The sequence below is a fragment of the Coregonus lavaretus genome, assembly GCF_964263955.1.
Source record: "Coregonus lavaretus genome assembly, chromosome: 15".
Taxonomy (NCBI): Eukaryota; Metazoa; Chordata; class Actinopteri; order Salmoniformes; family Salmonidae; genus Coregonus; species Coregonus lavaretus.
This window is the reverse complement of record NC_140002.1, coordinates 2,522,291-2,594,379: the sequence shown is the minus strand read 5'-3', so window position 1 is coordinate 2,594,379 and position 72,089 is coordinate 2,522,291. Positions and strand designations below refer to the sequence as shown.

Genomic DNA, 72,089 nt, shown 5'->3' with positions numbered 1-72,089 from the left:
GGTTACACAGTTTTGCAGATGGTATCACAGGTGCAGCGAAACGCTTATGTTTCTAGCTCCAACAGTGCAGTAATATCTAGCAATACAATGTATTGACATGTCCGGAATATAAATATATATATACAGTACCAGTCAAAAGTTTGGACACACCTACTCATTCAAGGGTTTTTCTTTATTTTTACTATTTTCTACATTGTAGCGCTTTGTGGTTTTTGCGACTGCACTTGAAGTTCCATATTGACTGACCTTCATGTCTTAAAGTAATGATGGACTGTCGTTTCTCTTTGCTTATTTGAGCTGTTCTTGACATAATATGGACTTGGTCTTATACCAAGTAGGGCTATCTTCAGTATACCCCCCATACCTTTTCGCAACACAACTGATTGGCTCAAACGCATTAAGAAGGAAATAAATTCCACAAATTAACTTTTAAGAAGGCACACCTGTTAATTGAAATGCATTCCAGGTGACTACCTCATGAAGCTGGTTGAGAGAATGCCAAGAGTGTGCAAAGCTGTCATCAAGGCAAAGGGTGACTATTTGAAGAATCTCAAATATATTTTGATTTGTTTAACACTTTTTTGGTTACTACATGATTCCATATCTGTTATTTCATAGTTTTAATATCTTCACTATTATTATACAATTTAAAAAATAAGAAAAATAAAGAAAAACCCTTGAATGAGTAGTTGTTTCTATGCTTCCCATTCTTAACTTTTGGTTTTGTACACCAGCTTCAAACAGCGGAAAATACCATATTTTTGGTTTTGGAAAATATATTCCACAGCGGTTTAGATGGTACAATGATTCTCTACACTATACTTGCTTGTTTTGTCACATAAACTGAAATTAGGCAAACTATTAGAATTTTAGCAACCAGGAAATGGCAGAGCGATTTCTGCATAGTGCATTTTTGTTGTTGTAGTGGGGACAGTAACATTAGAACTTTCAAAAAATTATACTTTAAGGAAAATGTTTTTTGTTATATATTTAAAAAATATATACACTGTATATATATGTTTAGCTCACATAATATAATAAGAAAGTATGCATTAGGGTGTCTGTAATAAAATAAACGTGGCAAAAACAAATGTAGACTTCAATAAATGCATTTCTATAGCTTCCAAAATCTTTTTTTACAACGGTGGGGGAGTGCCAAGATGGAGGCGCAGTGGCTTCAAAACAGCGCCCCCGTCAATCATCTAGTGCAGTGTTTCCCAACCCTGGTCCTCGAGTACCCTCAACAGTACACAGTTTTGTTGTAGCCCTTGACAAACACACCTCATTCAACTCATTGAGGGCTTGATGATTAGTTGAAAAGTTGAATCAGGTGTGCTTGTCCCGGGTTACAATAAAAATGTGTACTGTTGGAGATACACGAGGACCAGGGTTGGGAAACACTGATATGGACAGCATGGACAGTACCTGAATAGAAAAGGTGTGTACAGGAGTAGTTATATAGGATGAGCCATGAATAGAATACAGTACATATATATAAAGCGGGTAAAACAGTATGTAAACATTATTAAAGTGACCAGTGTGCAATGACTCAATGTACTGTACATAGGGAAGCAGTCTCTAAGGTGCAGGGTAGAGTACCGGGTGGTAGCCGTGACAATGTCTAAGGTTCAGGACAGGGTACTGGGGGTACAGTGTACAGGGTACCAGGCCTGGAGATAGAAGCTGTTTAAATGAACAGACTCTCGGTCCCAGCTTTGATGCACCTGTGCTGTCGTCACCTTCTAGATGGTGAACAGGCCTTGGCTCAGGTGGCTGAGGTCCTTGATGATCTTCTTGGCCTTTCTGTGACACAGAGTGCTGTAGATGTCCTGGACTGGAGGGCACTTAATAGATGATTACTGTTCAGAAGACTATCAGAAACCTATTCCATTGCCAAAAATACAGTACATTTACTCACATACAGTGCATCTGAAAGTGATCAGACCCCTTGATTTTTTCTACATTTTGTTACGTTACAGCCTTATTCTAAAATTGATTACATTTTTAAAAATCCTCATCAATCTACACACAATACCCCATAATGACAAAGTGAAAACAGGTTTGTAGAATTTTTTGCAAATGAAAAAACAGAAATACCTTATTTACATAAGTATTCAGACCCTTTGCTATGAAACTTGAAATTGGGCTCAGGTGCATCCTTTTTCTGGAAGACTAGTCAGGATCGAGGGGAAAGATGAATGGAGCAAAGTACAGAGAGATCCTTGATGAAAACCTGCTCCAGAGCGCTCAGGACCTCAGACTGGGATGAAGGTTCATTTTCCATCAGGACCTTAAGCACACAGCCAAGACAACACAGGAGTGGCTTTGGGACAAGTCTCTGAATGTCCTTGAGTGGCCCAGCCAGAGCCCGGACTTGAGTCCGATCGAACATCTCTGGAGAGACCTGAAAATAGCTGTGCAGCGACGCTCCCCATCCAACCTGACAGAGCTTGAGAGGATCTGCAAAAAAGAATGGGAGAAACTCCTCAAATACAGGTGTGCCAAGTTGTAGTGTCATACCCAAGAAGTCTTGAGGCTGTAATCGCTGCCAAAGGTGCTTCAACAAAGTACTGAGTAAAGGGTCTGAATACTTATGCAAAAAATATATATATTATACATAAAAAAACCTGTTTGTGCTTTGTCATTATGGGTTATTGTGTGTAGATTGATGAGAGGGAAAACAATTTAATCCATATTAGAATAAGGCTGTAATGTAACAAAATATGGAAGAAGTCAAGGGGTCTGAATACTTTCCGAATGCACTGTATGTATTTGCTGTCTCCACAACAGAGAAAATTCTATCACTGAGAAAACACAAGTTATGAGGTGGTAATAGTACCTGTGATAACTGTTGTAAGAACATTAGTTGTTGGTGCTGTAAGCAACAGTAGGCTATCACATCATATGTTTCCCAAGCCACTACAATATAATTTCACAAATGATTGTCATCATTATCACATTGCTAGTCGCATATAAGATTGTTGTAATTATTTAAACGACTGTTCAATTGACTTGACAGTTGAGTTTTGTTATTGAAAATAGAAAAGAGAAAGCAGGCCATAATGGCTGGCAGGCTGGATAGACTAATGGCAGGCTGGCTGGATAGACTAATGGCTGGCAGGCTGGATAGACTAATGGCTGGCAGGCTGGATAGACTAATGGCTGGCAGGCTGGATAGACTAATGGCTGGCAGGCTGGATAGACTAATGGCAGGCAGGCTGGATAGACTAATGGCAGGCAGGCTGGATAGACTAATGGCAGGCAGGCTGGATAGACTAATGGCAGGCAGGCTGGATAGACTAATGGCAGGCAGGCTGGATAGACTAACGGCAGGCAGGCTGGATAGACTAATGGCAGGCAGGCTGGATAGACTAATGGCTGGCAGGCTGGATAGACTAATGGCTGGCAGGCTGGATAGACTAACGGCAGGCAGGCTGGATAGACTAATGGCAGGCAGGCTGGATAGAGTTTTGTTATTGAAAATAGAAAAGAGAAAGCAGGCCATAATAGACTAATGGATAGGCTGGATAGACTAATGGCAGGCAGGCTGGATAGACTAATGGCAGGCAGGCTGGATAGACTAATGGCAGGCAGGCTGGATAGACTAATGCTTGAGAGTGAATCCCTGGACTGGACCTGAGTCAGAAAGTAGGACAGATGACATAACAACCTTTGGGTTAGGGTTATTGTGCACAGCGCATTTGGGTGGAAGTGTCTAGGAACGAGATTAGTCACATAGCAGCCTACTGTAGGCCCCCTCATACTGCAGAAACACTGACCAATTAGTCCAGCAGATATACCCAAACATACCCAAGATGGTGCACTTTATGATAAAAGTATCAAACTTGGTACACTATTCCTAGATACTTTAAGGAACATTTTAAAGATTAGAGGCAGTCTGGGAAGCCTGTCAGTCAACCAGGGTGGCCATTTTAATAAAATGGCTACCATTCGGATTTTCTTAGAAGAAACTAGGGTAAAATAATTCCAAACAATATCAAAATGACTGGGGGTACATATTGAGGTCATTTTGACGATAGTCCAGCTACTAAAATAAAAATTGGCATGTCTAAATAAAGTATTTTTGGTTGTAGTGCCATCACAGATTTTGTCCATTACCCCCCTGGCGGCCATTTCCAATTTGGCCGCCAACCAGCTGCATGGGGCCATATTGGACACCATTCACATGGCCATATCTATATAAATAATTGGTACATACTGCCCAATGATGGCTTAAAATGCTTGAGGGGGTATGGAAAAAACTATAAAATGGCCAAAATATGCCATATATACATATCCTATAAAATGTTAGTAGAAAAGTTGTGAAAACAAAATTAATTTGTAAATGTTTTCATATCTAGTTCCAATAGTTTACATATAAACACTCTAAAATGTTATATGGGGGTTCCCTGAAGTCTACTGATTGCAATGATATTTAATTCATTACATGACCAAAAGTATGTGGACCCCTGCTCGTCAAACATCTCATTCCAAAATCATGGGCATTAATATGGAGTTGGTCCCCCCTTTGCTGCTATAACAGCCTCCACTCTTCTGGGAAGGCTTTCCACTAGATGTTGGAACATTGCTGCAGGGACATTCAGCCACAAGAGCATTAGTGAGGTCGGGCACTGATGTTGGGCGATTAGGCCTGGTTTGCAGTCGGCGTTCCAATTCATCCCAAAGGTGTTCGATGGGTTTGAGGTCAGGGCTCTGTGCAGGTCAGTCAAGTTCTTCCACACCGATCTCGACAAACCATTTCTGTATAGACATCGCTTTGTGCACGGGGGCATTGTCATGCTGAAACAGAAAAGGGCCTTCCACAAACTGTTGCCACAAAGTTGGAAGCACAGAATCGTCTAGAATGTCATTGTATGCTGTAGGGTTAAGATTTCCCTTCACTGGAACTAAGGGGCCTAGCCCGAACCATGAAAAACAGCCCCAGACCATTATTCCTCATCCACCAAACTTTACAGTTGGCACTATGCCTTTGGGCAGGTAGCGTTCTCCTGGCATCCGCCAAACCCTGATTCGTCTGTCGGACTACCAGATGCTGAAGCGTGATTCATCACTCCAGAGAATGCGTTTCCACTGCTCCAGAGTCCAATGGTGGTGAGCTTTACACCACTCCAGCTGATGCTTGGCATTGTGCATGATGACCTCAGGCTTGTGTGCGGCTGCTCAGCCATGGAGACCCATTTCATGAAGCTCCCGACTAACAGTTATTGTGCTTACGTTGCTTCCAGAGCCAGTTTGGAACTCGGTAGCTAGTGATGCAACCGAGGACAGACGATTTTTATGCGCTAAACGCTTCAGCACTCGGTGGTCCCATTTTGTGAGCTTGTGTGGCCTACCACTTCGCGGCTGAACCATGTTGCTCCTAGAAGTTTCCACTTCACAATAACAGCACTTACAGTTGACCGGGACAGCTTTAGCAGGGCATACATTTGACGAACGGATTTGTTGGAAATGTGGCATCCTATGACGGTGCCACATTGAATAAAGATGTCTAGCTATAGTGTCATTGCAGATTTAACCTGTTACACTCAGTGGTGTAGTGCAATTTTTTTGGGTTCTAGAGCGCAAAATAAATAAACAAATGACATCATAATTTCTCAATCAATGTTTGCACCGTAGCCTACTGAATAATATTATTTTATATGCAGAAAATGCATCATCCAAATGCAATTCCTGCCTATGCCTACCCACATTGACAAATACATTTTTGTATTTTTAATACCCTCAAACACCAAATTAGGCCATATCTACATAAATAATTTGGTACATACAGCCCAATTATGGTTTTAAATGTTTGAGGGGGTCTGGAGAACACAATAAGTATGCCATATATATGTATATTTTAAATATCTTGTAGAAAAGTGGTGAAAAAGTGCCCCGAAATTTTTTTAACATACTTTCATCCTCATTTTCAGTATTTTACATTTAAATACTTCAAACTGTCAAATGAGTGTTCCCTAAAGTCTCCTGACTGCAATGACAGATAATATGATATTCTGTAATGTGTCAATAAATAAATAAAAATTACAAGAAAACATCACTCTACTTACTTCCCTGTACTTAGAATGTTGAAAATGGAACCATGGACATATGGCCATTCCAATAGAACTGTGTTTTTGAATGGGATGTATGGTTGATACTAAGGCTTTGATTACTTATTATGCAAGCACTGTTTTGTCACATGTTATATATCATTATAATCCACAGATATTTTGAAAACATTAGCAGCATGCTGAAATGTGATCCTCTCAATCGAGGGATCAAACTATTTTAAAAAATCTGTGATTTGGACAGCATTTTTTGACATTTTTTGTAATGTTTTCAAAAATGTATTTTTTTTTTTTTTTTTTTTACATTATCCATTTGATGGTATTTTCCACACTATCTTGAACATTTTAAGCCATCATTAGGCTTGAAGACATTGTTACAGGTTTTGGTTTTTCTATTTATGTTTTGAGGTTAGACTTTTAGCACGCTAGCACGTAGGGTGCACCGATTGGTGTCACCTCGTTAGGCAGTATGTGTTACACCTGTGCTGGTTTACCATCTCATTAGTGGGAAGGTGTTTCACCTGTGCTGGCCCAGGTGCTATTTAAGAGTGGCTGGCCCAGTGCTCCAGTTGTCGTGAGAGACGTGGAGGATCAACACCTTTAGATTTGATTTCTAGAAAAAACATTCCTTAGTCTGATTTCGTTTTAATCCACCTTTTTGGTTTGCTTCCTGTCTTTAAGTTTTGTGTGGGTTTTTCTTTTGTTTCCCTCTTCTTGGGCAAATTTAGTCATGGTGGGTGTCTTTTAGGTTCCAGTAGTTGTTGCGAGTCAACTTTCAGTGGACATAATCAGAATTATTGTCTATATCATCTGTGGGTACATAACATTAAAGTCATTTTGATATTGTTTGAAATTATTTTACCCTATTTACTTCTAACAGGAAGTCCGAATGGCAGCCATTTTATTAAAATGGCAGCCCTGGTTGACTGACAGGCTTCCAAGACTGCCTCCAATCTTTAAAATGTTCCTTAAGGTATCTAATATTAGTGTACCAAGTTTGATACTTTTATCATAAAGTGCACGATTATTTCACCTATCAACTGGACTATAAGGGAAGCATTCTGCCAGCCTCTAACTTCTTTCTCATTTCATGCAGTCAAAGAACATCTGATGGCATTAGATGAGATGTGACCGCTTTGTTTTGGCCTATTTTGCAAATGCAAAATCAAGGAAGTCTGCCAGGAACCTCTGACCCAGATAAGCAGATTGAAATAGGGAGCATGCTCAGTTGAGATATCGCTGCTCGAGGGCTTTATTGCGCCCTCGGTTTGAGTTCAAAGTACCCGCCACAGAGAACAAAACAGAGGCAGAACCGAAAACATCTCTATCGGATCGATCTCTGTTACTTGTGTGTTCAAAAAATAACATTGTACTCACATATTATCCTGAAGATTGCAATAAAGTTCTCTTTGTGCTCTCTAGAATTCCTCCACTGTTTGAGCCCCAAACGCGGGGCAACCACAGCACCACTTTCTCACCTAACCAGCATATTGCAATCTTTAAAAAAAATTAGCTCCGGTGCAACAGTAGACAGTGGATAAGTGCATAGTGCCGAGTAAGGGACTCTCCTGTATTGAACCAGAAACACCCCATCTGCAACAGAGTAGGCTTTGGCACCCAATTGCGTACATAAAGCAAGCTTATATGATCACAGGTCTAGTGATATACTGTATAGTGAAATATGTTATGCAACCCACAAATCTGCCATAAACAACTTCATGCAATAGCATAGCCTACGGTTTGATTTGGGGACAAAGTGCCCAGAATAGGCTACCTAGTTTGCGCAAAACATCTTGCACCATCATCTTGCATTGAGTGAGTCTTCCTAAAAATATATTGAAATTTTGTGGAAGGAAATGTTTTTGCGGCCATTGAAATAAATTGACACATTTTACTGATTAACATTTAGAATAAATATCATTGATCTGTCACCTAGCTGCCCCAAGAGTAACATATGACCGCTAAACCATTAGGCCATTGGAAACAATAGTGATTTGTAATTTTGTTGTGAACTATTGCATATAATATAATAATATGCCATTTAGCAGACGCTTTTATCCATAATTTTTTTTGTGTGTGTGTATGGGTGGTCCCGGGAATCGAACCCACTACCCTGGCGTTACAAGCGCCGTGCTCTACCATAACAACAATTATTAATTTTTACAAGTAGCCTATTTACACTAATTCTCACTAGCCTAGTTTTAATAGCCCCTTGGAATGTATGTGCATCAAATTCCACTGTTTTGGGTACAGACATTAGTTATTGCCTCAAATCGTGCTGGATCTGAACAGGTCTCGCACATTTATTGCAGAGCTCTGATCAGCATTACCCCCCTTATTAGGAAACTCCTAATAAGGGCAAGGAAGTGGAAACTCACCGGAACTGGTCCGTGTGAAGGCACGACCTTATATGGCATGTCGTAGCTGGGGTTTCCGGCAATGGCGGTGCGCTGCAAAGATAGGAAGTGTGCATTTACTCCGAAAACCACGGCAAAACAGCAGCGACCGTCGTGTATTTCTATATGAAAACTATTTTTGTTATAATATACACCGTGTGAAATCTCTGAATATTGCAGAATATGTTGATAAACAGTCTCCCGCCCTCCCCATTTACTCCGACAAGCCTTCCGTGTCCTCAACTGCTTGCCTAAATATGGTCTTCCTCCTGTCCTAATTTGGACATCTACGTCACGGCAAGAGGCTTTATAAAGCAGTGGGAATCCTCAGCCTGGCGAAACAGCACTCGGAGCAAAACAGAGCTCATTTCAGTACAGAGCAGGAAGCCCCATAGTACGCTAGCGAAATTATTCTAACCAAACACGTGAACTAAAATAGAAAAAGTTAATCAAAAGGGAAAACACAACAACTACACATTTATTGATTACAAATCGGGATTACCAGAAGAAAAAATAATGTTTTCATTCCTATACTTATGGGAATGAATTAACCACAACATCGTTTTTTAAAGACTGGGATCTTTTGCGAAGTTGAATGCAGCAAAGTCTTGCAGATCTTTCAGCATTGGATTCCTCAGACCATCCTACTCAACAAGAGCAGCAGCAGGATCATCAGCTGGCTGGTAACCTCTCACCTGAGACAAAAAGCTGCAGTGTCAGCAGCGTCTCCACCTCCTCTGTTTCTCCAGACAGCCAGAGCACCGGCAGCACAGCACCATGGCTGCAGCCAAGACAGAGATGCTCCCCTCAGCCCTGCAGATCTCAGACCAACTGGGCTTCCCCTACTCTCCCATGGACAGCTACCCCAAGCTGGAGGAGATGATGTTGCTCCACTCAGCAGGGACCCCCTTCCTGGCTGCCTCTGCGCCAGAGGGTGTAGGCTTTGGGACCGGGGAGCCAGGAGACTCGTACAACCAACTGACTGGAGGTAAGCGCTGCTCCAACTCCTAACTCTTTATGCTTTTATACATCATACACATTCAGAAATATGCATGGGAATGTGCATAATCAATGGGGTTGCATTTCAGTTCTGACATAGGCTGCAGTCTATGCAAAAAATAGGAATACGCTAAGAGGTTTTGATAAATAGCTTTACAAAATAATAATAATAATAATAATTACTATTATAGTGCATAGAGCTATACCAGTATTTGTCTTTTTTGATGATTTAAATTATCTTGTACTGCGTCAGCACTTGCTCCTAGTAACTTGATGTATTTTGTATGAGCCAGTTGGATTGTCCTGTGCTTATATACGGCAGCTGTTTAACGCTCACTGTGTGTTGTTCTTTCAGATGCATTGCATGACATCTCTATCGGCTGTGACAAGTCTCTAATGGACCAGACCTACTCAACCCCTCGCCTTCCCTCCATCTCTTACACAGGGAGGTTCACCCTGGAGCCTGCAAACAGCTGCAGCAACAGCCTGTGGGCAGAGCCATTATACAGCCTGGTCAGTGGGCTGATGGGCATGTCCCAACCGCCCACCTCAGCTGCCCCATGCTCCTCTGCTGCTCCGGTCAGCTCCTCCTCCAACACCATGAGCTGGCCCGGCCAAATCGGCGACACCAGCCCCACCTACTGCAGCGTCAGCCCTGACCTCTTCCCTGACTCTAACCAGTCCTTCCCCAGTCCCTCAAACAGCTCAGTCCAATACCCACCACCCTCCTACCCCAGCAGCAAGACATGCTCCTCCAACATGACTCTGCCCATGATCCCAGACTACCTGTTCCCTCAGCAGCAGGGTGAGATCAGCTTGCTGCCCCCTGACCAGAAGCCTTTCCAGTGTCAGAGCATCCAGCAGCAGCTCTCCCTCACGCCCCTGTCCACCATCAAGGCTTTCGCCACACAGACTGGTTCTCAGGACCTGAAGGGCTCCTACCAGTCTCAGCTGGTCAAGCCTGGTTCTCAGGACCTGAAGGGCTCCTACCAGTCTCAGCAGGTCAAGCCTGGTTCTCAGGACCTGAAGGGCTCCTACCAGTCTCAGCAGGTGAAGCCCAGCCGCATGCGCAAGTACCCCAACCGCCAGTGCAAGACTCCGCCTCACAAGCGACTCTACCCCTGCCCCTTGGAGACGTGCGACAGCCGTTTCTCCCGTTCAGACGAGCTGACACGCCACATTCGCATCCACACGGGCCAGAAGCCCTACCAGTGCCGCATCTGCATGCGCAACTTCAGCCGCAGCGACCACCTGACCACGCACATCCGCACGCACACCGGCGAGAAGCCCTTCGCCTGCGAAATCTGCGGCCGCAAGTTTGCCCGCAGCGATGAGCGCAAACGGCACACCAGGATCCACCTGAGGGAGAAGGGCAGGAAGGTGGAGGAGGCGGGGTCCGCCCCCATGGCCATCCCTTCCCCAGTCTCAGGGTACTCCTCCCCCTCCACATCATACCCCTCTCCCAGCTCTTCATACTCCTCCCCAGTGCCCTCCTGCTACTCCTCCCCAGTGCACAGCTCCTATGGCTCCCCATCGGTCAACACCATGTTCTCCTCAGTCTCCAGTACATTTCAGACGCAGGTGTCCACCTCGTACGGCTCCTCCACAAACATTTACAGCTCCCCAGTGGGCACTCCTCAGTCAGACCTGCAGTCCACCCTCTCTCCATAGAACATTGACATCTGCTAAGACTTTCATATCTTTACCTATCATTTATTTCTGTTTGAAAAGAACAAGCGAACAACATTGTTACCTTTTCGAATGCACTTTTACTCCCTCTGTGTCCATACAGCACTTAAAGATCATGAAACGTGACAGATAGCGACAGAGGATAGAAAGGGAACAGTTTCTCTCTTCAACTCAACCCCAGTACTTCAACCAGTCTTCAGATATGTAGAGAGCGAAAAAATATTAGGCTTTTGGTGGGACTGTTGATACTGACAACCTGAAATTCCAAAAGACTGATGATATGCAAACAGCCCCATGTCTTAGTGTACCTGTGCCAGGTTTTTGTTTTTCATCTTTTTTAGACTTTGTAGATGATCATTCTTTACATGGTATCATTATTGGAGACTTGATGGCACCATGTTTCTCTGAATACGTTTTCTCGTACGTAGCAACAATGGTGCGGCCATTTTATTGGAGAAGAACAATTAAAGTACTCAAGCATGTTTACTGTAAGACACATTTGTTTCTATTGCTTTGTATATTACCTACTGGTACTCTCTTCCCTGTTCCTTTCTTTTTCAACATGGAATAATGAACATTCTTCATTATCAAACATTTTGGTGCCTTTTTGTGAAGCTTTAGCAAACAAAACTCTGTTTGTGATTGGATGTTTTGCATCTGAAGAAGCCTTAGGGTGTAAAGTGTATTTTTCACGGAATGTAAGAGATTTTAAGGGATGATTTGGAGGGATTCCGAGGTCATAGCTTACACAAGAATGTAAGTGGAAAAATGTATATTTTTAATAACTTGAAAGTAAATATGTACGTATTCAGGAGCCAGTGTTGTTACCTACTGTGTAGGCATGGGATTTTTATGTTATTTACATGCAGTTCATTATTTTGTGGTTATTTTCATTTGTAATTGTTAAACCAAGTGACTGTTTTTGGTTTCTAAAGACATTGAATGCGCTTAATTGCCAAGGATATTTGGTGTACATGATATCCTTCAAGAAAAGGGATATTAATAAAATATCAATATATTATGAAAAAATTGAGTTTGCATTCTAATTTTCTAGATCAATATTTGCCCCACTCTAGCAGAGACATACACTCAAATGAAACATCAAAGCACACATTGATGGTATTTGTTCCAAATAAAATCAATCAATTTAAAATGAACAAAAGCGCATTAGGGCAGAAAATTGCATTTTCTGTCCAATACCACTATACTGTTCATAGAGAAGTACCAAAAATTGCAACGATGTCACATGCCCTCTTCTTCTCCTCCCTCTCTATCTGAGAGGAGTCAGACTGAGTGTCGTAATGAGTGAGATGTGTGCCTCCCTCACCTTCCCTGACACTGAGGGTATCCCAAATGGCACCATATTCCCCAGGGCCCTGATCAAAAGTAAGTAGTGCGATATACACTGTGTACAAAACATTATGAACACCTGCTCTTTCCATGGAAGACTGACCAGGTTAATCCAGGTGAAAGCTATGATCCCTTATTGATGTCACTTGTTAAATCCACTTCAATCAGTGTAGATGAAGCGGGGGAGACAGGTTAAAGAAGGATTTATAAACCTTGAGAAATCTGAGACATGGATTGTGTATGTGTGCCATTCAGAGGCTGAATGGGAAAGACAAAATATTTAAGTGCCTTTGAACGGGGTATGGTAGTAGGTGCCAGGTGTACTGGTTTGTGTGAAGAACTGCAACACTTCTGGGTTTTTCACGCTCAACAGTTTCCTGTGTTATTCAAGAATGGTCCACCACCCAAAGGACATCCAGCCAACTTGACACAACTGTGAGAAGCATTGGAGTCAACATGGACCAGCATCCCTGTGGAACGCTTTCGACACCTTTGAGGCTGTTCTGAGGGCTAAAGGTGGGGCGTGCAACTCAATATTAGGAAGGTGTTCCTAATGTTCTGTACACTCGGTGTATAAGGAAAAGGGTGCAATTAGGGACACATCCGGTGTTAATAATAATAATATGCCATTTAGCAGACGCTTTTATCCAAAGCGACTTACAGTCATGCGTGCATAATTTTTTTTGTGTACGTGTGGTCCCGGGGATCGAACCCACTACCTTAGCGTTACAAGCGCCGTGCTCTACCAGCTGAGCTACAGAGAACCAACAGTTTTAGGCCTCTCCCTGCTATCAACTCTCACACACTATTGTCAGCTCATGGCTCCCATGTGTGATGTTGTTAGCCATGTACAGTGCCTTCAGAAATATTCACACCCCTTGACTTTTTCCACATTCAGCCTGAATTTAGATTTTGTGTCACTGGCCTACACACAATACCCCATAATGTCAAAGTGGAATTATGTTTTTAGAAATGTTTACAAATCAATAAAAAATGAAAAGCTGCAATGTCTTGAGTCGTTAAGTATTCAACCCCTATATTATGGCAAGTCTAAATAAGTTCAACAAGTCACATAATAAGTTGCATGGACTCGCTCTGTGTGCAATAATAGTGTGTAACATGATTTTTGAATGGCAACCTCATCTCTGTACACCACACATACAATTATCTGTAAGATCCCTCAGTCGAGCAGTGATTTTCAAACACAGATTCAACCACAAAGACCAGGGTGGTTCTCCAATCCCTCGCAAAGAAGGGCACCTATTGGTAGATGGGTAAAAAAATAAATAAAAAATCAGACATTGAATATCTCTTTGAGCATGGCGAAGTTATTAATTACACTTTGGTTGGTGTATCAATACACCTAGTCACTACAAAGGTGCAGGCGTCCTTTCTAACTCAGTTGCCGGAGAGGAAGGAAACCGCTCAGGGATTACATCATGAGGCCAATGGTGACTTTAAAACAGTTACAGAGTTTAGTGGCTGTGATAGGAGAAAACTGAGTATGGATCAACAACATTGTAGTTACTCCACAATACTAACCTAAATGACAGAGTGAAAAGAAGGAAGCCTGTACATAATAAAAATATTACAAAACATGCATCCTGTTTGCAATAAGGCACTAAAGTAAAACTGCAAAAAAGGTGGCAAATGAACTTTATGTCCTGAATACAAAGCATTATGTTTGGGGCAAATCCAACACATTACTGAGTACCACTCTTCATATTTTCAAGCATGGTGGTGGCTGTATTATGTTATGAGAATGCTTGTCATCGGCAAAGACTAGGGAGTTTTTTAGGATAAAAGAAACGGAATGGACCTAAGCACTGGCAAAATTCTAAAGGAAAACCTGGTTCAGTCTGCTTTCCAACAGACACCAGGAGACAAATTCACATTTCAGCAGGACAATAACCTAAAACACAAGGCTAAATATACACTGGAGTTGATTACAAAGACAACAGTGAATGTTCTAGTTTCAATTTTGACTTAAATCGGCTTGAAAATCTATATCAAGATTTGAAAATGGTTGTCTAGCAATGATCAACAACCAACTTGACAGAGCTTGAAGAATTTTAAAAAGAATAACATGCAAATATTGTACAATCCAGGTGTGCAAAGCTCTTAGAGACTTACCCAGAAAGACTCACAGCCAAAGGTGATTCTAACATGTATTGACTCAGGGGTGTGAATGTCAAATCAAATCAAATTGTATTTGTCACATGCAGTGAATACAATAGGTGTAGACCTTTCAGTGAAATGCTTACTTACAAGCCCGTAACCAACAATGCAGGGGGGGCGGCAATGCAAATAGTATGGGTAGCAATTTGATTTGATGTTTAGGAGTCTTATGGCTTGGTGATAGAAGCTGTTTAGATGCCTCTTGGACCTAGACTTGGCGCTCCGGTACCGCTTGCCATGCGGTAGCAGAGAGAACAGTCTAGGACTAGGGTGGCTGGAGTCTTTGACAATTTTTAGGGCCTTCCTCTGACACTGCCTGGTATAGAGGTCCTGGATGGTAGGACACTTGGCCCCAGTGATGTACTGGGCCGTACGCATTACATTTACATTACATTTACATTTGAGTCATTTAGCAGACGCTCTTATCCAGATCGACTTACAGGAGCAATTAGGGTTAAGTGCCTTGCTCAAGGGCACATCAGCAGATTTTTCACCTAGTCGGCTCGGGGATTAGAACCAGCGCCCTTTCGGTTACTGGCACAACGCTCTTAACCATTAAGCTACCTGCCGCCCAGAGGAATTACCCTCTGTAGTGTCTTGCGGTCGGAGGCCGAGCAGTTGCCATACCAAGCAGTGATGCAACCAGTCAGGACGCTCTCGATGGTGCAGCTGTAGAACCTTTTGAGGATCTGAGGACCCATGCCAAATCTTTTCAGTCTCCTAAGGGGGAATAGGTTTGTCGTGCCCTCTTCACAACTGTCTTGGTGTGCTTGCACCATGTTAGTTTGTTGGTGATGTGGACATCAAGGAACTTGAAGCTCTCAACCTGCTCCACTACAGCCCCGTTGATGAGAACGGGAGTGTGCTCGGTCCTCTTCTTTTTCCTGTAGTCCACAATTTTCTCCTTTGTCTTGATCACGTTGAGGGAAAGGTTGTTGTTCTGGCACCACATGGCCAGGTCTCAGACCTCCTCCCTATAGGCTGTCTCATCGTTGTCTGTGATCAGGCCTACCACTGTTGTGTCATCGGCAAACTTATTGATGGTGTTGGAGTCGTGCCTGGCCATGCAGTCATGAGTGAACAGGAAGTATAGGAGGGGACTGAGCACGCACCCCTGAGGGGCCCCTGTGTTGAGGATCAGCGTGGCGGATGTGTTGTTACCTACCCTTTCCACCTGGGGGCGGCCCGTCAGGAAGTCCAGGATCCAGTTGCAGAGGGAGGTGTTTATTCCCAGGGTCCTTAGCTTAGTGATGAGCTTTGAGGGCACTATGGTGTTGAACGCTGAGCTGTAGTCAATTAATAGCATTCTCACATAGGTGTTCCTTTTGTCCAGGTGTGAAAGGGCAGTGTGGAGCGCAAAAGAGATTGCATCATCTGTGGATCTGTTGGGGCGGGTCTAGGGTTTCTGGGATAGTGGTGTTGATGTGAGCCATGACCAGCCTTTCAAAGCACTTCATTGCTACAGATGTGAGCGCTATGGGTCGGTAGTCATTTAGGCAGGTTACCTTAGTGTTCTTGGGCACAGGGCCTATGGTGGTCTGCTTGAAACATGTTGGTATTACAGACTCAGACAGGGAGAGGTTGAAAATGTCAATGAAGACACTTGACAGTTGGTCAGCGCATGCTCGGAGTACATGTCCTGGTAATCCGTCTGGCCCTGCGGCCTTGACCTATTTAAAGGTCTTACTCACATCGGCTACGGAGAGCGTGATCACACAGTCGTTCGGAACAGCTGATGCTCTCATGCATGTTTCAGTGTTACTTGCCTCGAAGGGAGCAAATGAGATATTTCTGTATTTCCTTTTCAATCAATTTGCTAAACTGTCTAAAAACATGTTTTCACATTGTCAATATGGGGTATTGTGTGTAAATGGGTGAGAAAAAAAATAATGTAATCAATTTTGAATGCAGGCTGTAACACAGAAAAATGTGGAATAAGTCAAGGGGTATGAATACTTTCTGAAGACACTGTATAAGTGTCATTAGTGTTATTTTAAGGATGCCTTTAAAAACGCTTTGTTTCTGTCTAACCCCTTCACCAACGTTGCATTAAGGATTGTAGACTCAGTTGGTAGAGCATGGCGTTTGTATGCACTCACTAACTGTAAGTCGCTCTGGATAAAAGCGTCTGCTAAATGACTAAAATGTAAAATGTAGACAAACCTTTAGTCACCAGGGTCTTAAAGGAGGAATGGTGTAATCAAGAAAACCACGTTACACAATAATGTAGCAGAACTGCTCATTCAAACAAACCCCAAAGCTTATAGGAGATGACAGCAGAAATAACTTGCAATATTCATTTCAGGCTTGATACAGTTTCAGTTATCACAGAGTAGAAAAAAATAGACATGATTGAATAAGTTCTTACCCAAAGATATGTGGACCAAATAAACCTGGATATTTTTGATACATTCCAAATGATCTAATATTACCCCATAGTGCAGTGAAATATCTCTCTCAAAAGGAAATTTCAAATAAAACAGTTGATAACAGTAGGCTACCAAGGCAACAAAATGTAAATAAGGTGCGCTGCTTCCAGATTCATAAATGAACAGTAACATGAAGTTATAACGACCAAGTGCTTTTGAAATAGATCAAAATACATTTCTGGTCTTTCCTGGCTTCTTTCCTCACTATGGTAACATTACAGTAGACACTCCTAGGGACCCCTCTCTCTACTGGGCTCCACACTAATCTCTCTCCATCATGCCACTGTAGTGATGGGAACATGTAGCCGTGGAGACTTGAATATTTTACATTAGATTCAACCTTTTTTAATGTAGTCTATGCCTTATTCAGAAACCATCCTATGATGTGACAAAACTAGGCAATGGATTTCACAATGGTCTCAATAAATCTCCAAATCCATTAAATAGTCTGCTTGGAATTTACAACTGGAAAAGACAGGGGCTTGTAATTGATGATTTCATACTTATCATTTGCTTATTGAATCAATGGTTGTAGTAGATTTAGATCCCAGGATCTAGATCACAGTGGGTCTTTGTGGACATGGGACCCATAGCCCTCTGTTCTAACAGGACGTGACATCACAGGGTGGGAAATATCCATAATGATAAAACCACAAGGCTTGTCAAATCTTCCGATAGCCGTGGAGACTTGATCGAATGACTAACATCCATGACAAATTGGTTTGGACAAGATCTTGATTATGACATAGTTTGTGTAAATAGGCCTGCTATAAAGATGGATATCTGTCTGGCAGATGTGTGAATTTCGTCACCACCACACACCCACTTGCAGATTCACAATTGTATATTTCATTATTACATTTTACATTTATTATATTATAAATGTAAAATGTATTTATTATATTTACATTATTATATTAGCTTGTCCTTATTTTTCAAGAATCAGTATTGGTTCATGTCGGGAAAAAAAACGTTTTTCTATTATAGAGAAGGGGTGATACTCAGAGCCAATCCCAAACTGTTCCACACCTCAATCCTCGCTGGGCTCTTGACATATTTCCCGTCTGCAGTATTTGTGTGGATTCTAGAGCCATTACATAAATGCCTAAGAGGGTGAGGAGCCATGGAGGTCCCTCCACCCTCCTTTTGACTGAGGAACAAGTGGGCCTCAAGGGCCTCTCAATCACAAGCCCTCTGGTCCAACACTGACCTGCAGCCTCATTCAACTCACAACCAGATACAAGAGGAGTATACCGTTTGTGCCCTAACTCATGGCAAGGCAAAGGCTTTGTCATGCTGGGAATTGCACAACCGATTAGAAACAAGATTGTATTTTGTGTCATTCAAGAAACAAGCATTGTGTGTTGAAAGTACTGTGTAGATAATTGCATATGCTGGAGTCATATTGACTCATATTAGAGTCATATTGACTCATGTCGAAGTCATATTGACTCATGTCGGAGTCACATTGACTCATGTCGGAGTCATATTGACTCATATCGGAGTCATTTTGACGTGCGTGTTAACACTTAGTGTTTTGCTCCTAAATAGGTTCAAGCTGAACATCGGCAAGACGGAGCTGCTCTTCCTCCTGGAAAAGGACTGCCCGCTCCATGATCTCGCCATCACGGTTGACAACTCCATTGTGTCCTCCTCCCAGAGTGCAAAGAACCTTGGCGTGACCCTGGACAACACCCTGTCGTTCTCCGCTAACATCAAAGCGGTGACCCGATCCTGCAGGTTCATGCTCTACAACATTCGTAGAGTACGACCCTACCTCACACAGAAAGCGGCACAGGTCCTAATCCAGGCACTTGTCATCTCCCGTCTGGATTGCTGCAACTCACTGTTGGCTGGGCTCCCTGCCTGTGCCATTAAACCCCTACAACTTATCCAGAACGCTGCAGCCTGTCTGGTGTTCAAACTTCCCAAGTTCTCTCATGTCACCCCGCTCCTCCGCACACTCCACTGGCTTCCAGTTGAGGCTCGCATCTACTACAAGACCATGGTGCTTGCCTACGGAGCTGTGAGGGGAACGGCACCTCCGTACCTTCAGGCTCTTATCAGACCCTACACCCAAATGAGGGCACTACGTTCATCCACCTCTGGCCTGCTAGCTCCCCTACCTCTACGGAAGCACAGTTCCCACTCAGCCCAGTCAAAGCTATTCGCTGCTCTGGCACCCCAATGGTGGAACAAGCTCCCCCACGACGCCAGGACAGCGGAGTCACTGACCACCTTCCCGGAGACACTTGAAACCCTACCTCTTTAAGGAATACCAGGAATAGTATAAAGTAATCCTTCTTCCCCCACCCCCCATTTAAAAAAAAAGTGGTTGTCCCACTGGCTATAAGGTGAATGCACCAATTTGTAAGTCGCTCTGGATAAGAGCGTCTGATAAATGATGTAAATATAAATGTAAATGTAAACCTATAACCCCACTGTTCGTAACATTGGCTGTAATTATCCAGGTGCCGAATACTCCCTTTGCATGAGCCTACGTATGTGACGACACCGAAACCTAAGTCTTAGAAACGGGGTAGTCGCTCACGTACACCACCTCTCTCCCTATGAACAACAGGCCTCTTATCCCTAACAATCTCTTTCCATGTCTCTGGTGCAGACAGCAACAGGCCCATACGCAGGTCTACGGGGAGGATATCAATGTTGGGGTCAGACACAGAAAAGCAATTCTTGGTAATGATTTTTTTGGACTGGACTCAATGGTTCTCCTTGATGTTGTAGAACAGAATATGGGGTATCCCTTAGGGTAGGTAGAGCACCCATCTGACTGGCACCCAACTATCAAAGAGATTGCTAAGAAGCTTTTCACACTCTATTAAATATTTTAGTGTACAGTTTTTTAGCAATGTTGCAGGCGGTGGTGAACTTTCAAAGACGATCACTGTGAGGCTTACAGTATGTTACATTTTTTTCCCCTCATCTTTAAAAGATGAGAGGGTATTCTCTTGGGTCGGAAATATGGAAGACGTGGAGAATACTGTAAACTACCTTTCATGTGTTTTCTGCTGTGTTACACTGTAGTATGGCGTGTAACCTTTGACAGTCACAGCAATCAATTGACCTTTTATCCCTTCTGCTTATCTTCCCTGGGAATTTCCACCCTGGGAGTTGAATATCATTCATTATTTGGGGTAATGAGTTCAGGATAGTTTAATAAAGCAACATATAGGTAATGTCTGATAAACAGTAACATAGAACTTGCGCTCCAGGATACTTTATCAGGCACCACACTCAGCTGCCTGACATCTCTTTTTGATCATCCCTAATTATCCCTGATACATAAAGGAACCTCAGTAGCTACGGTAATATGATGGTCTGAATCACAGTGATGCTTTAGTCATAGAACTGTGCCTAACTGTGCAGTAGAATTACTTGAGAATAATTGCACATTACACCATGAGCCAATGTCCTGAACAGTGTGGAGCCGCCTGCTGCTTTGAAATCAAGTTCATATTTTAGTATAAGACTCTGCCAATTATGACATCGTGCATCACCAATTTACAAGCTAAAATTCAATGTGAGTGAGGGTGGCTCTCTTTATGAATCTTTCACAATACGTCACACAGGAGAAAAGCACAGATTTCCACACCGAATATTGGCAGTTGGCAAATGTTATAGAAATGCATTGACAGCAGTCAAGCTATGTGGTGGGAACGAGGAGTGGGTGGACTACAATGTACTGAACAAGTGCAAATGTCTGGCCTTCTCCCATTATGCATTTCACCTACAGCTGTCCCCATCTTGGTGAAATTCGGCAGGCAAAGTTTAGACCCCAAAAATGACAGTGTGCAAAGTTGGTTTCGCCCATAGTGATGTCACAAAGAAACGGTTACAGAGGCATTGGACTGATGGGAACATCCTCTTTCAAGAATAGAAAAGATTACCCATCTCAGCTGTCCCTACAACAGACATTGAGATATGGGTAAGGGAGTGGGTATACAGTATGCTGCCTGGCGTCTCAGATGATTCCCATAACTCTTCATGGTTCATGGTGTTTTCTGCACAGTGGCAGTTGTTTTATCCCCATAGCCTGATCCCTGATGAAGAACCCAGATGTTCAATAGATGTAAATCCCTGATGTTTCCATAATGAGGTTGTATAATAGGAGTGTAGAATGTTGACACCTTCTGTGGCGGAGATGAGGGTAAAGCATTGTCCTCTCTTCAAAGCTTTTATAGCGCTGTTCCCCCTGACTACCGTATTTCTCTCTGAAAGCTGCGTTTCCATGTCAACCAACCTAAGCTCCTATGGAATGGAAGTGTGGGGGTGTGCAGGTTCTCTCTGGTCCCTGCAAAGCTTTGTATAATTTTGATATTCATGATGTCCATGAACAACTCTTCAAGTCTCTCCATTAAATCTTTTGATGAGACTCTGGAGTGTGGCGCCTAACCACTCTGTGTCAAGCATGTTACTCCCCCTGGCCACTTTCCTTCCTGAAATATTGCTGAAGCCTCTAAAACTTACACTGAAGAACAGAAGAGTGTCATACCCATAATCTACACTCTTAGTAAAAAAGGTGCTATCTAGAACCTAAAGGGTTCTTCAGCTGTCCCCATAGGAGTTCCAGGTAGAACCCTATTGGATCAGAGAGGTGCGGGGGGTTGCCTTAATCAACATCCATGTCGTCGGCACCCGGGGAGCAGTTGTTGGGAGTTAACTGCCTTGCTCAAGGGCAGAACAGCAAATTTTTCCACCTCACCAGCTTGTGGATTCGAACTAGCAACCTTTCAGTTACTGGCCCAACGCTCTCAACCGCTGGGCTACCTGCAGTGTACAGTATGTGTACTCTGTGGTCACCAGGTCCACATTGTTAAATGTAATTTACCCAGTCGATTTCATCCCACCTTAGAACCTTATAATTCTCCATTATACGTTATCACCCAATCATCACCATTGCTGTTCTAAGGGGGGATGAACAACCTTAGCATGAAACAGATTTAGCGTTCAGACGATATCACTGTTAGCTGCTCTGGTTGAGCACTGTTTCACCCCCCCCTGCCCAGTTCCCTTATTACAGTATAGTCCCTTCTTATATCAAACATTATTCTAATGAAAATGCTCATTTAATTTCATGTTATGTACATTTTATGTGCATGATAATGTATGTAGAGGCCCTCAAACAAAGGCATTGCAAATTGTATATCCCCTGTCCCTGAGTTGCTAGTCTCTTCTCTGTACGTTAGTGAGATAGTGTTTGTAATTGTATTTTCATGGCCCAGTCTGTCTCACCCCTGTCTATATTGCTCTGTTAAACAGCAGCTGGGTGATATTTAATCCCTGCCATCACTCACTGCCCTCCTGGCCATGTTCAACACTACCACTCCAGCTCTATCTCCACTCCACACACCAATATGCCATAAATCCAACAGGGAGTTCCCCAGTTTCTCATGGATCAGTGAGTGGAGTACCACATCTGCCCTGGTTTAGGTATGCCCTAAAGGTCTTCTCCAAGACGCACAATATTAGTATGCCAGATAGTTCTTAAAATTGCCCCTCCACTCAAGCTATCATCCAGATCCAACTACCAGAGAGCTTTTTCAATCTCCATTTCCATCAAAAACGTTTCAATCGCCTCATTTGTTTAGGGATCACAATGGAAATACGTCTGTGACTTTTTTTAAATGATATCCCTGTGACGTTTTTTTAAATGTATGTACTGTGTTTTTTTTAAACTGGCAAACAAAATCAAGCTATCAATCAGAAACCACTGGGACTGGCTCATGCCAATAATGACTAATTCCACACAGAAATGACACACTCTTATTGGTGTTGCTGGGAATCCGAATCCTAAACGTTTCAATTTTTTACTGGAAGTCTCATTTGACAATATAGAAAGTGATAGCAACCCCTGTTTGATTCATCTTGGCAAATCATTTTAGCTTTTTCTTTATATGTGGTAATACGGAATGACTGTAAATGGAATGAGTTATTAACAAGTTATTTGAAAAAAAAAATGCATTCAAATATGGTGTAAGCGTGGTGTTTAAATCCACAAAGTCAAAGCCTAATAAAACACACTGGAACACAGGGCTTTTACACTGTCTTCCCTCGCTAGACTTTAACCTGCTTGTCCCTCTAGACCTTTCCATTATCAGGGCTACACACGAGGCGTGAACTTGCTAAACCTCTTCTCTTTCCAAGTGTGTGCTCCCCCTGCCCTTCGCCCCACCCCCCCTGGCTCTCTGTCTCCCCAGCTCTGTCCGTGGCCTGGCTGTGCCCTCCCTGTCTCCAGGCCTGTGGAATGGGGAGTGGTTCTGGATCAGCTCGGTCCCTGCCTGCCTGCCTGCCACTGCAGCCCGTCTCCCAGCAGTCCTCCTGGGTCACATGACCCAGCCTCAGGAGCCAATAGGCATAGGTAATGGCACAGGCTGATCCTGCTAGACAGGAAACCTTTCTGCCCATACAAGGCTCTTCCTGTCCCAGTGTCGGACATCCTGATGGCTATGTATGGTGCTTCCTGAGCTTCTTTGGCTGCCTGCCCTGGCAAATGGGTGCAGGCCTTTTTTCCCTCTGTTTTTTTTTCTCCCCCTTCTCTGTCTGTGACTGGAGAGAAAACAAGATTGTAGATTGATGATAGCTGCTGTGCAATGGAATGGCAGGTTTTTTATCTGACTAAACAAATAGGGGAATGGGAGTTGGCTATGTTGTAGGAACTGGGATGACTGGGTTTTCAGGTTGTAGCCTATGGGGGAGGAGATTGTGTGTAAAGAGTGAGAGGGGATCTTCTTACACGATGTGTGACTGCCAGATGTAGTACTAGGACAGTTGACAGTCACACACAGAGGAGACCCGGGAAGACTAGGGTTTGTCACACAGGCTGTCCCAGGATATGGAGAGCGATAGATAGTTATTGTATGCATGTGTGGAAACCAGTCCCATGTTGCTTCAGATCAATACAACACAGGATTTATGTAACGTCATTATACAGAAGGGCACATGTGATCGCTGTAATTAATGTCAGCAGAACTCTATGTTGTGAGATTAGCATGCACTATCTTCTCGAGGCTTAGTCCTGTCGTTACAGTGTGACAGTCTCAAAAGTGTCAGAGTTCGGATGTGGATGCAGTGGTGGAGTCAAGCGCAGGACAAGGAGGTTCAATCCAAAATGTCTTTACTCAATAAAGCACAGGGAAAACAAAGGCCTCAAAAACAAAGGAGGCGAACGATTACGCACACACGCGTAAACACTAAACATACACGAGACACCGAACGGACAAGCGGACAATTACACACAACTGCAAACAAACCAAAAGGGAAACTTTTATAGGTGACATAATCAATACTCAATACGAAACAGGTGCACACACAAGACTAGACCAAACAACTATCGAAAACATCCAACGGTGGCAGCTAGTACTCCGGGGACGACGAACGCCGAAGCCTGCCCGAGCCAGGAGGAGGAGCAGCCTCGGCAGAATCCGTGACAAAAAGACTCTGCTAATGTAATGCTCTTCTTAAAATGTTGCACGTCCTGTGACTACCTGTCCTTACCGGTATCTGTGTGTCAATTACAGTATCATTAGACTATGAGGAGGTGCCAGAAAGCGCTAACATCCGGTTTTCAGGGATACAGTATTTTCAACCTTCCGTTTCCCCTGAAAAACGGCAATGGGAATTCCTCTCAGGCACCGTTCTCCGCCTCCTCCGTCAGGGTTACAACATCATCAAACCACACATGCACTTTACAAGCTTCGTTTCCAGAAACAGACAGCTTTTCTAATCCATACGCTGTGCAGGGGAACAGGTTCCCACCACAGCGTAATATTATTGATGTACAGTTCCCCCCCCATCCTCTGACTAGCTGCATGAGACATTCCCTTTTTATTATAGTAGCTGGAACTTCTATTTCACAACTTTTGGTGCATCACAACTTTTGTGATGCTGTCACAGTCTGTCCTCTGAGGGCATATGGAGACCAGAACTAAAGTGGCTTGTAGCTAGTTGCTACCCCAAAGTGTGCTCTGTGTGTGACTGTGAGTTTGTATAGTTTGTTGTGAAAAGCATCATGTGATTTCCGGTTAGCTAAAGAGTATCCATGATATTCTGTTAAAAAAAATTTCAATTTGGTTTAAATTTTAAATTTTATGCACTTTGAGATTATTCGGTATAATGAAAAACGCTTTACAAATGTACTACATTAAATTATTATTATTATTATAATGAGACAAGGAGCCTGTTTCATAAGCACACACACACACATACGTGCACGCTCACAGACACACACTCTCATGCACGCTCACAGACACACACTCACACTTGTACGCTCACAGACACACACTCACACATACACACTCACAGACACACACTCACACATGCACGCTCACAGACACACACTCACACATGCACACTCACAGACACACACTCACACTTGTACGCTCACAGACACACACTCACACATGCACGCTCACAGACACACACTCACACATGCACACTCACAGACACACACTCACACTTTCACGCTCACAGACACACACTCATACATGCACGCTCACAGACACACACTCTCATGCACGCTCACAGACACACACTCACACATGCACGCTCACAGACACACACTCACACATGCACACTCACAGACACACACTCACACTTTCACGCTCACAGACACACACTCATACATGCACGCTCACAGACACACACTCTCATGCACGCTCACAGACACACACTCACACATGCACGCTCACAGACACACACTCACACATGCACGCTCACAGACACACACTCATACATGCACACTCACAGACACACACTCACACATGCACGCTCACAGACACACACACTCTCATGCACGCTCACAGACACACACTCTCATGCACACGCACCCACATACTCACAGGCCCAGTAGCAGCCTGTTTGAGTTTTCTGTCCACCAGCAATTACATTATACACACTAATTGCAGTCTTTCATCCAGGCCATTCAAATCCACTTCACAGGGATTTGGACTGCGCCCACTGTGGTAATTAGTCGATTCAACAGAGCCATGAGATTGTCAGTCTCAGTCTGGCTGCTGGGTCTTTGCCCTCAAAAGGAGCACAGAAATGACCCACTACAGATCTAGAGTGAGACTGTGGAGTAAAAACACAGGGAGAAGTGTGATAAAAGTGAGGTAGAACAGTGTGGTTTCAGCAGAACCTGTGTGTCTTCACATCTAATTCAGAGTAAACCACTCATAGACAACATGACGAGCCTGTGTGGCTGTGGCCGTCTTCGTTGGTGCCCCTGAACAATGGTTGAGATCTAAGTGTTGAGATGTGAAGTGCTGTGAGAGATCTCCTGGGAAACATGGGCCAAAGCCGTCCATGGCTGTGCTGAACACTTGTTCTCTAAAACCCAATTACACCGGCAAAAATAACCAAGAGGTTATTGCAAAGTTCAAGCACCACTCTTTCACTCAAAATAACTCCACTGCACATAGCCTGTGGGCACTTGATCATCAACAGACCTTGGCTGCTAGAGGAAATGACTGTTGTCACAGACTGGTGCACAGCCATAGAGATCCTATTAAGGGCTTGATTCAATCAGATCCACTTTAGCCAACATCCACATAGCGATTGTTTTGACGGTGTCTGAGGTGAAACTGCATCAGAGCTGTCAAATCCAGAAGTGGCTCCCGGCATTATACCTAATTTACCTGTTTACAAGTTCAAACACTGGAATTTGAGATGTAATCTATACTTCGATTAGGGTGATAGAAATCCTCATTATTTAGTTGAATGATTTTTCAATTAGAGCGTAATTAGTCCCATTTAACCTACACTTTCTCATTCTCAACTTCTAATGTGAGTGGGGCGGGTTTGGCTTCATGACAACGATTGCAAGAGCAGCTGCTCACCAATTTAACGGCTTCCAACGCAGTTTCACATCTGACACCACCAAAATGTCCGCTTTGCGGGCGTCTGCTATCGCTTGTTAACGCTTGATCTGATTAAATCTAGGCCTACATTTCTAATTCCTAATTCTGTGCACAGCACCACTCTGCTGACCCCTAGAGGTCACTCTGCTGACCCCTACAGGTCACTCTGCTGACCCCTAGAGGTCACTCTGCTGACCCCTAGAGGTCACTCTGCTTCTCACTGTGTCCACTACTAGATTACGCTGGGAATTTTCATGAAGGCTACTGTAGTTCAGCATACTTCGATAAGAACCCATTACTTTCCTTCTCATGGCAGAAACCACTCTCAAATGAGGGCTAATGCAGAATAGGGGCATAATGCATACGGTATAAAACATACTGTATAAAACATACTGTATAAAACATACTGTATAATACATACTGTATAAAACATACTGTATAAAACATCCTGTAATACATACTGTATAATATATACTGTATAAAACATACTGTATAAAACATACTGTAATACATACTGTATAATACATACTGTATAAAACATACTGTATAAAACATCCTGTAATACATACTGTATAATATATACTGTATAAAACATACTGTATAAAACATACTGTATAAAACATACTGTAATACATACTGTATAATACATACTGTATAAAACATACTGTATAAAACATACTGTATAATGCATACTGTATAAAACATACTGTATAATGCATACTGTATAAAACATACTGTATAATACATACTGTAATACTTACTGTATAATACACACTGTATAAAACATACTGTATAAAACATACTGTATAATGCATACTGTATAAAACATACTGTATAAAACGTACTGTATAAAACATACTGTATAATGCATACTGTATAAAACATACTGTATAAAACGTACTGTATAAAACATACTGTATAATGCATACTGTATAAAACATACTGTATAAAACATACTGTGTAAAACATACTGTAATGCATACTGCATACATACTGTATAATGCATACTGTATAATACATACTGTATAAAACATACTGTATAAAACATATTGTATAATACAAACTGTATAAAGCATACTGTATAATGCATACTGTATAATGCATACTGTATAAAACATACTGTATAAAACATACTGTAATGCATACTGTATACATACTGTATAATGCATACTGTATAAAACATACTGTATAAAACATATTGTATAATACAAACTGTATAAAGCATACTGTATAATGCATACTGTATAATGCATACTGTATAAAACATACTGTATAAAACATACTGTAATGCATACTGTATACATACTGTATAATGCATACTGTATAATACATACTGTATAAAACATACTGTATAAAACATACTGTATAAAACATACTGTAATACATACTGTGTAAAACATACTGTATAGAACATATTGTATAAAACATATTGTATAATACAAACTGTATAAAACATACTGTATAATGCATACTCTATAATACATACTGTATAATACACACTGTATAAAACATACTGTAATGCATACTGTATAAAACATACTGTATAAAACATACTGTATAAAACATACTGTAATGCATACTGTAATACATACTGTATAATACATACTGTATAAAACATACTGTATAAAACATACTGTATAATGCATACTGTATAAAACATACTGTGTAATGCATACTGTAATACATACTGTATAATACATACTGTATAAAACATACTGTATAATACATACTGTATAAAACATACTGTATAAAACATACTGTATAATGCATACTGTAATGCATACTGTATAAAACATACTGTATAAAACATACTGTAATGCATACTGTAATACATACTGTATAATACATACTGTATAAAACATACTGTATAAAACATACTGTATAATGCATACTGTATAAAACATACTGTATAAAACATACTGTAATGCATACTGTAATACATACTGTATAATACATACTGTATAAAACATACTGTATAAAACATACTGTAATACTTACTGTATAATACACACTGTATAAAACATACTGTATAAAACATACTGTATAATGCATACTGTATAAAACATACTGTATAAAACGTACTGTATAAAACATACTGTAATAAGCATACTGTATAAAACATACTGTATAAAACGTACTGTATAAAACATACTGTATAATGCATACTGTATAAAACATACTGTATAAAACATACTGTGTAAAACATACTGTAATGCATACTGCATACATACTGTATAATGCATACTGTATAATACATACTGTATAAAACATACTGTATAAAACATACTGTATAATACACACTGTAATACATACTGTATAATACATACTGTAATGCATACTGTATAATACATACTGTAAAACATACTGTATAAAACATACTGTATAAAACATACTGTATAAAACGTACTGTATAAAACATACTGTATAAAACATACTGTATAATACATACTGTATAAAACATACTGTATAAAACATACTGTATAAAACGTACTGTATAAAACATACTGTATAAAACATACTGTATAATGCATACTGTATAAAACATACTGTGTAATGCATACTGTATAATACATACTGTATAAAACATACTGTATAAAACATACTGTATAATACATACTGTATAAAACATACTGTATAATACATACTGTATAATACATACTGTATAAAACATACTGTATAAAACATACTGTAATGCATACTGTAATACATACTGTATAAAACATACTGTATAAAACATACTGTATAATGCATACTGTATAAAACATACTGTGTAATGCATACTGTATAAAACATACTGTATAATACATACTGTAATACATACTGTATAAAACATACTGTATAATGAATACTGTATAAAACATACTGTATAAAACATACTGTATAATACATACTGTATAATACATACTGTATAATACATACTGTATAAAACATACTGTATAAAACATACTGTATAGTATATACTGTATAAAACATACTGTATAATACATACTGTATAAAACATACTGTATAAAACACTGTATAAAACATACTGTATAAAACATACTGTATAAACATACTGTATAAAACATACTGTATAATACATACTGTAATATATGCCGTATAATACATACCGTATAAAGCATACTGTATAATACATACCGTATAAAACATACTGTATAAAGCATACTGTATACCGCATACTGTATAATGCATACTGTATAATACATACTGTATAATACATACTGTAATACATAATGTATAATACATACTGTATAAAACATACTGTATAATACATACTGTAATACATACTGTATACTACATACTGTATAATACATACTAATGTTTATTTATTTATTTCAGTTGTTTTCGGTGGACAGCAGTAGATATGTTGTGGTCATTTGGCCACGTGTCTGTGTGTAGGTTAGACGGTGTTGTGTAGGTTAGACGGTGTTGTGTAGGTTAGACGGTGTTGTGTAGGTTAGACGGTGTTGTGTAGGTTAGACGGTGTTGTGTAGGTCAGACAGTGTTGTGTAGGTTAGACGGTGTTGTGTAGGTTAGACGGTGTTGTGTAGGTTAGACGGTGTTGTGTAGGTCAGACAGTGTTGTGTAGGTCAGACAGTGTTGTGTAGGTCAGACGGTGTTGTGTAGGTCAGACAGTGTTGTGTAGGTTAGACGGTGTTGTGTAGGTTAGACAGTGTTGTGTAGGTTAGACGGTGTTGTGTAGGTTAGACGGTGTTGTGTAGGTTAGACGGTGTTGTGTAGGTTAGACGGTGTTGTGTAGGTTAGACGGTGTTGTGTAGGTTAGACGGTGTTGTGTAGGTCAGACAGTGTTGTGTAGGTTAGACGGTGTTGTGTAGGTTAGACGGTGTTGTGTAGGTTAGACGGTGTTGTGTAGGTCAGACAGTGTTGTGTAGGTTAGACGGTGTTGTGTAGGTTAGACGGTGTTGTGTAGGTTAGACGGTGTTGTGTAGGTCAGACAGTGTTGTGTAGGTTAGACAGTGTTGTGTAGGTTAGACGGTGTTGTGTAGGTTAGACGGTGTTGTGTAGGTTAGACAGTGTTGTGTAGGTCAGACAGTGTTGTGTAGGTTAGACAGTGTTGTGTAGGTTAGACGGTGTTGTGTAGGTCAGACAGTGTTCATGTGCTCGTCTGTCTGTGTGAGACAGCGTGCCTCTCCTCTCCCAGTGATTTACTGGCCGCTAGCTTGCTTTCCATTTTTTTGGGTGGATCTCAGACATTTCCACAGGTAGCACCCAGCATCAAACCCAGTCTTGGTATATTATTGCTAGAAGGAATATCTCTGTGTGTCACTCTGAGAATAAGTTCCAGGAGTCACACGCTCCGCCAACCACAGCACGCTGGAGATATGTGTTTAGGAGATATGTGTTTAGGAGATATGTGTTTAGGAGATATGTGTTTAGGAGATATGTGTTTAGGAGATATGTGTTTAGGAGATATGTGTTTAGGAGATATGTGTTTAGGAGATATGTGTTTAGGAGATTTGTGTTTAGGAGATATGTGTTTAGGAGATATGTGTTTAGGAGATATGTGTTTAGGAGATATGTGTTTAGGAGATATGTGTTTAGGAGATATGTGTTTAGGAGATATGTGTTTAGGAAGGTCTGTGCGTCTTCATCTCAGCGTGTATACAATGTCTTCAGCGATGATTAAGGACATGCCGCTGTTGATACACTTTTCAAAACAATCATGACCTTGAATGGGTGCCAGGGTTGGAGTGCCCGAGTGAGTGAGTGCGTGCTTGTGCTGAGTGTGCTTCATCAAGATGACGCAGGTCTCTGTGAACAACTGCTCACGGTTTACATTTAGACCAACTGAATCATCAGAGCATTGCAGCTTTCTCTAAAGAATGACTGTGTCCCCTGGATTATTGATTATCATGTTTACGTGTGTGACATACTCTACAATGGGTATTTCTACTGTTTTTAAGAAAAAATGTCATTTGAGAAGCACCCTATTGAATTATACAATCATTTCAGTGTTTCATATATTCTGTTATTTTGTTTGTGGAGCCGTAGATTCTGTGCTGCCTACAGTTTGTGGCTGGCACCTCGGTACCCTGGCTCCCAGGCCTGGGACTGGCACAATGCTCAGTCTGCCCCTGGTATCAGTGTTGTGAGAAGCAGCACATTTCAGGTTAGCACTTGGAGCTGAGGAGCTGTTGGACCTGGTACAAATAAACAGTGGGACATAGAAGACCCAAAGACATACAGTCGACATCTTCTCCCAGAGAGTTATGGTTTACGCTTTACTTTTTTGGGGGGTCACAGGGAGTGTGTTGCATATGCTTTTAAAAGTGTCTACATAATACATCACAGGGGCGGAGATTGGAAATAATACGGTTGTGGCCAGAACGAAAATGAATTGTGAAAATTGTAAATTCTCATGGGAGTAATGCCATGATTACAGAGATCTATTGCCTGTTCTGAGAACCCCGATATAGAAACAAAACAGTGTGTAATAGTGTTCTAATCTGACACAATAGTGTTCTAATCTATGGCACAATAGTGTTCTAATCTGACACAATAGTGTTCTAATCTGACACAATAGTGTTCTAATCTGACACAATAGTGTTCTAATCTATGACACAATAGTGTTGTAATGGACATGCTGTTATGGTTACATTTTGTGATGTCAAACAAACTCAGTGTATGGTCAGTCCAAGACTTGACCTCATGCCCCCACAGCCAAGACTGGCAGGCCCCAAAAAACAAAAACACCATTAAAGACACTTCAAACATCAATAAAATGTAAAATAAAGTATTGCCATAAAAACAAGGCATTCATGTAACATTTTAAAGTTTTACATGGTGATTGATATTGTTCAGTGCTGTGTTCTCTTGATATAATTTACACCTGCCCTGCATATGTGCTTTTTCTAACCAAACTGTTATTCTGGGTGTTTTTGAATTAGCTCTGGCTAGCCAAAACCAGTGTGACGCACAACTCCGTACTAGGGTTGGTGTTTGTTTTGACTCCCTAAACACTGCTGGAGAGGGGGAGCGAGGGGGAGGGAGAGGGGGGCATTTTGGGGAAGCGTGGGGGCTTTCCAGGGTCGGCTCACGCTCAACGGTTTCGTCTGAGGGTTACACTCTGTCACACCTCTGGCATTCCTCAGGGGCTGAGGCTTGGAGCGGGCCCGGGGATTTCTGCCTGCGAAAAATTGCTCTGCATTGCACACACAGGAGTCTGTGGTGTGGTTTTACAGCAGGCCAGGCGGGGCAGAGTTGGCAGACCTGGGGCTGCTGGGGGATTATGTGCTGTCTCATCACTGTTACTACACTGTTCAGTCTTCAGCCCACACACTCATTGGCTCACATGTCACAGTTAACCATACACATGGATAAACACAACAGTTATTTGCGAGTGTCTTTGAATTAACTTCACAAACCTATTCTACATCTGCATTTTGCAACACTGATTTGAGTGGGAATTATTTAGCTGGAGAGACATTTTGAATCCATATACATCTTCCATGTTCTCCAAAAGTGCTTTATGTACTTAACTGGATTATTCACACACTGATGAGATCAACTCTTTGTAAACATTAAAAATGAAGTATCTGTGTAACCAGTCACAGCCTATGGGATTCCATAACCATTCCAGAAGCTGTTTGTCCTTTAAGCTTGTCAAGGCCAAAGAGCTGCCTCTCAAACGTATTAAAGAAGTTGCCCTTTACTGGTGAGAGATAAATTCACTAGGACATCACAGTATATTATACTGACAAGCGTCAGTTGAAAACCGTCTTAGACAGACAGGGCTGAGCCTGACATACCAAGGGATGTGACGATGTTTATTAGTCAAATCCAGCCAGCTTTAACAGCATGGCGAGGCACCAAGGCCATAGTGGCTCTGAGTAATATGGGTCATCCATCGGTCATATCTGTGGCTATGTAGGTCTAAAAATAGTAACCTTTCAGTGTGATTCCGTCATGTTTGTCAATCAAAGTTAGGCTGAGGAACATTCAGAAATACGTTATTTTGGTCACCAGCTGGTCTGTGTGAATAGTTATCGTCTGGAGTGTGCTTGAGAGAGGCCATGTGTTTCAATGCTTTTCTTCCATTCAAATGCAGGCATCTCTGGTATAGCACATGATTCAACTATGGTTTCCCCCTCTTTCCCACAGTCGTGGTTGATTACAGCCCTTTTCCCAGATGTCAAGAGGCAGCAGAGGATACTGGACTTAACAGAATCACATGGGGCCAAAGGACATTTGTAGTGTGTGCATGCCTTTGTGTGTGTGTGTGTGTTGTTTTGAACATTGGCTCACAACAAACCCCAATCACCTCATCAGGGTACAAAAGTAACACATACCGTTGAAGTCGGAAGTTTACATACACCTTAGCCAAGTACATTTAAACTCAGTTTTTCACAATTCCTGACATTTGTCTTTAAATTGTTTAACTTGGGTCAAACATTTCGGGTAGCCTTCCACAAACGAATTTTGGCCTCCTGACAGAGCTGGTGTAACTGAGTCAGGTTTGTAGGCCTCCTTATTCGCACACGCTTTTTCAGTTCTGCCCACAAATTTTCTATAGGATTGAGGTCAGGGCTTTGTGATGGCCACTCCAATACCTTGACATTGTTGTCCTTGAGCCATTTTGCCACAACTTTGGAAGTATGCTTGGGGACATTGTCCATTTGGAAGACCCATTTGCGACTAAGCTTTAACTTCCTGACTGATGTCTTTAGATGTTGCTTCAATATATCCACATAAATGTCCTTCCTCATGATGCCATCAATTTTGTGAAGTGCACCAGTCCCTCCTGCAGCAAAGCACCCCCACAGCATGATGCTGCCACCCCCGTGCTTCACGGTTGGGATGGTGTTCTTCGGCTTGCAAGCCTTCCCCTTTTTCCTCCAAACATAACAATGGTCATTATGGCCAAACATTTCTATTTTTGTTTCATCAGACCAGAGGACATTTCTGCAAAAAGTACGATCTTTGTTCCCATGTGCAGTTGCAAACCGTAGTCTGGCTTTTTTATGGCGGTTTTGGAGCAGTGGCTTCTTCCTTGCTGAGCGGCCTTTCAGGTTATGTCGATATAGGACTCGTTTTACTGTGAATATAGATACTTTTGTACCTGTTTCCTCCAGCATCTTCACAAGGTCCTTTGCTGTTGTTCTGGGATTGATTTGCACCACTTTTCTCACCAAAGTACGTTAATCTCTAGGAGACAGAACGCATCTCCTTCCTGAGCGGTGTGACGGCTGCATGGTCCCATGGTGTTTATACTTGCGTACTATTGTTTGTACAGATGAACGTGGTACCTTCAGGCATTTGGAAATTGCTCCCAAGGATGAACCAGACTTTTGATTTCCCCATGATGTCAAGCAAAGAGGCACTGAGTTTGAAGGTAGGCCTTGAAATACATCCACAGGTACACCTCCAATTGACTCAAATGATGTCAATTAGCATATCAGAAGCTTCTAAAACCATGACATCATTTTCTGGAATTTTCCAAGCTGTTTAAAGGCACAGTCAACTTAGTGTATGTAAACTTCTGACCCACTGGAATTGTGATACAGTGAATTATAAGTGAAATAATCTCTCTGTAAACAATTGTTGGAAAAATTACTTGTGTCATGCACAAAGTAGATGTCTTAACCAACTTGCCAAAACTATAGTTTGTTAACAAGAAATTTGTGGAGTGGTTGAAAAACGAGTTTTAATGACTCCAACTACTCTAAGTGTATGTAAACTTCCGACTTCAACTGTAAATCAGTGTTTCTTGTCTGTTCTGCTTCTAGATGGAAATGACCAACAGAAGGAGGAAGACATCTTGGCCAGGATTCAATCCGATCGCGGGTTGCAGACAATGCGGCTTTTAAAGGCAATTTCCGAATGACCCGACACATGCAGAGTTTACTGCGAAAGTGGGAAAATTACCTTTAAAAGCTGCATTTTCTGCTACCCGCGATCAGATTGAATCCTGGCCTTCAGGCTCTATTCAATACACATCACAGAAGTTCAGCTTTACAGCATGATTTAAATTGAAAAGCAAAGACTGCGTTCATGGTAAACGCTGCATATGTCTATTTTTTCTATTGCGGAATCTGTAACGCTTCAGCTTTACAGACTGAATAGAGCCCTTAATATCTCAATGAATGTGCCTCATACAATAAATATTACTGGGACAGACAGTCAACTGGGATACTGATGGAACGCAGAGCCTGAGAGACAGAAAGAGAGAGACACGTCACAGCAGATATTATACTGTATGTGGGCCAAGAATGAGAACAAAACATGTGAATGTGATTCTCATTTAGTCCTCAAATCTAAAAGGACAAATTGTGTCATAATTTGTTAATATTTGTCAACGACGCACTCAGCACAGGAGTGTCAGAAATGGGGGGGGGGGGGGGGGGGGGGGGGGGGGGTGGCGGGCCAGGGATGAGCAGTTATTGACACATCACCCTTTGCCCATGTAAAGACAAGTCGCTGGAGTCGACTCGACTATCACACGTTTGCCACAGTTGCTCTCAGCAGTGCATTTGCTCAACTCAAACACGTTATGATTTATGTTTCTAGCTCTCTGGTTAACATGGGTCAATATTTGCGGAGGAGTCATGAGCAGGGGTAAGCTGGCAGTTCAGGGGGTTTGGGTTTAGGTGAGGACGAGCAGAGGCCCCAGGGTCCCGCGAGAGTCTGCAGCTCACCCTGGTGTGAACAGGACCTGAAGAGGGCCAGTCTGACACCCCCAGTGTTTGCTGTTCTACTGCCTCTCTCCTCCTCTCCTCTCCTCTCCTCTCCTCTCCTCTCCTCTCCTCTCCTCTCCTCTCCTCTCCTCTCCTCTCCTCTCCTCTCCTCTCCTCTCCTCTCCTCTCTCTCTCCTCCTCTCCTCTCCTCTCCTCTCCTCTCCTCTCCTCTCCTCTCCTCTCCTCTCCTCTCCTCTCCTCTCCTCTCCTCTCCTCTCCTCTCCTCTCCTCTCCTCTCCTCTCCTCTCCTCTCCTCTCCTCTCCTCTCCTCTTCCCTCCTCTCCTCTCATCTCCCTCCTCTTCTCTCTCATCTTCTCCTCTCCTCTCCCTTCCTCTCCTCTCATCATAAATGTGCCAGGCATGTTGAATGGTTGCCTGCCTGTCTGATGGTGATCTCACCTCAGCTTCCCCACACCCACTCCTGCTCCTACCACTGCAGTATGGTTACAGGTCAGTGAGGTCACAGGTCACAGGGGGCTGAGGCTAAATCAATACTGCACATACAGTGTCACTTAGCTCAGTTAGTGTTAACCATCTCAGTATAGGATTACTTTGATGATTCATTTTCAAAACATATATGAAGGATTTTCATTAAACTAGGGGAACACAGAAGGAATCTTTCTGTTTTAAAACTCACTAGGCAGGGGTTCAGTGAATATAAATAACCGATATATCTCTCTCTCTTTCTCTCTCTCTCTCTCTCTCTCTCTCTCTCTCTCTCTCTCTCTCTCTCTCTCTCTCTCTCTCTGTCTCTCTGTCTCTGTGTCTCTATGTCTCTATGTCTCTGTCTATGTCTCTGTCTCTGTCTCTGTCTATGCCTATGTCTCTGTCTCTGTCTCTGTCTTCAATTTCAATTCAATTTAAGGGCTTTATTGGCATGGGAAACGTGTGTTAACATTGTCAAAGCAAGTGAAATAGATAATAAACAAAAGTGAAATAAACAATAAATATTAACAGTAAACATTACACTCAGAAGTTCCAAAAGAATAAAGACATTTCAAATGTCATATTATTTATATATATAGTGTTGTAACAATGTGCAAATAGTTAAAGTACAAATGGGAAATCTCTCTCTCTCTCTCTCACTCTCTCTCTCTCTCTCTCTCTCTCTCTCTCTCTCTCTCTCTCTTTCTCTCTCTCTCTCTCTCTCTCTCTCTCTCTCTCTCTCTCTCTCTCTCTCTCTCTCTCTCTCTCTCTCTCTCTCTGTCTCTGTCTCTGTCTCTGTCTCTGTCTCTGTCTCTGTCTCTGTCTCTGTCTCTGTCTCTGTCTCTGTCTCTGTCTCTGTCTCTGTCTCTGGCCTGGTGGTCTTGTGTTGTGGTCAGTCAGTAGTCCCATAGCAGAGGGCAGCTGGGCTGTGCTCTCTCTCTCTCTCTCTCTCTCTCTCTCTCTCTCTCTCTCTCTCTCTCTCTCTCGCTCTCTCTGAAGAAAACAGCAGCAGTAGTGTGTCTGTGTCAAACTGTGTGGGATGGATGCGTCTATGATGAATGTCATGATCCATCTTGTATAAACCTGTCCTATTTCATTTGCTTTGGGAGGGGATAATCCTGTTTTATTCTTGGCAGAGAATAGCAATCCAGATGCATTATTTCCCCCAGCTCAGCAGGAAGCATTAAATGTTCAACTATGGTACTATGATAAATGTTGGGGAACAGAGGGGTAGAAAATGAATATATACGCTGTGATATCTCATGTTGTGCTATAAGCTCTACTGAAGTTACTTGTGAAAATACACATTTTGCCCATTAATCAATCCCTTTCACTTATCAATCGTCATCGTTCAAGTTGTCGACCCATGATCCGTATTTCTTCATCATAATTGAATTAACGGTACATTAAACTATTGACCAGCATCTCTACATTTTGGAGCTATTTGGAGCAATTTGGGACAAGGTGATTACTTGGTGTGAAAATAATCCCTTCTCCACCAAGGAAATACATCACAGAGATTGACATACAGCTGCAGGGACACATGGAGGGAGTATTAAAGAGCCATGTAATCATCAGTAGAGAGAGTAGAGAGAGTAGAGAGAGTAGAGAGTAGAGATAGTAGAGAGAGTAGAGATAGTAGAGTGAGTAGAGAGAGTAGAGATAGTAGAGAGAGTAGAGAGAGTAGAGATAGTAGAGAGAGTAGAGAGAGTAGAGATAGTAGAGAGAGTAGAGATAGTAGAGAGAGTAGAGAGAGTAGAGATAGTAGAGAGAGTAGAGAGAGTAGAGAGAGTAGAGAGAGTAGATATAGAGAGAGAGTAGAGATAGTAGAGTGAGTAGAGAGAGTAGAGATAGTAGAGAGAGTAGAGATAGTAGAGAGAGTAGAGAGAGTAGAGAGAGTAGAGAGAGTAGAGAGAGTAGAGAGAGTAGAGATAGAGAGAGAGTAGAGAGAGTAGAGATAGAGAGAGAGTAGAGAGAGTAGAGAGAGAGTAGAGAGAGTAGAGAGAGTAGAGATAGTAGAGATAGTAGAGAGAGTAGAGATAGTAGAGAGAGTAGAGAGAGTAGAGAGAGTAGAGAGTAGAGATAGTAGAGAGAGTAGAGATAGTAGAGAGAGTAGAGAGAGTAGAGATAGTAGAGAGAGTAGAGAGAGTAGAGATAGTAGAGATAGTAGAGAGAGTAGAGATAGTAGAGAGAGTAGAGATAGAGAGAGATTAGAGAGAGTAGAGAGAGTAGAGATAGTAGAGATAGTAGAGAGAGTAGAGATAGTAGAGAGAGTAGAGAGTAGAGATAGTAGAGAGAGTAGAGATAGTAGAGAGAGTAGAGAGAGTAAAGATAGTAGAGAGAGTAGAGAGAGTAGAGATAGTAGAGATAGTAGAGAGAGTAGAGAGAGTAGAGAGAGTAGAGAGAGTAGAGATAATAGAGATAGTAGAGAGAGTAGAGAGAGAGAGAGAGGATCTAAGAAGACGGTGCTAATCTGTTAATGAGTTTACACTCGATTTCAAAATGCAAAGTGGGGGAAGTGCGGAAAGAGGCATTATCTTTAGGATTGTGATAGTGTTATATTTAATAACTGTTGTGTTGATTTCTAATTTAATATATCTAGAAATAAAAGTGATGGTTTGCATTGTATCAAGTTCAGAATGATTCATGAGAGTTTTCAGGAAATAGCGAGGATCACATCAGCAGGAGGACTTGTGACACACCTCAACTTCAGGTCCATTTATAGGAGTATCAGATTGTCAGAGCTAGCTGTCAAATATTTGACAAACAGCACCAATAAAAGTCCTATTCTGTTTCCATGGAAACCGAGAGAGAGAGAGAGAGAGAGAGAGAGAGAGAGAGAGAGAGAGAGAGAGAGAGAGAGAGAGAGAGAGAGAGAGAGAGAGAGAGAGAGAGAGAGAGAGAGAGAGAGAGAGAGAGAGAGAAGCACAGAGAGACTTTCAATTGTAAATTATTAATTAACTTATTATCAAGTTGATAACCAGCCTAAACGAGATGGGGCCATTGTGCATCGCTTACCTGAAAGTAGACAGTGGAGAAACCATCCTTAAATGCAGGGAGTCATTACTGAGATCAAGTGCCTAAATTATAGGAATTGTTATCAAAGTTTTCTAGTCCCAAAGTATGTTCTTTAGCTTTTGTAGTCACAATAATGGCACTATACACCAAGATGGCTGTTAACGTGGGTAAGCCTTTAGCTACTTGATCTCACTGATCAGCTGTTGTCAAAGGGGAAACTACACAATATCCAGCCATAAATAGTTGCTGTAACACATTTTCTGGGCTTAAACGTGGTGGACAGCTATTCCACAAATAGTGCCTCAACGATGCCCTGAAAGGAGGTGATTAGAGAAACGTTTTAGACAGATTGGAACGATTCACATAAATAACAGTGGAAGACGTGATTAATTTGCTTTAAAAGCACTCTTCTGATTGTAGAGCTACAGTCCATGTCATTTCATTTATTACATCTGAAGTTCCAAAATGTTATAAAAAATTTAAAATAATTAAAGAGCAGCAGTAAAATAAAATATCAGTAGGGAGACTATATACAGGGGGGTACCGGTACAGAGGCAATATGCAGGGGCACCTATATAGTGTTTTGCAACAAAACATGAAATTTGTCTCTCTGAAATGAAACCATCAAGTGATAGATTTCAAACAAATACATGTCTGTCATTGAACAAACCCATTCCATGATTAGCTGGTGAAAAAACACACCAATCTCGTTCATAAGTTCCTTAAACAGTAAAAAGCTAATTTACCAACATTTCAGAAAATAGATATATAGCATTTTGGAATGAAACTCTTAATTTATTTGATCAAACTGATTGCTCAATAAATGTGTACATTACATTGACATTTTAGTCATTTAGCAGACGCTCTTATCCAGAGCGACTTACAGGAGCAATTAGGTACACATTATAACAGTATGAAGTGTAATACTGTAATTCTGGATTAAAAAAGTTTGTCACCAAGTGTATGCTTTTGAAAGAGAAGGGAGGGAAACACCTTTCTGTTTTTCTCTAGAGGAATGTCAGTGACCTACACGTTACAAAGCTCACTGTGGTGGTGCATCAGAACAGACTGGTGGTGTGGCTGTGGTGTACAGGGTTACCTCAGGGAGCTGCTCTATCAGGATATCTATCCTGGTATGTCTTGAGAGGACAATTCACCCTCAAACACCTCATAACACACCAGCAGGTACAGTCAGTAACCAGTATTTATTTTTTATTCTACAGAAGACCTACCTTATTATCACTGACTGTAGCATTCCTGCAGTCACATGACCAAATCGCCCTCTAGTGGCCTCATGGGCGGAATATTTTTCATAATTTTTTTAACACAGGCCTCCTGTAGCTCAGTTGGTAGAGCATAGCGCTTGCAACGTCAGGGTTGTGGGTTCGTTTCCAACGGGGGGGGGCAGTATGAAAAATGTATGCACTCACTAACTGTAAGTCGCTCTGGATAAGAGTGTCTGCTAAATGACTAAAATGTAAAATCAGGTGTTTCTATGTCAAACTGTTTTTATTACATTTAAGTCTTCTGTGATGTATATAAAGTGTAATATTGGGATACAAGCTCAAAATTGAATACATTTCAACTCTATATCTGACATGGTACAGGTGTCTTCTTTTTCTTAAAACCATAACCATGTGTGTGAGGTGTATACTTTTATTTCGAAGTAGATTTGTTTAAGACTACCAAGAAACACTCTGTGTGACCCTGATTTAGCCCACTGCAGTAAAAGAGCACAGGAGACATCTGATTTCCTATAGGTTGGAGAGATAATTATCTAGTCTATGTCTTCAGAGGAACTCAGTGGTAGCATTTCTGACTGCCTCAAAAGCCCTACTTGTTAGTTTTTATGTGTTGTACAACATTGCGTTCCTCTTGTTACATCACAATGTTAATTCATGATGACCTTCGTGTTGTGTCTGTTCCTGGTGTGTTTGTTTATGATGAGTCAACAAACTGCCCGCTGAATCTGCCTCATTTAAAGCCTCCAGTTCAGAGGAGCAAAGCACTGCAGTGCTGCTTTATGCTGAGGATTTGCTTTGCCAGTGGATAAAAGGGTCTTAGCCCTTTGTTCTGAGGTATTAAAGTAGAGGGTATTGACAAATTGATCATACTGAAATAACTGACAAATCCTTATGACATTCTTTTTTTAAAGAGGAAGTGAAATCCTTCAAATCCATGTGGAGAGGAAATGAAACCCCATGCAGATGTTTTGTCAGCCTCTGTTGTTGCTCATGACTCGTTTCATGTGACTGTTTGAGAATTTCATTGCTTCCTTGTGTACAGTATGTAGTGTAGTCGATGGATTCAGTATGTCAGGTCTGGCATTTCGGTTACTTGAGAATCAATTACTTTTTTATGGTCTCTTTAATCGTCCCGTCCAAATTTACATTTAAATTTCAATCTGTTCCCTGGCCTCCAGTAACTCCAGGCCTCTCCCATCTGGGCTACCAAGTCACACCTGGCCTCTCCTCTGGGCCTCGCTGGGCAGGGTTTGTGTGTTTGAGGGTCTGCTGCTGTGAATGTGTTTGTGAGTATGTGCGTGTCTGTCTGTCTGTCTAGTCCTGGGGCCAGGCTCCCTCTCTCCAATGGGGCACAGCCTTGTTGTGTGGCACATCCTTTCCCTGTTCCTCACTTCCCTTCATGTGGCTCCATGGTTGATTCCCCACTTCCCTTCATGTGGCTCCTTGGTTGATTCCCCACTTCCCTTCATGTGGCTCTATGGTTGATTCCCCACTTCCCTTCATGTGGCTCCTTGGTTGATTCCCCACTTCCCTTCATGTGGCTCCTTGGTTGATTCCCCACTTCCCTTTATGTGGCTCTACGGTTGATTCCCCACTTCTCTTCATGTGGCTCTATGGTTGATTCCCCACTTCCCTTCATGTGGCTCCTTGGTTGATTCCCCACTTCCCTTCATGTGGCTCTATGGTTGATTCCCTACTTCCCTTCATGTTGCTCCTTGGTTGATTCCCCACTTCCCTTCATGTGGCTCCTTGGTTGATTCCCCACTTCCCTTCATGTTGCTCTGTGGTTGATTCCCCACTTCCCTTCATGTGGCACCTTGGTTGATTCCCCACTTCCCTTCATGTTGCTCCTTGGTTGATTCCCCACTTCCCTTCATGTGGCTCTATGGTTGATTCCCCACTTCCCTTCATGTTGCTCCTTGGTTGATTCCCCACTTCCCTTCATGTGGCTCCTTGGTTGATTCCCCACTTCCCTTCATGTTGCTCTGTGGTTGATTCCCCACTTCCCTTCATGTGGCACCTTGGTTGATTCCCCACTTCCCTTCATGTTGCTCCATGGTTGATTCATTCCCCACGTCTCTTCATGTGTCTCCATGGTTGATTCCCCACTTCCCTTCATGTGGCTCTATGGTTGATTCCCCACTTCTCTTCATGTGGCTCTATGGTTGATTCCCCACTTCCCTTCATGTGGCTCTATGGTTGATTCCCCACTTCCATTCATGTGGCTCCATTGTTGATTCCCCACCTCCCTTCATGTGGCTCCCTGGTTGATTTCCCAATTCCCTTCATGTGGCTCTATGGTTGATTCCACACTTCCCATCATGTTGCTCCATTGTTGATTCCCCACTTCCCTTCATATTGCTAAATGGTTGATTCCTCACTTCCCTTCATGTGGCTCCCTGGTTGATTTCCCAATTCCCTTCATGTGGCTCTATGGTTGATTCCACACTTCCCATCATGTTGCTCCATTGTTGATTCCCCACTTCCCTTCATATTGCTAAATGGTTGATTCCTCACTTCCCTTCATGTTGCTCTTTGGTTGATTCACCAATTCCCTTCATGTGGCTCCATGGTTGATTCCCCAATTCCCTTAATGTGGCTCCATGGTTGATTTCCCAATTCCCTTCATGTGGCTCCTTGGCTGATTACCCACTTCCCTTCATGTGGCTCCTTGATTCCCCAGTTCCCTTCATGTGGCTCCATGGTTGATTCCCCACTTCCCTTCATGTGGCTCCATGGTTGATTCCCCACTTCCCTTCATGTGGCTCTAAGGTTGATTCCCCAATTCCCTTCATGTGTCTCCATGGTTGATTCCCCACTTCCCTTCATGTGGCTCCTTGGTTGATTCCCCACTTCCCTTCATGTGGCTCCTTGGTTGATTCCCCACTTCCCTTCATGTGGCTCCTTGGTTGATTCCCCACTTCCCTTCATGTGGCTCTATGGTTGATTCCCCACTTCCCTTCATGTTGCTCCTTGGTTGATTCCCCACTTCCCTTCATGTGGCTCCTTGGTTGATTCCCCACTTCCCTTCATGTTGCTCTGTGGTTGATTCCCCACTTCCCTTCATGTTGCTCTGTGGTTGATTCCCCACTTCCCTTCATGTGGCACCTTGGTTGATTCCCCACTTCCCTTCATGTGGCACCTTGGTTGATTCCCCACTTCCCTTCATGTGGCTCCATGGTTGATTCCCCACTTCCCTTCATGTGGCTCCATGGTTGATTCCCCACTTCTCTTCATGTGGCTCCATGGTTGATTTCCCAATTCCCTTCATGTGGCTCCATGGTTGATTCCCCACTTCCATTCATGTGGCTCCATTGTTGATTCCCCACCTCCCTTCATGTGGCTCCCTGGTTGATTTCCCAATTCCCTTCATGTGGCTCTATGGTTGATTCCACACTTCCCATCATGTTGCTCCATTGTTGATTCCCCACTTCCCTTCATATTGCTAAATGGTTGATTCCTCACTTCCCTTCATGTGGCTCCCTGGTTGATTTCCCAATTCCCTTCATGTTGCTCCATTGTTGATTCCCCACTTCCCTTCATATTGCTAAATGGTTGATTCCTCACTTCCCTTCATGTGGCTCTTTGGTTGATTCACCAATTCCCTTCATGTGGCTCCATGGTTGATTCCCCAATTCCCTTAATGTGGCTCCATGGTTGATTTCCCAATTCCCTTCATGTGGCTCCATGGTTGATTCCCCAATTCCCTTCATGTGGCTCCTTGGTTGATTCCCCACTTCCCTTCATGTGGCTCCTTGATTCCCCAGTTCCCTTCATGTGGCTCCATGGTTGATTCCCCACTTCCCTTCATGTGGCTCCATGGTTGATTCCCCACTTCCCTTCATGTGGCTCTATGGTTGATTCCCCAATTCCCTTCATGTGTCTCCATGGTTGATTCCCCACATCCCTTCATGCGGGTCTATGGTTGATTCCCTTCATGTTGCTCCATGGTTGATTCCCCACTTCCCTTCATGTGGCTCCATGGTTGATTTCCCAATTCCCTTCATGTGGTTCTATGGTTGATTCCCCAATTATCTTTATGTGGCTCCATGGTTGATTCCCAACTTCCCTTCATGCTGCTACATTGTTGATTCCCCACTTCCCTTCATGTTGCTACATGGTTGATTCCCCAATTCCCTTCATGTGGCTCCATGGTTGATACCCCACTTCCCTTCATGCGGCTCTATGGTTGAACCCCACTTCCCTTCATGTGGCTCTATAGTTGAATCCCCACTTCCCTTCATTTTGCTCCATGGTTGATTCCCCACTTCCCTTCATGTGGCTCCATGGTTGATTCCCCACTTCCCTTCATGTGGCTCTATTGTTGATTCCCCAATTCCCTTCATGTTGCTCCATGGTTGATTCCCCACTTCCCTTTACGTGGCTCTATGGTTGATTTCCCACATCCCTTCATGTTGCTCTATGGTTGATTCCCCACTTCCTGTCATGTTGCCCCATGGTTGATTCCCTAATTCCCATATTGTTGCTCCATGGTTGATTCCCCACTCCCCTTCATGTGGCTCCATGGGTGATTCCCCACTTCCCTTCATGTGGCTCCTTGGTTGATTCCCCACTTCCCTTCATGTGGCTCTTTGGTTGATTCCCCACTTCCTTTAATGTGGCTCTATGGTTGAATCCCCACTTCCCTTCATGTTGCACCATGGTTGATTCCCAACTTCCCTTCATGCAGCTCCGTGGTCGATTCCCCACTTCTCTTCATGTGGCTGTTTTAATGATTCCCCACTTTCATTCATGTGACTCCATGGTTGATTCCCCACTCCCCTTCATGTGGCTCCATGGTTGATTCCCCACTTCCCTTCACATGGCTCCATGGTTGATTCCCCACTTCCCTTCATGTGGCTCTATGGTTGATTCCCCAATTCCCTTCATGTGGCTCTGTGGTTGATTCCCCACTTCCATCCATGTGGCTCTATGGTTGATTCCCCACTTCCCTTCATGTGGCTCTATGGTTGATTCCCCAATTCCCTTCATGTGGCTCTTTGGTTGATTCCCCACGTCCCTTAATGTGGCTCCATTGTTGATTCCCCACTTCCCTTCATGTGGCTCCATGGTTGATTCCCCAATTCCCTTCATGTGGCTCTTTGGTTGATTCCCCACTTCCCTTCATGTGGCTCTATGGTTCATTCCTCACTTCCCTTCATGTGGCTTCATGGTTGATTCCCCACTTCCCTTCATGTGGCTCCATGGTTGATTCCCCACTTTCCTTCATGTGGCTCTTTGGTTGATTCCCCACTTCCCTTCATGTGGCTCTATGGTTGATTCCCCACCCCCCTTCATGTGGCTCTATGGTTGAATCCACAATTCCCTTCATTTTGCTCAATGTTTGATTCCCCACTTCCCTTCATGTGGCTCCTTGGTTGATTCCCCACTTCCATTCATGTGGCTCTATGGTTGATTCCCCACCCCCCTTCATGTGGCTCTATGGTTGAATCCACAATTCCCTTCATTTTGCTCAATGTTTGATTCCCCACTTCCCTTCATGTTGCTCCATGGTTGATTCCCCACTTCCCTTTACGTGGCTCTATGGTTGATTTCCCACATCCCTTCATGTTGCTCTATGGTTGATTCCCCACTTCCTGTCATGTTGCCCCATGGTTGATTCCCTAATTCCCATATTGTTGCTCCATGGTTGATTCCCCACTCCCCTTCATGTGGCTCCATGGGTGATTCCCCACTTCCCTTCATGTGGCTCCTTGGTTGATTCCCCACTTCCCTTCATGTGGCTCTTTGGTTGATTCCCCACTTCCTTTAATGTGGCTCTATGGTTGAATCCCCACTTCCCTTCATGTTGCACCATGGTTGATTCCCAACTTCCCTTCATGCAGCTCCGTGGTCGATTCCCCACTTCTCTTCATGTGGCTGTTTTAATGATTCCCCACTTTCATTCATGTGACTCCATGGTTGATTCCCCACTCCCCTTCATGTGGCTCCATGGTTGATTCCCCACTTCCCTTCACATGGCTCCATGGTTGATTCCCCACTTCCCTTCATGTGGCTCTATGGTTGATTCCCCAATTCCCTTCATGTGGCTCTGTGGTTGATTCCCCACTTCCATCCATGTGGCTCTATGGTTGATTCCCCACTTCCCTTCATGTGGCTCTATGGTTGATTCCCCAATTCCCTTCATGTGGCTCTTTGGTTGATTCCCCACGTCCCTTAATGTGGCTCCATTGTTGATTCCCCACTTCCCTTCATGTGGCTCCATGGTTGATTCCCCAATTCCCTTCATGTGGCTCTTTGGTTGATTCCCCACTTCCCTTCATGTGGCTCTATGGTTCATTCCTCACTTCCCTTCATGTGGCTTCATGGTTGATTCCCCACTTCCCTTCATGTGGCTCCATGGTTGATTCCCCACTTTCCTTCATGTGGCTCTTTGGTTGATTCCCCACTTCCCTTCATGTGGCTCTATGGTTGATTCCCCACCCCCCTTCATGTGGCTCTATGGTTGAATCCACAATTCCCTTCATTTTGCTCAATGTTTGATTCCCCACTTCCCTTCATGTGGCTCCTTGGTTGATTCCCCACTTCCATCCATGTGGCTCTTTGGTTGATTCCCCAATTCCCTTAATGTTGCTCCACGGTTGATTCCCAACTTCCCTTCATGTGGCTCGTTGGTTGATTCCTCACTTCCCTTCATGTGGCTCCATGGTTGATTCCCCACTTCCCTTAATGTGGCTCCTTGGTTGATTCCCCAATTCCCTTAATGTTGCTCCATGGTTGATTCCCAACTTCCCTTCATGTGGCTCCTTGGTTGATTCCCCAATTCCCTTCATGTGGCACCTTGGTTGATTCCCAACTTCCCTTCATGCAGCTCCATGGTTGATTCCCCACTTCCCTTCATGTGGCTCCTTGGTTGATTCCCCACTTCCCTTCATGTGGCTCTATGGTTGATTCCCCACTTCCCTTTATGTGGCTCTACGGTTGATTCCCCACTTCTCTTCATGTGGCTCTATGGTTGATTCCCCACTTCTCTTCATGTGGCTCCATTGTTGATTCCCCACTTCCATTAATGTTGCTCCATGGTTGATTCCCCACTTCCCTTCATGTGGCTCCTTGGTTGATTTCCCAAATTTCCCTTCATGTGGCTCCATTGTTGATTCCACACTTCCCATCATGTTGCTTTATGGTTGATTCCCCACTTCCCTTCATATTGCTAAATGGTTGATTCCCCACTTCCCTTCATGTGGCTCCATGTTTGATTCCCCACTTCCCTTCATGTGGCTCCATGGTTGATTCCCCACTTCCCTTCATGTGGCTCTATGGTTGATTCTCCAATTCCCTTCATGCGGGTCTATGGTTGATTCCCTTCATGTTGCTCCATGGTTGATTTCCCAATTCCCTTCATGTGGCTCCATGGGTGATTCCCCACTCCCCTTCATGTGGCTCCATGGGTGATTCCCCACTTCCCTTCATGTGGCTCCATGGTTGATTCCCCACTTCCCTTCATGTGGCTCTTTGGTTGATTCCCCACTTCCTTTAATGTGGCTCTATGGTTGATTCCCCACTTCCCTTCATGTGGCTCCATGGTTGATTCCCCACTTCCCTTCATGTGGCTCTTTGGTTGATTCCCCACTTCCTTTAATGTGGCTCTATGGTTGAATCCCCACTTCCCTTCATGCAGCTCCGTGGTCGATTCCCCACTTCTCTTCATGTGGCTGTTTTAATGATTCCCCACTTTCATTCATGTGACTCCATGGTTGATTCCCCACTTCCCTTCATGTGGCTCCATGGTTGATTCCCCACTTCCCTTCACATGGCTCCATGGTTGATTCCCCACTTCCCTTCATGTGGCTCTATGGTTGATTCCCCAATTCCCTTCATGTGGCTCTGTGGTTGATTCCCCACTTCCATCCATGTGGCTCTATGGTTGATTCCCCACTTCCCTTCATGTGGCTCTATGGTTGATTCCCCAATTCCCTTCATGTGGCTCTATGGTTGATTCCCCACTTCCCTTCATGTGGCTCTATGGTTGATTCCCCAATTCCCTTCATGTGGCTCTATGGTTGATTCCCCACTTCCCTTCATGTGGCTCTATGGTTCATTCCTCACTTCCCTTCATGTGGCTTCATGGTTGATTCCCCACTTCCCTTCATGTGGCTCCATGGTTGATTCCCCACTTTCCTTCATGTGGCTCTTTGGTTGATTCCCCACTTCCCTTCATGTGGCTCTATGGTTGATTCCCCACCCCCCTTCATGTGGCTCTATGGTTGAATCCACACTTCCCTTCATTTTGCTCAATGTTTGATTCCCCACTTCCCTTCATGTGGCTCCTTGGTTGATTCCCCACTTCCATCCATGTGGCTCTTTGGTTGATTCCCCAATTCCCTTAATGTTGCTCCACGGTTGATTCCCAACTTCCCTTCATGTGGCTCGTTGGTTGATTCCTCACTTCCCTTCATGTGGCTCCATGGTTGATTCCCCACTTCCCTTAATGTGGCTCCTTGGTTGATTCCCCAATTCCCTTAATGTTGCTCCATGGTTGATTCCCAACTTCCCTTCATGCAGCTCCATGGTTGATTCCCCACTTCCCTTCATGTGGCTCCTTGGTTGATTCCCAACTTCCCTTCATGCAGCTCCATGGTTGATTCCCCACTTCCCTTCATGTGGCTCCTTGGTTGATTCCCCACTTCCCTTCTTGTGGCTCTATGGTTGATTCCCCACTTCCCTTTATGTGGCTCTACGGTTGATTCCCCACTTCTCTTCATGTGGCTCCATGGTTGATTCCCCACTTCTCTTCATGTGGCTCCATTGTTGATTCCCCACTTCCATTAATGTTGCTCCATGGTTGATTCCCCACTTCCCTTCATGTGGCTCCTTGGTTGATTTCCCAAATTTCCCTTCATGTGGCTCCATTGTTGATTCCACACTTCCCATCATGTTGCTTTATGGTTGATTCCCCACTTCCCTTCATATTGCTAAATGGTTGATTCCCCACTTCCCTTCATGTGGCTCCATGTTTGATTCCCCACTTCCCTTCATGTGGCTCCATGGTTGATTCCCCACTTCCCTTCATGTGGCTCTATGGTTGATTCTCCAATTCCCTTCATGCGGGTCTATGGTTGATTCCCTTCATGTTGCTCCATGGTTGATTTCCCAATTCCCTTCATGTGGTTCTATGGTTGATTCCCCAATTCTCTTTATGTGGCTCCATGGTTGATTCCCCACTTCCCTTCATGTGGCTCCTTGGTTGATTCCCCACTTCCCTTCATGTGGCTCCTTGGTTGATTCTCCACTTTCTTTTATGTGGCTCTATTGTTGAATTCCTACTTCCCTTCATGTTGCTCCATGGTTGATTCCCAATTTACCTTCATGCAGCTCCATGGTCGATTCCCCACTTCCCTTCATGTGGCTCTATGGTTGATTCCCCACTTCCCTTCATGTGGCTCAATGGTTGATTCCCCACTTCCCTTCATGTGGATCCTTTGTTGATTCCCCAATTCCCTTGATGTTGCTCCATGGTTGATTCCACTCTTCCCTTCATGTTGCTCTATGGTTGATTCCCCAATTCCCTTCATGTGGCTCCATGGTTGATTCCCCACTTCCCTTCATTTGGCTCCATGGTTGATTCCCCACTTCCCCTCATGTTGCTCCATGGTTGATTCCCCACTTCCCTTCATGTGGCTCTATGGTTGATTCCCCAATTCCCTTCATGTGGCTCTTTGGTTGATTCCCCACTTCCCTTCATGTGGCTCTATGGTTCATTCCTCACTTCCCTTCATGTGGCTTCATGGTTGATTCCCCACTTTCCTTCATGTGGCTCCATGGTTTATTCCCCAATTCCCTTCATGTTGCTCCATGGTTGATTCCCCACTTCCATTCATATTGCTCCATGGTTGATTCCCCACTTCCCTTCATGTGGCTCCTTGGTTGATTCCCCACTTCCCACCATGTGGCTCTATGGTTGATTCCCCACTTACCTTCATGTGGCTCCATGGTTGAATCCACACCTCACTTCCTGTGGCTCCATGGTTGAATCCACACTTCCCTTCATGTGGCTCCATGTTTGATTCCCCACTTCCCTTCATGTGGCTCTGTGGTTGATTCCCCACTTCCCTTCATGTGGCTCCATGTTTGATCCCCCACTTCCCTTCATGTGGCTCCATGTTTGATTCCCCACGTCCCTTCATGTTGGTCCGTTGTTGATTCCCCACTTCCCTTCATGTGGCTCTGTGGTTGATTCCCCACTTCCCTTCATGTTGCTCTGTGGTTGATTCCTCACTTCCTTTCATGTTGCTCTGTGGTTGATTCCCCACTTCCCTTCATGTGGCTCCATGGTTGATTCCCCATTTCCCTTCATGTTGCTCTATGGTTGAGCGTTTATTTATTTCCCACCTCTCAGTGGCGGCTGCTGCTGCCCACCTGGGTCCCTATTGCGCAGCAGGCCAGGCTGCCCGATCTCCTTCTGGCACATGGCTGTGTTTCTGCTGATTAATCTGAGGAGCAATGTTTTTGATTCACATAATTCACATAGTTGCCACTGAGGCTTTTGAGCTCACTCTGATTTGACACTTCCAGACAGGAGTATGGAGTATGGCTGTCACAATCACAATCCATTAGGCACAGAAGTCAATTCAACGTTTATTCCACGTTTATTCAAAGTAATTTCATTGAAATTAAGTGCGAGACAACGTTGATTCAACCAGTTTGTGCACAGTGGAAATGAACTGGATGGTGGTAGCCAGATTAGGCAAACATTATAGATTCAACAATTAATCATAAAATTGTTTTATTGGGTGAGTATCCTCATTGGGTTGATGACTGTCATATAAAAGTCTAACAGAAGTGACTTTAGGAGATGTCATGTTCCAGACCAGAGGACGCATATGGAAATGTTAAAAAACCTGCTGCACAGCTAATAAACTGATCCCCAGGGTCACAGAAATCCTTCAGTTTTTACACAAATTTGACAGAGAGACAAACTTGCACAATCAATGGTAGCCTACGAAATGCTCAGCTAAGACAGTGCTGCCTTCATGTGGGCAAAAATAATATTGCATTGCATTTCGCTGCGTCCTGACTTCTGATGCCAAATCATGCTCATCAAGAATTTACTACCACTGTCATCATAAAACATGTATAAAACTCCTAAAGGAGACCATTGATTTATCATTAAAATAAGTGGCTATGAATAAGAATTTGGCAGGAGAATTTAGCATTCATCCCGTTCCCCTCTCTCATATATTAATTATGCTTCTGCCGTTATTGTAAAAGAGACGACTAAAGGATCTTCGTACTCTGTTTTCACAGGGGAACAGCCTCTAGAAATATTAATAGGGGTGGCAGGTAGCCTAACAATTAAGCGCTTTGGGCCAGTAACCGAAAGGTCGCTGGTTCGAATCCCAGAGAAAAATCTGCCAAGGTGGGAAAATCTGCCGTTCTGCCCTTGAGTAAGGCAGTAAACCCCCAACAACAACTGCTCCCCGGGCGCCGATGACGTCGATTAAGGCAGCCCCCCCCCCCCCCCCCCCCTCACCTCTTTGATTCAGAGGGGTTGGGTTAAATGTGGAAGACACATTTCGGTTGAATGCATTCAGTTGTGCCTAAAATGTTAAATCATGAACAAAATGACTGGTTGGGTTTACTTTTATGTTGTTTTTTATTAGAAAGAGGCATAAGTTAGACTGCTTGTGATAACATCCAATACCGTGCATCTAAAAAAACAAATCCCACAACTACACAATAACAATATATAAAAAAAGTGAATACATTTTACATAGGGAGAAAATCCCCCATAGATACCATAAGTAAAAGTAGAGCCTTTGAGATAGGTGATCATTGTGAGGCAGGTGTCAGGCAACAGTGATCCGTCCAATAGATGGCTGATAACATTGATAGTGAGGACAGCCAGACTGATGTCTGTGTGTCACAGTGGATGCGTCCCAAAAGGCACCCTATTCCCTATTTCCCTGGTCCCTGGTCAAAAAAGTAGTGCACTGTGTAGGGAATAGGGTGCCATTTAGGACGTAACCAGAGAAAGTGCTCCAGCCACTCCTCCCTAATCCAGAGTATAGATGTTCTCCTCCACGGGTCTCCTCATGCGGATCTCATAGATGATGTGGGGCGGCTCCTTGGCTGACAAACTAGATCGACACAACATCATCACGCATTTGATCATTCCTCATCAACGATAAGTAATTGGCCTAATTGTAGCTTGTACATTCTTGTTCATTACATGTCAAATTTGTCTACGTAAACGTTTACGTTTTGTGTTCAATAAATGTTTACCAGCCTGTCATGCTTCTGTGTTTGTTTGCTTACCAGCCTGTCTTTAAAGCTCTTCTGTGAATCCCTCCTGAGAAGAAAATAAATAGTTGAAATCAACTCAAATCAACGTTTATTTGTCATATGCACAGGAGGATACAGCATATTCAGAACGTTGTACACAGTAAAATGAAATGCTTACTCTTAATAAGTTAGTGGTAATAAACCTTTAAAAATGGGCAAACATATCACAACACAGTACGACGTCTGGATAAGTGAACATTGCCACACTGGGCTTTTCGACAGAGGATGTAAGTTTGTGTTACATACGTTTGAACCCCAGTATGACCAATGCCCCCACTATAAGTAGGAGCAGGCTGAGGGAGAGAGAGAGCACTGGGACGTTGATCTGGAGAGAGAGGCTGGGAAGAGGGTCCTCCACCTGGTTACAGAGCACAGACAGAAGGGGAGGGGTTAAACTCTTGGAGGGATTCGTTAGTCTCTCATATAGCTGAGTTAAGGGTGAGTGAAGTTTGGTTATATGTCAGTGGCGTTACTATACAGTAGTATATAAAATACTCACAAGTGTCCCTGAAGGGAAAACACTGGTGTTCTGTCTTGGAATGGCTAGATGTGATGATTCAACAGCTCTCCAGTGGTCTACAAAGAGAGAAAGATGGCGCAAGCAAGTCATCTCCCACCCTTCACTTGGCAGGAAATTCTGACATTCAATCACCCTTGAGTCATCAACCACTGCTGCTTCATTCTATGGAAATGAAAGCTGTAATTTCAACACTTGCCCCATCCCTTTGTTTGTTGTTCCCAATGAAATACACTGAGGACTGCACTGCACTGAGCAGCATAATGCGATTCAAGATAATACTGCATAGAAAACATGTTTAGTATGTTTGAGGCTCTTTGTGATTAAATAGAAAATGAGTTAGAATCTTGGTCTGAAACTATTCTCTGAGAGGGGTGTCCTCATTTTGAAAGTGAATTTGTGAATTTTTATTAGGATCCCCATTAGCTAGCGCCGTAACGTTAGCGAATCTTCCTGGGGTTCAACACCAATTAATAAGACATTACAAACAATTACAAATGAAGACTTTACAAACATTTAACAAGTAGACAATACAGACAATTAAAATACCTGACAGGTAACACATTTAACATTCAGTTGATGCTTTCTATTTCCTGTCCAGTCATATGGTCTATTGCATTAGATGTTTATTTTCTTGAAGGTGGATTTACTTTTTGCCTGAGAAATATGGATTGGTAAAGAGTTCCATTCAGCTATGGCTCTATATAAAACTGTAGATTTAAGGCGATTTGTCCTTGGCTTGGGTTGTCTTAGATGCCCTGAATTTACCTGTCTTGTTTGGTGGTTATGCGTGTTGCCTGTATGTACTAACTGGTCTGAAAAATACAGTGGTTTAAAATATATATATATATAACCTAAAGAAAATCAGAAGACTGGATAGTAATCTGTTATCAACATGAAGCCATGAGAGATTCTGATGCATTTGGAAAATATTCGTACAGATAGAACAATGAAGAGCTAATCTGGCAGCCCTGTTTTGAGATTTTTAGCTTTATTATGTATTTCTTTGCTCCAGATGACCATATAACTGGACAGCACTCTAGGTGTGATAGTACCACAGATTGAATCACCTGATTCAGAGTGCTAGATGCTATATACTCTGAACATTTTCTTGTAACAGCAATTCCCTTACCCATCTTAATAACAATATTATCTCTGTGTTCTGACCATGATAAAGCTCCGTCCAACATGACGCCTAGTTGTTTCATTTTTTTTTCACTTGCTCTACATGCGTTCTATTCATCAACAAATTCAATTGGGGATCATCAGCAGGCATATATCTTGAACCAAATACAATACAATTTCTTCATATCAACCCACTCAGACGCCATTCTTAGTTCACTACTCAGTACATCTGTTAACTCATTACATTTTGATGCTGCGCTATACATTGTAGATTCATCCGCATACATTATTACCACTCTTGCTTTGTTCATTACTGAAGGTAAATCACTAGTAAAGATAGAGTAGAGAAGTGGGCCTAGGCAGCTTCCTTGAGGAACACCACAGTGTATATCTTTACTGTTTGAAAAGCTACCATTAAAATAACACTTTTTGCCTTCTCCTGGATAGATAGCTTTCCATCCAGGATAGAGCTGCAGAGTTTACCTAGTAACCGTTCATGATCAATTACATCAAAAGCAGCACTGAAATCTAGCAACACCGCACCAACTAACTTCCTGTCATCCATACTCTTAATATCACATAATAATACTCTTCAACCAATCATCTGTCATTTGTGCTAAGGCTGTACTCGTAGAACGTCCTTCTTCGTCTGCATGCTGGAAACCCGTTATCAGACCATTACATGAGAAATAATCCTTGATTTGTACAGATACTACTATTTCCAATAATTTACTTAACACAGGCAGCAAGCTTATAAGACAACTATTAGGACCAGTGAATGCAGATTTTTTATCCTTTGGTAGTGGAATAACCTTTGACTCTTTCCAGACTTCTGGGCACACCCCATACATCAAGCAGATTGGGCTAGAGACAGTGCTATGAAAAAGTATTTGCCCCCTTTCTAATTTTCTCTACTTTTGCATATTTGTGATACTGAATGTTATCAGATCTTCAACTAAAACCTAATATTAGATAAAGGGAACATAAGTGAACAAATAACACAACAATTACGTATTTATTTCATAAACAAAGTTATGCAACACCCAATTCCCCTATGTGAAAAAGTAATTGCCCCCTTACACTCAAAACTGGTTGTACCACCTTTAGCTGCAATGACTCCAACCAAATGCTTCCTGTAGTTGTTGATCAGTCTCTCACGTCGCTGTGGAGAAATGTTGGCCCACTCTTCCATGCAGAACTGCTTTAACTCAGTGACGTGTGGGTTTTCAAGCATGAACTGCTAGTTTCAAGTCCTGCCACATCATCTCAATTGGGATTAGGTCTGGACTTTGACTAGGCCATTCCAAAACTTCCAATTTGTTGCTTTTTAGCAATTTTCATGTAGACTTGATTGTGTGTTTTGGATCATTGTCTTGCTGCATGACCCAGCTGCACTTCAGCTTCAGCTCACAGACGGATGGTCTGACATTCTCCTGTAGAATTCTCTGATACAGAGCAGAATTCATGGTTCCTTCTATTAAGGCAAGTCGTGCAGGTCCTGAGGCAGCAAAGCATCCCCAAACCATCACACCACCACCACCATGCTTGACCTTTGGTATGATGTTCTTACTGTGGAATGCAGAGTTTGGTTTTCGCCAGGCATTACTGGAACCATGTCGTCGTGAGAGACTGATCAACAACTACAGGAAGCATTTGGTTGGAGTCATTGCAGCTAAAGGTGGTACAACCAGTTTTGAGTGTAAGGGGGCAATTACTTTTTCACACAGGGGAATTGGGTGTTCCATAACTTTGTTTATGAAATAAATATGCAATTGTTGTGTTATTTGTTCACTTATGTTCCCTTTATCTAATATTAGGTTTTGGTTGAAGATCTGATAACATTCAGTATCACAAATATGCAAAAGTAGGGAAAATTAGAAAGGGGGCAAATACTTTTTCATAGCACTGTGTTTGGTTAGCTGTAACTCTAAGCAATTTGGCGTCAAGACGATCTGTACCAGGTGACTTGTCATCCGAAAGAGACAACAGCATCCTTTCAACCTCTTCCCTTTCTACTTGGTGAAATTCCAACATGCCTCTCCTTCATGATACAGCCTTTTATAAGGGTATATGACATGGAGCCATCAGTCGGACTCATGGCATTCCTCAACTTTGCCTGTAAAATATTAATTAAAGTAGTTTGCGATGTCGTGTGGTTTTGTAATGAATATACCCTCTGATTACAAGTGAAAGTTTGTAAGGCACAATTTTCTCCATTTGATTAGTGTTACATCCTGGAACTTTGTGAGGCGAGTTCCAGGGAGTTTGATCATTGATGTCATATCACTGATGTGTGAATGAAGGGTACATGCTGAAATAGGTCACTTTCATTCCCATCTCCGTAGGATTTCTCTATTTATAACCACACGTGAATCATCATCATCATGACCTTCAACTCAACCCAAGAGTCTAGGAGGCCAGGCCTAGGTTCCTCTAGGGTCCACTTGAGATTAATGCTGAAATCATATTTATTTTATATCAATATCATCTTTGATAGGAAATATGCATCTCACACACATCAGGATCCCATGAGTTCACCTCTTTCTTTATAATATGCCTACTCACCTGTGGCAGGAGGGGCGTCGGTGACATGTACAGCGGTGCTAGTTGTCAAAACGGTCACTGGAGCTAAGAAAACAATTCACAAATTCAAAATATACATTTTGGGAGAGTGAATTGCTTATATAGGCCTGTTCTGAGTTCATTACGTGCTATACAGAAAATAGGGCCTGCGTGTTTTTGTGGACCATAATGCTATAAAGACTAGTTCATCGATTCCCATGGTTGCCCAAGAGTGTAAAGTAGTGAAAATAAATTATATCTTGCCACAAATTACCTTTCATGACCCTTAAGTTTTGAATGATTTTTTTGTCGTTGAAAATGCCATCTATGGCCACTCTGCAGCAGTATGGGCCACTGTCTGTCCGCTTGACATCGAGAATTCCCAAATCCATTTCTCCCGCGAGGACATCACCTGTCAGTCTGTACCTGTCCGACGCCTTGGAGATGACGCCATGTTTGTCTGTCTGCGCGAGGATGTTGTTGCACCAGAACGTGCCACATTCTCGTCCCCAGCACACGCGGCTCAAACCCAAACGGCTCACTGAATATTGACAGGACAATGTCGCAGTAGCACCTTCCATCACCTTGAACGCTGACACCGAACACCTGGCTGTTGAGCGGGGGAAAGAAACGCAGGTATGACAAAGCTATTTCCGAATTCCCGAGTTCCATACACATGTTAACAACATCCATTTCGACTACGTACCTTTCAAAATTTTGCCTCAAGTTTTGATCAAAGAGCTAACGTTATATTTTGTAGCTTGCCATGCCCCTCAATGCGGTTGCTATAATTAAAGTAAAAGTATGGTAGTCTTCTAAACAGTTGGCCTATGTAGGTGGGAAAAACTAATACACAGCCATGCCAAATAACTCAAAGTATAAACACATTATTGTATGAAAACTGGCATGTCTAACGTTGAACAGTTAGGCCTACTCAATTTAGCTGCAGACCGTGCACCTTCAGCCAAGGCCAAAGCTGCCAACCTGTCTAGAACAAAGCCGTTGGAGAGCTGTGTCACTCTAGTGGTTAACAAAGGACACACAAAGAGTGAGGCTGTTTTATCCTTTCTGTGGTGTTAGTCAGATTATAGGGCGGGGCGTCCAACTGAAACTACACCCATGTACCCAATCATTCAACAGCCTAAACTCCAATTATTTGTGCTGTTTTAGATAACGTTTCCTTGCCTGAAACCGTTAGGAGGACGAGGATCCAACGCAGAAAAGACGGTCCAGAACTAGCAGCCATCCTGTATATCCAGTGTGTAGGAGTGGAGGGTGTGTGCTGGGCGCGGGCAGGGTGGCGCAGAGACAGGACATCTGAATGGGCAGCTGTGTTCTCGGGGGGCCACTGCTTGTGACATCTCCAGGCAGGACAGCCAGAGCCGCTGTGACCCCTCTGCTAACCTCCTCCCATGGCAGGGCTGGGAGCAGAGAAAAGGCCCATTGTTGATGTAATTTTCATCTGCATTTTCCAGCGTAAACAAACTGCATTGATTAGTTAGGAGGCTCATCTCCCAGGGTACACAGTGTGTACATTTTAAAAAGCTAGCCCGTAGCCCAAGCCCAAAATCCTTAAATTGATGTTGTTAGGCTTTTAGTACTTCATAACAATGTATTAGTGGAACAACAACGTGTAGCCAATGAATAATTAGACACATTAGAGTTTCAAGTTAGAGTTTTTATTGTCATGCAACAGGTTGGGTTTGAACGAGACAGTAACACCGCAAAGTTGGGTAAAGAACACCATTTCTGAATAATGCTGTGATTATGTGAGACTTTTCAACTTAGCTGCCTTTGTATGCCTGGGGGATGTTGCAGATGGGTGTAGCTAAATGTCATGGTGACGAGGATAGAAACAGCTCATTCAGGAAGCGATATCTCACTTTCTGCAAAGCTACTGCTTTTCATTGCATCAGGCATTAAAGCTGATGATATTTTTTTTGTCGCTTTTAGGCTATTACATCAAAAATAATCCAGTCATCGTAATCAATTGAAACATACATTGTTAGTGCTGAATAAACACAGGGAGACATATTAGTAAGCCCTTTTTATCAAACAAACCTTTCAATAACAAATCAACTGTGTTGCTTCACTTATCAGCAGAACACTACTGATTCTGTAGTAACGTTTGTCTTGTCCAACTGAATCGTTAGACTATAAGTCAGCCTCAGCCTTGTAACACAGAGCTACTGCACTATGCACTGCACAGTGTCAACAGCATGAGCGTGGTGGTGAAGTGTCCATGCTTCGTCAGGAGATTTCTTCATAGTTCTCTCTCTCGTTGTCCTCTATTTGATAGACGTTCTCGACGGCCGTCTCTCGAGTGTGCAGTGCCAAGCTGGACACTGAGTTTATGTACAGGACCGAGCCGCCAGAGTGCTGTGGTCTGATAAAGGAAAGACCAATAAATGCAAAGCTAAGAGAGACACGCATGCTGTAGCTTGACATACTGTATTCTCCTTCTGCATTATATTGCTTAGTTTCACTCTAGTGGTTTTTTCCAATCCAGTTGAATTTATGCTGAGAAAAGTTTTGGCGTGTTGGTGTAAAAGCTCACATGGCAAATAAAGTTTGTATTGATTTGATTTATTTAGGATTATTTAGGCCTACTTGTTTTGTACGGTATTGAGAATACTGTACGCGTGTTGTGTATTAGATTCTAAAAGGCAAAGCGATGCCATATTGGCCAGTCACATAATCTCAAGTCAGATTTCTTAACGACACCGACAGCACACAGCATGTAGAAGCCCTATTGTATTTTATTAGATTTTTAGGGGGTAGATCAGCTTTAATATCGCATATAGATTGTGACTTCCATCAATGTAATTGTCTGCATCATTTCCAATCCCCCATATATATATTTTTGTAAATATATACAGTACCAGTCAAAGGTTTGGACACACATACTCATTCAAATTTACTACATTGTAGAATAATAGTGAAGACATCAAAACTATGAAATAACACACATGGAATCATGTAGTAAACAAAAAAGTGTTAAACAAATAAAAATATATTTGAGATTTGAGATTTTTCAAAGTAGCCACTGTTTGCCTTGATGACAGCTTTGCACACTCTTGGCATTCTCTCAACCAGCTTCATGAGGTAGTCACCTGGAATGCATTTCAATTAACAGGTGTGCCTTGTTAAAAGTTAATGTGTGGAATTTATTTCCTTCTTAATGCGTTTGAGACAATCAGTTGTGTTGTGACAAGGTAGGGGGGGGGGTATACAGAAGATAGCCCTATTTGGTAAAAGACCAAGTCCATATTATGGCAATAACAGCTCAAATAAGCAAAGAGAAATGACAGTCCATCATTACTTTAAGACATGAAGGTCAGTCAATATGGAACATTTCAAGAACTAATGGACAACAACACTTAGGCTTCTACTTCCAGTTTATACATACTATATACATTTTATGGACACAGTATATTTTATAATAGTTATCTTCTGTTTGTTTTTAGTCCCATCCTTCAGCTACCCTCAACCCCTCCCATCTATCTCTGAACACCATCCAGTTTTGATTTGTATTGGCCATATATTTTTCAACTGTGCTGTGATGTTTCACAAATGTTCGGAACCTTTCTATTCTCATAGTTTCTACAGATTGTAAATTAAAGATACAATTTTTTGCTAAGAGCATTATTATATTATTGATCCATTGACTATGACTTTTCAAATCACCCAGCAGTGCTATTTGCAGAGCTCCAGATAAATGTTGCAAATCTTTTATTTTATTTTAGATATATAACCTTTATTTAACTAGGCAAGTCAGTTAAGAACAAATTCTTAAGCCATTCCTGAACCTGTGACCAAAAACAAGCAAAATCTGCAGAGCTGGGATGGTTGTATCCCCCATACATTTACCATTATATTGGTTGCAAGAATTCTGTATAATAATTTAAATTGAAAAACTCTAAGTTTTGAATCCGGCGTGGTTTTGTGTATCAGTTCATAAACCATGTGCCATGGAATCAGTACATCGAAAATCTCTTCCCAACTATTTTGCAATCTATATGGCACAGCTGTCAATTTTTGGGTTCTTAAATGAAACTTGTATACTTTTTTATTAATCACAATTTTCTTTAACCAAAGTTTGGTCTTTAATGCAGGGCCAACAGACAAGTTCCTTACTTTCTCCCCCTTCCACTTGCCTCTTCCATTTATGCGGTAATACTGCAATTAGTTGGTTGTAATTTTGGGTAGAGCAGACATTTCCATATATTTTTGTTAGCTGCAAATGTGACAGAACTCCACCATTCCTATTTATGATAGACTATACCGTTTTTAAACATTCTTTCCAAAAATAATGTTTTTTTAATCAATTAGTATATTTGAGTTTAACTATAAAATTTGTTGTAATATTTGTTCTGACTTTTCTGGTGGATTAAACTGAAATTGCAACCAACTTTCTATGACTTGTTTTAAAACAGTGATATGGACTGGATCTTTATATTTACCACTTTGGTCCTGTTTCAGTAATAAGGACATCAGACCTTCTTGTTGAGAATCTGATCATCTAGAATTTTTATAGGAGTGGTTAAAACATGCTAATAACGGTCCTCTGAGTACATCAGAAAAGGTTTGATATACCTCGTGGTCCTCTGTAGCTCAGCTGGTAGAGCACGGCGCTTGTAACGCCAAGGTAGTGGGTTCGATCCCCGGGACCACCAATACACAAAAATGTATGCACGCATGACTGTAAGTCGTTTTGGATAAAAGCGTCTGCTAAATGGCATATTATATTATATATATTATATTATTATATTATATACCTCAACTGGTATGCCATCCAGCCCTGGAGTTTTCCCGGACTTAAAGGCTTTAATTGCATCAAGAAGTTCCTCCTCTGTAATTTGGCCTTCACATGAGTCTTTCTGCACAGCTGTTAATTTTACTTTATTAATAGAAAATAATTCCTTACAATTAACTTCGGTAAGTTGAGATGGACACTGAAAAGAAAACAAATGCTTAAAGTACTTTGCTTCCTCTTTCAAAATATAGTTTGGTGAATCATGGGTGACTCATTTGTAAGTTTCAGTAAATTATTTTTGGTAGTATTTCTATGTTGAAGATAAATAAATAATTTGGTGCATTTTTCCCCATCTTCCATCCAGTTCACTTTATTTTTTATCATATATTACACTTGATCTTTCTTGAATAAGTTCCTCCATTTCGTTTTGTTTTTCCTCTAACTTATTCTGTGCCTATGTGGTACAGTTTTTATTGCTATCTATCTGTTCTGTTAGACCTTCTATTTCCTTTGTTAGTATGAACTCTTTTGACCTAAATTGCTTTTGTTTTAAAGATGGGTATTGAATTGCATGGCCTCTAAAGGAGCATTTAAAAGTGTCCCATACAATAAGTCGGAAAAAGTCAGTTATAAATTATTCTGTCCTGGTTATAAACAAGTTGTCATCCAATAGGAGTTGATTAAGAGTAATATATATGCCAATTATTTGATGGTCTGACCGCATTCTGACCTCTATCAACACTTTTTAAACTTTTGGTGCCAGCGAGAATGACTTAAGAAAGTAGTCAAGACGACCAGCTTGTTTGAGTCTCTGCCAGGTATATCTCACTAGGTCAGGATATTTAAACCTCCATATATCCGCTAGTTCCAACATATCCATGATATTCGTGATTTCCTTAAGTGCATGAGGGTGATAGTTTGTAGTGTGATTTCCTTTACGTTCCATTGAGGTATTTAAAACCATATTATAATCTCCCACCATAATAATAGAGTCTTGTATTGCTTGTAGGCTTGATAAATCATTATAAATAATTTAAGAGAAGTGTGGATCATCATTATTTGGACCGTATAGATTAATGAGCCAAATCTGTTTATGGTCCACTAACATACTTAAAATAATCTACCTTTTAGCAGGTAAATACTGATCGTCTTTTCTTATTATCTGCTAAGCTATTACAATTATAACTGGCTATACTTATTTCACCATTTACCATAATGAGATACAAGTTTCAATTCTATTTATCATAATATATGTTTGTAAACTTACCATTAAAAAGTACCATAATGATTGAGTGTCCATGTAGCTGTACCGTGTTATTTGCACTGCTACTGAGTAACCCTCCATTTGTTCTCCACTATTCCAGCCACTAAAACCTCACGATTGCTTCACTTCCTCAGTGTGTTGTGGTCTTGGGTCGCTTCCTCAATCTATTGTGGTCTTGGGTCTCATTAGTCATAATTACAGTATTACCTCACAGACAGTTACCATACACCTAACAGTTTTGCTAATTAGGCCTGCATGTCCCATCGAGAGATATCGCACAGTGGCTCAGTCATTCTCTTGGCATACTGTGGCGATTCATCTACTCTGTCAGTTGGAAGAGGTATAGTAGTCATGACGTATCCTACTTACATTTGGAGTACCGTGGCAATTTTTTCCCATCGCTTTCCTGCAATTACATCAGCGAGATGTTAATCGAGAGAATTAGTTCTTATTATACAGGCAGAGGTACAGATGGTGTGTACTTACTCGTGACAAGTACACACACAATCCCCACACCTGTCAGAACCAGCAGAATGGACACCAGGATCACAGCCAGCTTGTGACCTCCCGTCTCCTGTAGACATCACAGATTCACATCAGTTAAAACGGCATCTCACAGCAGTGTATCATATTTTTGCGGGAATTGCGGTGTGTTTGTCACGCTTACTGATTCTGATTTGCTGTAATGTAGCGTGGATGTGTACGAATACTCAGTAGATATTGTGGTCACATGACCTACACAGTGAGGAAGTAAAAGTATGTTTTCACACGTAAGAATAATACTGCAAATTTTTTTTTTTTTTATATGAAAATAAGACTTCTATGGACTGACACCATGTTATTCTGTATGCTGTGTACCATACCGTGTGTGTGGTTGTCAATGATCTGTGGGGTTATGGTCACATTGGCAGATGTCTGGAATGTCGTTGGGACAGGTGCTGAAATCAGACAGCAATAGAATACTAACTGCTTGAACAAGTATATACATGCTGTGAAATCATACTATTCCTTAGTAGGCTCACAATTCTCATCAGTAAAGCATCAAGCTATATCCTGGCATGTTGTGTATTCTTTACCTTTCTCAATGGTCAACCTGACGTTATATTTCTCATCATTGAACCATCCAGGGTATTGCACTCGACATCCATAAATTCCAGAGTCTTTCTCGGTGGTATTGGAGATGGTTAGAGAGACATCCCCCGTCTTCAGCTCACCCAACAACTGATACCTGACTGAGGATCTACTTGTCACTTCAGGTCCATCAGTTGAGATGATTTCATTGTTACAACCACCAGTACTCGGTATGTTTCCTTTCCCCCAGCATATGTATTGTAGACCATGAGATTTGGCATCATATTTAAATGGCAGAGTGATATTCTGACCCTCAATACCAATGACGTGACTGCATTCACTGGCTAAAAAAATGAGAGAAAAGGAAGTACTGAGTAGAACTGAAAAAAAATTTTTTTTGTAAATCCTATTCATTTACTTATTTACTATCGAGCATCACTTACCTGAAAGTAGACAGAGGAGAAACCAGCCTGAAATGCTGCGAGTTGCCATGATTGGGTTGTCACTTTCACACAGAAAAACCCCAACGGCATCTAAAGTATTCTGAGCTTTCTCTCTCTCATGTGTCAGGTCTTTAATGAACTCAAATAAATCCGCCTGGCCACATGACTTCCTCTCCTTCACATCTACTGATAGCTATTTCCTCTGCGGTCAGAAATGCAGAGGGTCGGTGTTGTTCTGTTTTTCCCTTGGTTACACTTCCAAATAATGCACACAGACTTGCACATGTTTTAGGCAAGTTCACATAGTTCAGCATTAATTGAAAATAAATGAAAACCAAAACCATTTTCTCTTGTCAGTTCTGTGAAAGGTCGCATTAAATGTAATGTAGTGTAGAATCAAAACTCGGGACAAACTTTCTCTTTGCTGGCATTTATTTATATTTTCATTTACAGCTCATTACAAGAAAACATGCAAGTACAGTTGAAGTCAGAAGTTTACATACACTTAGGTTTTTCAACCACTCCACGAATGTCTTGTTCACAAACTATAGTTTTGGAAAGTCGGTTAGGACATCTACTTGTGCATGACACAAGTAATTTTTCCAACAATTATTTACAGACAGATTATTTCACTTAAACTGAGTTTAAATGTATTTGGCTAAGGTGTATGTAAACTTCCGACTTCAACTGTATGAGTGCAACCTCAAAGCGATTCATTAGTGCATAAATGCCTTTTGTAGATATCTTGTCTTTATCAAACCATCAAACTTCATAATGAGTGGTCCTATAATAGCATTGTCACCACGAGTAAAAAATATTATGCAATTTTTTTTTCAGTTCTCTCAATATTTAATAAATCATTGACTGAAATAATACTTGACCATATGTTTGGACGAAAAGTGTGTGGTCATACACACATCCTAAAAAAATGTAGCTGGGCTAATATAGTATATAAAAAGAACAGAAAGGTCCACACGTTGTATATGTTCCCAATTACCACCTATATATGTTTGGATCACTCTTATATGACTGTAGGAGCTTCATAGTTCTGTAGATCTGCATGGTGTCTTAAGTCCTCTCACATGGGTTCTTCCACTGGGGGGGTTCCTGGGGGGGTTCCTGCTGCAGATGCTGGGGGAACTGGCAGGTTCTCCTCTAGTACGGCTATTCGTGGACAGCCTCCGATGTCACGTTCGTTTACAGACGGGTCAGACCAAGGCGCAGCGTGATATGCATACATGTTTATTTAACGAATAAACACAACGACAAAACAATAAACCAACGACACGTGACGTCCTAAGGTACACACAACAAACCTCACACGGAACAAGATCCCACAACCCACTAGTGCCAATAGGCTGCTTAAGTATGGTCCCCAATCAGAGACAACGAGCGACAGCTGCCTCTGATTGGGAACCACACCGGCCAACATAGAAATATACATACTAGAATACCCCACATAGACAAAGCACAACAAGGAATATACACACCCTGACTCAACATATAAGCGTCCCCTGAGTCAGGGCGTGACAGTACCCCCCCCCCCCCCCCCCCCCCCCCCCCCCGCAAAGGTGCGGACTCCGACCGCGCAACATAAACATAACAGGGTAGGGGCCGGGTGGGCATTCCGGCTCGGAGGCCGCTGACCGGTGCCGGACCAGGCACCGGTGGAACGGGCACAGGCCGTGCCGGACTGGACAAACGCACCACTGGTCTGGTGTGAGGAGCAGGCATGGGCCGGACCGGACTGGCGACGCGCACCACTGGCTTGGTGCGAGGAGTAGGAACAGGCCGGGCCGGGCTGGCGACGCGCACCACTGGCTTGGTGCAAGGAGCAGGAACAGGCCGGGCCGGGCTGGCGACGCGCACCACTGGCTTGGTGCGAGGAGCAGGAACAGGCCGGGCCGGGCTGGCGACGCGCACCACTGGCTTGGTGCGAGGAGCAGGAACAGGCCGGGCCGGGCTGGCGACGCGCACCACTGGCTTGGTGCCGGGAGCAGGTACAGGCCGGGCCGGGCTGGCGACGCGCACCACAGGCTTGGTGCGAGGAGCAGGAACGGGCCGGGCCGGACTGGGAACACGTACCACTGGCTTGGTGCGGGAAGCAGGAACGGGCCGGACCGGACTGGCGACACGCACCACTTGCTTGGTGCGAGGAGCAGGACTGGGTTCCTTTATTAACCCCCGCTCCTTCTGCTGCCTAACCAGCTCCTCTCACCGTGCCTCTACCTTTTCCTTCTCCCTTTTAGCTTCCTGTAGCGCCTCCCTCTGACCGACTAACTCCTGCTCCCTCTGAGCCAACAGCCCCCGTAACATGGTGGCCTCCTCTCCTAACCTGCAGATCCGCCCTTTAACAGCCTCCTGCTGCCTCGTCGTCCACACCGTGTGCCCCCCAAAAAATGTTTCTTGGGGTTGCCTCTCGGGTCTCCGTCGTCGGCACTGTTGGCGCCGTTTCGCCTCTCCTACCTGGGCATCCTCCTTCATCGCCTTCCGATAACGGACGGCCTCCTCCTCTGTAATTCTCCCCCAACCGAGGAGGACATCTACTAACGTAACCTCCTGTTGAGTCCCAGGCGTTTGCTCCTTCTCGGCACGCTGCTTGGTCCTTGTTTGGTGGGATCTTCTGTCACGTCCGTTTACAGACGGGATGGACCAAGGCGCAGCGTGATATGCATACATGTTTATTTAACGAATAAACACAACGACAAAACAATAAACCAACGATACGTGACGTCCTAAGGTACACACAACAAACCTCACACGGAACAAGATCCCACAACTACACAGTGCCAATAGGCTGCTTAAGTATGGCCCCCAATCAGAGACAACGAGCGACAGCTGCCTCTGATTGGGAACCACACCGGCCAACATAGAAATATACATGCTAGAATACCCCACATAGACAAAGCACAACAAGGAATATACACACCCTGACTCAACATATAAGCGTCCCCTGAGTCAGGGCGTGACATCCGACCTATAGATGCGCAGTGCATAGAATGAGTGAGGTGGGGCAGACAATGTTTCAACAGTCATTATTACTATTAGAAATCTTTCAAATACTTTGCTTTAACCTTCCTGGAGTGTCAGGTGAGCAGGATGATTCTATTGGTTTCATTGCAACAGGCAAGCTCAATCAAGCACAGCCATTCTTGGTATGATAATGGCGCTGCAATGAACAGCGGCCGTTTTACGGGCTCCTGACCAATTGTTTTATTTTTTATTTAAACTGCTCGTAATTTTTTTGGTACGTAATATTTCCGCCATCGTTTCTTATGACCGAAAATAGCTTCTGGACATCAGAACAGCGATCACTAACCTCCATTTGTATGAAGATTTCTACTTCAACGAGTCAGAGACGCAGGACATACTGCTCACCCCGGACCAGGCCCTAATCCCTGAGACTCGGTAAAGAAAAAGGTGGCGTAAGAGAGGCCGATGTGCGGGCACCCTGACAAAACTTAGTCGGCGAGTAGATAAACCGCCTCGACCCTCCGATCTATTGGCGAACGTACAATCACTGGAGAACAAACAGGACGAGCTCCATTCGAGACTATCCTATCGACGGGACTTGAAGAACTGTAATATCCTATGTTTGTCGGAGTCGTGGCTGAACAAGGACAAGGATAATATACATAATAATAATAATAATAATAATAATAATAATAATAATCTAGCTGGTTTTTCTATGCATCAGCAGGACAGAACGGCAGAGTCGGAAAAGCTCAAGGGGGAGGTCTCTTTGTTAACATTATATAATATTAAGGAAGTCTGGAGGTTAGAATACCTCATGATAAGCTGTAGACCATACTATTTACCAAGAGAGTTTTCATCTATAGTTTTCGTAGCTGTCTATTTACCACAACACCCCGATGCGGGCACTTGCACTCAACAAGCTGTATAGGGCCATTATGCAAACAAGAAAATGCTAATCCAGAGGCGGCGTTCCTAGTGGCCAGGGATATTAATGCAGGGAAACTGAAATCAGTCTTACCTAATTTCTAGCAACATGTCACCTGTGCAACTAGAGGCAAAATAACTCTAGATCACCTTTCCTCCACACACAGAAACGTATACAAGCTCTCCCTCGCCCTCCATTTGGCAAATCTGACCATAACTCTATCCTTCTGATTCCTGCTTACATGCAAAAATTCAAACAGGAAGTACCAGTGACACGCTCAATACAGAAGTGGTCCAATGAAGAGGATGTTAAGCTACAGGACTGTTTCTCTAGCACAGACTGGAATATGTTCTGGGATTCATCCAATGGCATTGAGGAGTTTACCACATCAGTCAACGGCTTCATTAATACAGTGCCTTCAGAAAATACCCCTTGACTTATTCCACATTTTGTTGTGTTACAGCCTGAATTCAAAATTGATTAAATATATATTTTTAAACACATATACACACACAATACACCATAATGACCAAGTGAAAACATGTTTTTAGGAATTGTTCAAAATTGATTGAAAATGAAATACAGAAATATCTCATTTACATAAGTATTTACACACATGAGTCAATACATGTTAGAATCAGCTTTGGCAGTGATTACAGCTGTGAGACTTTCTGGGTAAGTCTCTAAGAGCTTTGCACACCTGGATTGTACAATAATTGCAGATATTCTTTTTTAAATTCTTTAAGAACTCTCAAGTTGGTTGTTGATCATTGCTAAACAGCCATTTTCAAGTCTTGCCATAGACTTTCAAGTACATTTAAGTCAAAACTGTAATTAGGTCACTCAGGAACATTCAATGTCGTCTTGGTAACCAACTCAGTGTATATTTGGCCTTGTGTTTTACGTTATTGTCCTGCTGAAAGGTGAATTTGTTTCCCAGTGTCTGTTGGAAAGCAGACTGAACCAGGTTTTCCTCTAGTCTCCCAGTGTCTGTTGGAAAGCAGACTGAACCAGGTTTTCCTCTAGGATTTTGACTGTGCTTAACTATATTCAGTTTCTTTGTATCATAATAAACTCCCTAGTCCTTGCCAATGACAAGCATACCCATAACATGATGCAGCCACCACAATGCTTGAAAATATGAAGTGTGGTACTCAGTGATGTGTTGTGTTGGATTTGCCCCAAACATAACACTTTGTATTCAGGACATAAAGTTCATTTCTTTGCCACATATTTTGCAGTTTTACTTTAGTACCTTATTGCAAACAGGATGCATGTTTTGGAATATTTTTATTATGTACAGGCTTCCTTCTTTTCACTTTGTCATTTAGGTTAGTATTGTGAAGTAACTACAATGTTGTTGATCCATCCTCATTTTTCTTATCACAGCCATTAAACTCTGTAACTGTTTTAAAGTCACCATTGGCCGCATTGTGAAAGCCCTAAGAGGTTTCCTTCCTCTCCGGCAACTGAGTTAGGAAGGACGCCTGTATCTTTGCAGTGACTGGGTGTATTGATACAACATCCAAACTGTAATAAATAACTTCACCATGCTCGAAGGGATATTGAATGTCTGTTTTGTTTTTTTACCCATCTACCAATAGGTGCCCTTCTTTGCGAAGCATTGGAGAACCTCCCTGGTCTTTGTGGTTGAATCTGTGTTTGAAATTCACTGCTCGACTGAGGGACCTTATAGATAATTGTATGTGTGGGGTACAGAGATGAGGTAGTCATTCAAAAATCATGTTAAACACTATTATGGCACATAGAGCGAGTCCATGCAACTTATTATGTGACTTGTTAAGCAAATGTTTACTCCTGAACGTATTTAGACTTGCCTTAACAAAGGGGTTGAATACTTATTGACTGAAGATATTTCAGCTTTTCATTTTTAATTAATTTGTAAAAATATCTAAAAATATAATTCCACTTTGACATTATGGGGTATTGTGTGTAGGCCAGTGACACAAAATCTCAATTTAATCAGTTTTATATACAGGCTGTAACACAACAAAAAGTGGAAAAAGGCAAGAGGTGTGAATACTTTCTGAAGGCACTGCAAGTGCATCGACGACGTCGTCCCCACATTGACCGTACGTACATAACCCAACCAGAAAGCATGGATTACAGGAAACATCGGCACTGAGCTAAACTGCTGCGTTCAAGGAGATGAACACTAATTGAGACGCTTATAAGAAATCCCGCTACAACATCCAACAAGCCATCAAACAGGCAAGCGTCAATACAGGACTAAGATCAAATCCTACTATGCCGGCTCTGATGTGCGTCGGATGTGGCAAGGCTTGCAAACTATCATGGATTACAAAGGGAAACCCAGCCGCAAACTTCCCAGTGAAGCAAGCCTACCAGATGAGCTAAATGCTTTCTATGCTTGTTTTGAGGCAAGCAACAATGAACCATGCATGAGAGCACCAGCTGTCGTGGACGACTGTATGATCACGCTCTCCGTAGCTGATGTGAGTAAGACCTTTAAACAGGTTAACATTCACAAGGATTACCAGGACGCATACTCAGAGCTTGCGCTGACCCGCTGGCAAGTATCTTAACTGACATTTTCAACCTCTCCCTGACCCAGTCTGTAATACCTACATGTTTCAAGGAGACCAAGGTAACCTGTCTAAATGACTATCGCCCCGTAGCACTCTGTAGCCATCAACACCATCATCCCAGACACCAACAGATCCACAGATGACGCAATCTCTATTGCACTCCACACTGCCCTTTCCCACATGGACAAGAGGAACACCTATGTG

At 42.5% G+C, this 72,089-nt stretch overlaps 3 protein-coding genes across 3 annotated transcripts; 1 reads left to right on the top strand and 2 right to left on the bottom strand.

Moving 5' to 3' along the window:
* The first annotated feature begins 8,801 nt into the window (after positions 1-8,801).
* Positions 8,802-12,183, top strand: LOC311143182 (early growth response protein 1-like). Its single transcript, XM_084178965.1, has 2 exons — positions 8,802-9,452; positions 9,819-12,183. Exons 1-2 carry the CDS (start codon positions 9,242-9,244, stop codon positions 11,132-11,134), a joined length of 1,527 nt encoding a protein of 508 aa, XP_084035091.1. The 5' UTR covers positions 8,802-9,241; the 3' UTR covers positions 11,135-12,183.
* A 40,809-nt stretch (positions 12,184-52,992) lies between these two features.
* timd4 (T cell immunoglobulin and mucin domain containing 4) lies at positions 52,993-59,139 on the bottom strand. The gene is made up of 7 exons (XM_084177522.1): positions 59,066-59,139; positions 58,155-58,490; positions 57,884-57,946; positions 54,176-54,252; positions 53,923-54,034; positions 53,650-53,683; positions 52,993-53,471 (listed from the first exon to the last, which is right to left on the bottom strand). Exons 1-7 carry the CDS (start codon positions 59,124-59,126, stop codon positions 53,387-53,389), a joined length of 768 nt encoding a protein of 255 aa, XP_084033648.1. The 5' UTR covers positions 59,127-59,139; the 3' UTR covers positions 52,993-53,386.
* Positions 59,140-59,539: 400 nt separating this feature from the next.
* On the bottom strand, positions 59,540-65,560 carry LOC311143026 (hepatitis A virus cellular receptor 1 homolog). The gene is made up of 7 exons (XM_084178823.1): positions 65,415-65,560; positions 64,977-65,315; positions 64,764-64,838; positions 64,568-64,635; positions 64,387-64,474; positions 64,270-64,306; positions 59,540-60,266 (listed from the first exon to the last, which is right to left on the bottom strand). The coding sequence occupies exons 1-7, from the start codon at positions 65,461-65,463 to the stop codon at positions 60,131-60,133; spliced, it is 792 nt and encodes a 263-aa protein (XP_084034949.1). The 5' UTR covers positions 65,464-65,560; the 3' UTR covers positions 59,540-60,130.
* Positions 65,561-72,089: the final 6,529 nt, after the last annotated feature.

Coding starts and splice junctions, on each gene's coding strand:
- LOC311143182 (XM_084178965.1), top strand. CDS start 9,242: ATGGCTGCAGCCAAGACAGAGATGCTCCCCTCAGCCCTGCAGATCTCA. Junction 9,453..9,818: donor GTACAACCAACTGACTGGAG/GTAAGCGCTGCT, acceptor TTGTTCTTTCAG/ATGCATTGCATGACATCTCT.
- timd4 (XM_084177522.1), bottom strand. CDS start 59,126: ATGGCTGCTAGTTCTGGACCGTCTTTTCTGCGTTGGATCCTCGTCCTC. Junction 58,491..59,065: donor CGTCCTCCTAACGGTTTCAG/GCAAGGAAACGT, acceptor CCCGCTCAACAG/CCAGGTGTTCGGTGTCAGCG. Junction 53,472..53,649: donor AGAGCTTTAAAGACAGGCTG/GTAAGCAAACAA, acceptor GTGTCGATCTAG/TTTGTCAGCCAAGGAGCCGC.
- LOC311143026 (XM_084178823.1), bottom strand. CDS start 65,463: ATGGCAACTCGCAGCATTTCAGGCTGGTTTCTCCTCTGTCTACTTTCA. Junction 64,636..64,763: donor CATTGACAACCACACACACG/GTATGGTACACA, acceptor CTCACTGTGTAG/GTCATGTGACCACAATATCT. Junction 60,267..64,269: donor ATTGCCACGGTACTCCAAAT/GTAAGTAGGATA, acceptor TTCCTTTATCAG/ACCACAGCACTCTGGCGGCT.